General features: G+C 44.1%; 2 protein-coding genes across 5 annotated transcripts in view; one reads left to right on the forward strand and one right to left on the reverse strand.

Moving 5' to 3' along the window:
• Positions 1 to 11,497, reverse strand: part of EEF1AKMT2 (EEF1A lysine methyltransferase 2) — a 70,856-nt gene extending 59,359 nt beyond the window's left edge. For all 4 annotated transcript variants that reach the window (XM_049646636.1, XM_049646635.1, XM_049646633.1 and 1 more), the window contains exons 1-3: positions 11,342 to 11,497; positions 10,203 to 10,268; positions 8,840 to 8,954 (exon numbers count right to left, since the gene is read on the reverse strand). In XM_049646636.1, coding sequence (XP_049502593.1) covers positions 8,840 to 8,954; positions 10,203 to 10,268; positions 11,342 to 11,460 — 300 coding nt within the window. In that variant the 5' untranslated portion in view covers positions 11,461 to 11,497. The remainder of the gene's footprint in view (positions 1 to 8,839; positions 8,955 to 10,202; positions 10,269 to 11,341) is intronic.
• Positions 11,498 to 19,627: 8,130 nt separating this feature from the next.
• On the forward strand, positions 19,628 to 51,238 carry ABRAXAS2 (abraxas 2, BRISC complex subunit). The gene is made up of 9 exons (XM_049646617.1): positions 19,628 to 19,726; positions 24,627 to 24,717; positions 29,453 to 29,489; positions 32,431 to 32,497; positions 41,586 to 41,776; positions 43,258 to 43,377; positions 43,898 to 43,982; positions 45,536 to 45,650; positions 49,039 to 51,238. Exons 1-9 carry the CDS (start codon positions 19,628 to 19,630, stop codon positions 49,506 to 49,508), a joined length of 1,275 nt encoding a protein of 424 aa, XP_049502574.1. The 3' UTR covers positions 49,509 to 51,238.
• The last annotated feature ends 20,436 nt before the right edge of the window (positions 51,239 to 71,674 follow it).

Raw genomic sequence — 71,674 nt, forward strand, 5'->3', positions numbered from 1 at the left:
TCCCAGCCATATGAATCCACCTAGGGTGTGTAAGCTTGTGGGAAAAGTATGATGGCGTCTGTTCCTCACCCCCACCCCTAACACTATGTTGAACATTTTTAGAACAATCAGACTCAAGGTCATTTCAAAGGAAACTTGGAGAAAAGCAGCTGAAAAGTACAGTGTAGTCTAAAATTCTCTTCCTGCTCTTCAATATTTACACAATTTCTTTCCCTCAAAACTTAACATATGCCAACACCATCCATTAAGATTCCCTAGACTTCTCAACACTAAGTGACTGATTCCTGAACTCTAGTAACATGTTGATTGTTTTGCACAGAATTTTGCCACCTTTGACTATTTTTCTTTTTAATCTAAAGGTCTTTGATGCCAACCTCCTACTCTTTTTGTTTGTTTTGCTTTTGTTTTGGGTGTTTTTTTTTTCAGTCTTTATTTAGTGTTTTAATTTACATCCAAGTTAGTTAGCATCTAGTGCAACAATGATTTCAGGAGTAGATTCCTTAATGCCCCTGACCCAGTTAGCCCATCCCCCCTCCCAAATCCCCTCCAGTAACCCTGTTTGTTCTCCATATTTAAGTCTCTTATGTTTTGCCCCCTCCCTGTTTTTATATTATTTTTGCTCCCCTTCTCTTACGTTCACCTGTTTTGTATCTTAAAGTCCTCCTATGAGTGAAGTCATATGACATTTGTCTTTCTCTGACTCATAGCATAATACCCTCTAGTTCCATCGACGTTGTTGCAAATGACACCAATCTTCTACTCTTAAAGCTGTCTCACTCCATACTCTTCGAGATCTTCATTTTCTCCCAGTTTCCCTCAATTCCTTCCCCATCAGGAACCCAGGATAATTCTATTAATAATTGACTCCTACCAGTTCCCTCTTCTCCCATGTCTGTTTGTTCTTATAACAGCACTTATAAAAATATCATATATAGACGTTTTAGGTTTTTAGAACAGTCATCCAAAACCTCAAACTATCTCCAACATTTTTCACATTTGGTTTCTGGTACTCAGAAGAAAATAGGCAGACATTCAAGGAAATAACAAATGACCAGAAACCAAGGGGGAAAAACTGACATTAGAAAAAGACCCACAGGAGGGGCGCCTGGGTGGCTTAGTCGGTTAAACGTTAAACCTCCGACTTTCACTCAGGTCATGATCTCGCGGTTTGTGAATTCGAGCCCCGCGTCGGGCTCTGTGCTGACAGCTCAGAGCCTGGAGCCTGCTTCAGATTCTGTGTCTCCCTCTCTCTGCCCCTCTTCAGCTCACACTCTCTCTCTCGGTCTCTCTCTCAAAAATAAATAAACATTTTTAAAAAATGAACAATCAATCCCCCAAATTATTTCAATAAAAATGTCAAAAAAAATAAAGACACCGTCTCCCCCAAATCAATCAATTCAACATTAACAGAATCAAGAAGAAAAATCCTCTAATCATCACAGTGGATATCAAAGAAAGCAGCTGATCAAATAAAAAAACAAAAAAAAAAAGAAAGCAGCTGATCAAATTCAACCCCCATTCATGATTAAAAACTAGGGATATAAAGGAACACCCTCAATCTGATAAAGACCATCTATAAAAACCTATAGCTGACATCATTTTTAATAGTGAAAAATAGAAGCTTTTCTCTTATACTAGACAGTGTTAACAAAGCTACCTGCCTTCATTCTATTCATTTCTATTCAACAATGTATTCAAGAGCACACAGCACTTCAGGGCGCCCCAGTGGCTCAGTCGGTTAAGTGTCCGACCCTTGATTTCAGCTCAGGTCATGATCTCATGGTTCATGTGATCGAGCCCCCCCATCAGGCTCTCCGCTGGCAGTGCAGAGCCTGCTTGGGATTCTCTCTCCCTCTCTCTCTCTGCCACTCCCCCACTTGAGTGAGCGCTCTCTCAAATAAATAAACAGACTACATAGCATTTCAATAAACAAGACATCAAAGTTGGAATTAAAGAAATAAAACTATATTACATCACTATATTTGAGAAAATCAAAAAGAATCTATAAATAAACTATTAGAATTAATTTCTGAATTACTGGATACAAGATTAATAGAAAAACCTATCGTTTTGTTTCTATTTCCTAGCGATGAACTATTAGAAAATACATTTTACAAGCATAACAATAACAACTGCAACAACAAACAACTAAGGATCAATCCAAGAAAAGATATGGAAGACCCCTACAGAGAAAACTACAAAATATTACTGGTAGAATATAAACAGCTAAATAAATGGAGGAACATATCATGCTTGTGGATTCAGAGATTCAATACTGTTAAGGTCTAAATCCTCCCCAAATTCAATGCAATCCTAATCAAAATCCTATGATTTTTTTTTCCCCCAAAAGGTAATGAGTTTAAACTTTAAATAAATATGCATCTTCCCTGAATTAATCTGTAAATTCAGTGCAACCCTAATCAAAATGCCAGGTGTTTTTTTCCTGAAAAGTGACAAGATTATTCTAAAATTTAAATGAATATGGAAAAAGCTAACTAACAACAGCCAAGACAACAATGGAAATGGAAAAGAGATCAGTGTTGGAGAATTGACATCAACCAAACATGAAATCAGGACAGCAAGGCACTCGCATATAAGCAAACAGTCTCAAAGGAATAAAACAGAGGATCCAGCAACAGACCCAAGCACACACCACTATATGGCTTATAACAGAACTGCCGGGGGGAAAGGATGGACATTTCAATACATGGTGCTGGGTTACCTGGATAATCACGAGCAAAAAAATAAACCTCAACCTTTACCTCACAACATATACAACAATTGATCAGAACCTAAATGTGAAGAAAACAATAAAGCTTTTAGAAGAACACACAGGAAAATACCTTTATGACGCTGGGTAGGCAAGGTTTAATACACAACATTCAAAAACACTAATAATTTATTAAATTATATATTAAACTAGATGCACTAGATGAAGATACTGGCAATACAAAGATCACATGCCCAAAATATATAAAGAACTCCTACAAATCAATAAGAAAATCACAGGCACCTCAATTTTAACATAAGCAAAAAACTTAAACAGCCATTTCACCAGAAAGAATAGCCAAATGGCCAAAACGCGTATGAAAAGATGCTCAACATCTCTAGTCACCAGGAAATAATAAAACAATGAGATACCACTACACACCCCCGAGAATCACGGAAATCGTATAATTTCATAATCACTGTTATGTCATAATCATAATTGTAGAATCACTGACAAGACCAGGTGCTCGCAAGAATGGACTTCTCACACACTCCGGTCAGAGCATAAACTAGTACAACCATTTTGGAAAACGGTTTAGCAGTATTGGTAATAATCCAGTACTAGAAACAGCCCAAATGTTTCTCCACCTACGGGAGAACGAATGTATAAATGAATGAGTGACTAAATAATTAAATTGTGGTATTTTCATATAGTACAATGAAATGAACAGTGAAATACTGAAAGCCATGTCTGAAAAGAGGAACCTCACAAATCCAAGTTCAGCAGAAGCCAGATGAAAAAAAATAAAGTGCATAACCGTATTACCATTTACATCACGCCAAAAACAGGTAAAACTCAATGTAATGGACAAAGGACAATTTTTTCAAAAACTGATGGAACAATTCAACATTCATATGCCAGAGAAAAAGAACCTCAACCAGTATCTCAAGCCTTACAGAAAAATTAACTCCAAAAGAATCACAGATCTAAACATAAGAGGTAAAACTTTAAACTTTCAGAAGACAACATAGGAGAATATCTGTGTGACCCTGGGTTAGGCAAAAAGTTCTTTATTATGACAACAAAAGCAATCCATGAGAAAAAAGTTAATAAACTTTTTTTTAAGCTTCATCAAAATCAAGAACTCCTACCCTTCAGAAGATACTATTAAGAGAATTAAAAAAAGGGGGCGCCTGGGTGACTCAGTCAGTTGAGCATCTGTCTTCGGCTCAGGTCATGATCTCACATTCATGGGTTCGAGTCCTACATCGGGCTCTGAGCTGACAACCCAGAACCTGGAGCCTGCTTCAGATTCTGTGTCTGTCTCTCTCTCTCTCTCTCTCTCTCTCTCTCTCTCAAAAAAAAATTAAAACGTTAAAAAAAGAATAAAGAAAGAAGCCAAAGAATGGGAGAAAACACTTAGAAACCACCTACCTGGCAAAGAACGTATATCCAGATTACATAAAGAATCCTCAAATCTTAACAGTAAGTAAACAAACAACCCAATTTAAAAATAGGCCAAAAACGTGGCACCCATTTCACCAAAGATACGTGAATGGCAAGTAAGGACGTGAAAAGGTGCTCAATATCCTTAGTTATTAGGGAAATGCTAATTCAAACCACAATGAGAAACCAGTACAGCTAATCTCAAAAGCAGCCTAACATATGATGGTAGACATCAAAATAGTGGTTAACTTTAGAAGGGAATGGGGGGGGGGGGGTGCACAAAGGGGCTACTTCTATGGAGCTAACAATGTTTTATTTCTTGATCAGGCTGGTGAGTTACACAAAGGGTTCATCTTGTAAAACCTATATACTTAATGAGCACTTTTCTACATAAATACATCTAATAAGTTCACATTAAAAAAGAAAGTAACTTCCCTTAAAAGACTACCTATAAAAGACTACCTATCTAGGTGGCTTCATCAGTGAATTCTACCGTTTTTTAAATTTTTTAATTAAAATTTTTTAAAGTTTTAACTTAATTATTTTGAGAGAGACAGAGAGAGAGAGAAAGAGAGAGAGAATGAATCGGGAAGGGGCTGAGAGAGATGGTAAGAGAGAAAATCCCAAGCAGGCTCTGTGCTGTCATTGCAGAGTCCGACACAGGGCTCGAACCAATGAACCGTGAGATCATGACTCAAGCCAAAGTCAGACACTTAACCAACTGAGCCACCCAGGCACCACTCTACCAAACATTTAAGAGGAAAAAAAGCACTAATCATTAATAAACTTCTTCAATAAATACATTTTTATTCAGTGACGCTGGCATAACCTGATACTAAAACTTAACAAGAACGCTACAAAAAAAGAAAATTACCAAGACAATCTTTCTCATGGACAGAGTTGCAAAAATCCTAAACAAAAGATTAACAAACTGAATCCAATAATACATATAAGTTGGGTTTCTTCCAGAGATGCACTTAACATTTGAAAATGATCAGTGTAATTCACCAACACGAATAGCCTAAAGAAGAAAACTCATATGATCATCTCAAAGAGATAAAGGAAAAACATTTGACAAATTATAAGATTCATGAGAAACACACACACACACACACACACACACACACACTCTCTCTCTTTTAGCAAAGGAGGAATAGGAGGAAACTTCTTTAATCTGGTACTAACTGATCTACAAAACAAATAACACATTTACAAGCTAACATCATACCTAACAGTGAAATATTCAAAGTAATCTCTGAAAGGGGGAAAAAAAGACGAGGAAGTCTTCTATCATCAGATCTTTTCAACATTCTACTAGAGGTCATAGACAGTGTAATAAGAGGAAAAAAGTTATAAAGGCTTGGAAAGGAAGAACTAAAACTGCCATTATTCACAGTCTGCATAATTATATAGTTAACCACTGAACAACACAGGGGTTAGGAGTGCTGACACCCCTCACAGTCAAAAATTCGCATTTAACTTTTGACTCCCACAAAACTTTACTAACAGCCTACTGTTGACTGGAAACCTTACAGATAACGTAACAGTGAACACATATTTTGTACGTGTATCACACACTGTATTCTTACAATAAAGTAGGCTAAAGAAAAGAAAATGTTATTAAGAAAATCATAAGGAGGGGCATCTGGGTGGCTCAGTCAGTTAAGCATCCAGCTCTTGATTTCAGCTCAGGTCATGATCTCATGGTTCATGAGTTCAAGCCCCTCATCGGGCTCCACGATGACAGCACGGAGCCTGCTCTCTCCCCCTCTCTCTCTGCCCCTCCCATGTTTGCACTCACTCGCTCTCTCAAAATAAATAAATAAACTTAAAAAAAAAAAAGAAAATTATAAGGAAAATACATTTACAGTACCGTATATATATTTATTAAAAAAAAAACACAAATGAGTGGGCCTACATAGTTCAAACCCATGTCGTTCAAGAGTCAACTATATATGTGAAAAAATCTAAAAGAATCTACTTAAACTACTAGTCTCAAAGGATAAATCATTAGCCTTTACAAATAAACCATTAAAATCCAAAAGAATCTACAGGTAAACAAGAGAATGAATAAATAAAACTGCAATATAATTAAATATCATACAGCCCTTTCTTTCCGCCATCTTGGAACCTGTGGAGGCCTGCTGGGAACAGGACTCCTAAAATGACAAATATGTCTGGAAGGCTGTGGTCCAAGGGTATTTTTGCTGGCTGTAAGCAGAGTGTCCAGAACCACAGGGAGAACACAGCTCTTCTTAAAATTGAAGGTGTTTATGCTCAAAATGAAACTGAATTCTATCTAGGCAAGAGATGTGCTTATGTGTACAAAGCCAAGAACAACACAGTGACTCCTGGTGGCAAACCAAACAAAAGCAGAGCAACCTGGAGGAAAGTAACGTGCTCATGGAAACAGTGGCACGATTCGTGCCAAATTCCGAAGGAACCTTCCTGCTAAAGCCATTGGCCACGACTCCGTGCGATGCTGTACCCCTCCAGGATCTAAACTAACTGAAAAGTAAATAAACAAAGGTGTAGGTTTGTAACATCTCGTAAAAACAAACAAAAAAACTTTACACAGCAGTGAAAATGTGCTACTCCTACACACAACTTGAGTGACTCTCACAGAACGTGCAGAAGACACCAGAAAGAATATATACCCGAGTCTTCCATTCATACATTCAAAAACAAGCAAACTGATCTTTTGATGTTAAAATTCTTTGTGATTAATGGTTACTTCTAGAAAGAAAGGAGAGAGTAATTTAGAAAGGACTGCCGGGGAGTTCAGGGGAGTTTCTAGAGTCTATAACACATTACCTCTTGACCAGGGTGATGGTTCATAGGTGACCATAGGTGCGTTCACTTTGTGATAATTCACTGAGCCACACACTTCTGATTTGTGCACTTTAACACATATGTGCTACACCCTGATGTTTCAAAAACATTTACTATAAATTTTTCTAATCATAGTCCACTGCTTAAAACATTTTAATGGTGGGGGAAAACAAAAAACAAACAAAAAACCATTTTAATGGTGGGGCTCCTGAGTAGCTCAGTTAAGCGTTCATTCAATTCCTGATTTCGGCACAGGTCACAATCTCACAGTTTGTGGAATCCAGCCCCATGTCAGACTCTACACTGACAGTGTAGAGCCTGCTTGGGACTCTCTCTCTCCCTCCCTCTCTGCCCCTTCCCCACTAGCACTCCTTCTCTCAAAGTACATAAATACATAAAAATTAAAATGTTGGGGTGCCTGGGAGGCTCAGTTGGTTAAGCATCCGGCTTCAGCTCAGGTCATGATCTCACGGTTTGTGAGTTCAAGCCCCGTGTCAGGCTCTGTGCTGACAGCTTGCTCAGAGCCAGGAGCCTGCTCCAGATTCTGTCTCCCTTTCTCTCTGCCCTTCCCCCGCTCTCTCTCTCTCGCTCTCTCTCTCTCTCTCTCTCTCTCAAAAATAAACATTAAAAAAAATTGCTAATAAAAAAAAAAAGTAAAATGTTAATGGCTCCCCGTAGCCTAAAAGTAAAATCTAATCTATTAGGCATGACATGTATGGCTCCTACCTTTAACTTAATCCTCAACTCTGTCCATCTCGAACATACACTTTATATTCTAATGTACCAATTTATTTACAGTCCCAGTACATGCTATGCTGCTTCAAACATTCACGTCTTCTTTTTTTGAGATTTTTTTTTTTTTTAAGCAATCTCCACACCGAACATGGGGCTCAAACTCCCAACCCCAAGATCAAGAGTTCTCATGCTCCACCAACTGAGCCACCCAAGCACCCTCAAACCTTCATGCCTTTCAACGTTGTTTCCATTGCTTGAAATTTTCTCTCTTACACCCCACCCACACTCACTACACTCTGCCTGTGCAATTTCCATCCAGCTTGGGTATTAGCTCCTCCAAGACCCTTCCTACCCCTTTTCCCCAAAGCTAATCACTCTTTTCTACACACAGTTACCTAATATCGCACACGTCAAGCTACGGTGTTAACGGTTTCTGTGTCCACCCATCCTCTACTAAACTAGAACAACTCAAGCACAAGGTCTACATTTTCAGGCTGCCAGTGCCCAGCACAAGCCTTGGCCCATGGAAGTCATTCAACAAATTTCACCATTATGTGTATACCCATACAAATTAAGACAGTAGAGCCATCTAAGAGGGAGTGTATTATCATTTCCACCATAGTACATGCCACAGCAATGAGCACACTACAGGCACGCAACGATCGTTTAGTTTGTAGTAGAACCTGTGCCGAAACTCAGTTCCACGGACAGAACACTCTTTTCGAACCATACACTCACCTAAGATAAAGTATTTATGTCCTACCAGAAATGTAAAAAGGCTTCATTCTTTCGTACACACAGATTTCCAGAGTTCTGAGCTAGAAGAAACCAATTAAAATCACCCAGTCAAAAGTTTTCAGAAAGAACCTACACCCAGAGAAATTAAGTGGCTTGCTGAAGCTCAAGGTTAAGGCCAGAAGGGCCAAGACGAGCGCTCAGATGCCCTGCCTTCTCACAATCCACGCAGCCTCCTTCCGTACCATGTGACTCCTCAAAGAAGGTGCTACGACTGCTCTGCTACTTTAGACTCACATGGTTAATATCCTCATTCGCAAGATTTGTTTTTAATTTCATTTTAAAATTTGGCTTTAACACATGAATACTAAAAGTACCAACAAGTTCAACCAAGAAAACACCATTTCCAGTTCCAATATCAAGCACTGAAGCGTCCAATGGAATCTCGCGTTTTTGCATCCACCTTATTAGCCGATTCATACTCTCTTCTCCAAACCTATTAGAAACAGAGAATCCGTTACTCAGATACCAGAGGAATACAGAGCAAAGTTTACAACTAGATTCTATTTAAGCAGCTTATTCCATACGCTCAAGTAAGTCTTTTTTGAAAGTAAGAAGTAGCATCTGTGACTACTTAAACTTCACCTCGAATAGTACTTAGGAGAAAACACCCCCAATGGAATAGAATAGAATAGATAAAGTCAATATGCTATTTATTAATGTTTCTCTACATCAGCACTAACACTCGTGCATGGCTCAAAATTTCATTGCTTATTGAACAAGGACAATCACAGGATGACAGTAACTTCCTAACACAGGTTTCCCCCCTCTAACCGCAAGTAGAACATTGCTATGAAATCTTTCCTGTGGCAAAATGGCACAAAGCAAAGAAGCAATTACCAGTAATTTATACGGTAAAATTTTGTGAGCATTCCCAGACCCCAAAAATAACCTCTCTTAGGCCTAATACCTTAAGACACATCTTGCTAACAGATGCACAAAATAAATCAAGGAAAAGCACAGACGCTCACAGACACTGTTCAAAGCCATGGCGGCTTGATGCTGGGATGCTGAGTATAGTTCCCGGGGAAGGAGCTTGGCAGCACAACTCTTGCTGCTAGGGGTGTGCACTGCCTCTCTAAGGGCTCACTGCAAGACAAACGGTGAATGCTAGTTTTGTTCTTCATCATTTTGTGCAAAAGTAAAAAGCTTCAGGCACCTGGGTGGCTCAGTCGGTTAAGTGGCCAACTTCGGTTCAGGTCATGATCACATGGTTCCTGAGTTCAACCCGACGTCGGGCTCCGTGCTGACAGCTCAGAGCCCGGAGCCTGCTTCAGCTTCTGTGTCTCCCTCTCTCTCTGCCCCTCTCCCACTCATGTTGTCTCTTTCTCAAAAATAAATAAACATTAAAAAAAAAACTTTTTTTTTTTAAAGTAAAAATCTTCAGATTTCTTTCACATACTTACAGGTACTAATGTAAGTCTTTCATAAAAGCCGAGGGGCATAATGTGCATTTTCAAAAAGCTGGGGGATACCTGCATAGTCAACCAATTTAAGTCTGGACCATTAAAAGTGGGAGAAGAGATTCTTGAAATCTACCCACTAAAGCTAGAATCAGTCCAAAGTTCCCAAGAATTTTAGGCTGTTTTCCTTTGGGATAAACACTTAAAAGACACACACACACACACACACACACACACACTCACTCTTCTGAATCATAATTCCACTATTTTTTCTAACTCACCAGATTTCTCCTGTATCTCCATATTCTTGGAAAGTTTGCAGTTCTCTCTCATAGACAGCATCCCAACTATATAATCAAATGCAAAGCAAGATTCTTGAATTAAACTGCATTACGAATTAAATATGTTTCTAACACATCCTAAGTATTTATGACAGAAGGTTAAAACATTATTGTGCTATCAGGAAGCGCACATAGATCAACCCCTTAACATCCTCGTGTTAAAAGAACGAAAGACACAGACAAGCAGTGTAAGTTTACACTGCAATACCTGACGTGTTAAAAAATACTATAGGTTTTACCTTTAAAAAGTATAAGCAAGTATTTATTCCAGGATCCCTAAGTCCCAAACACAAGTCCAAAACTTGACTGTACAAAGTGTCATTACGGCACATTGCAGTCTAAAACATGCAGACACAAAGGTTTTCCATCAATATGCTGGTTACTCAAGAAGGAAATCACCAAACATAAGCTCTGCCTAAAAGTTACTTGTAAGTTTGAGATTTACTCCTTTTAAGTACAGTTCCCCGTCCTCATCATTTGCCTTCTCTTGCTATTTCATCTCCCTAGAATCGCCGCTCCCTCTTACCCCTTCAACTCGGCCCATCCTTACCTTCCTCTGTCATTCGTTCATCCATCTATTAATTCGTTCAGAATTACTGAACATCGATTTGGTCAGACCGCTTTCTTCTACCCCAAGATGCCCCACCATCTCCTCGCTCTCTCCTCCGGTCACCCTTCACTCCCACCCTTTCCAGCTCCGACATCCCTACCCCATCCCCTAAGCCTTAACCGTGCCCCCCTTACCCTTCCCTATCCCCACTACCGTCGAGCCCGCCTCCTCGCTCTTTCCCCAAGCCTGCCCCTCGGGTTCGAGACCCTTAACGAGGCCTCCCCAAAAGCTTCGGAGAGCATTCCGCACCCCACGATCCCTTTACACAATGACCCCTTGAAATGCCCCTTAACCACCTACAGGGTGGCCCCTCGGGATTCCAGCCCATCAATCCCCCCGCCTTACCTTCCACGCGCCACGCCCCCAAGGTCCTCCCCATCTTCCGGGGCCCCATATCCCTCCCGGTCCCTTTCCCGGGGCCCAGCCCTGGCGGTGCCGCTCACGCTCCCCCGCGGTACGCCACACTCACTGCTCTCGAGTCCCCAGCGCCGACGGGGCAAAGCCATCCCCTCCGGGACTGCCCCCTCGGGACCGCGCCGCGGCCCCAGCGCAGCCGCCGCCGCTGCCGCCGCCCGCGCCAGAGTTCATCCCGCTCCGCGACCCAGAGGGCCGTGGGGGCCGCCATAGAGACGAAGCACGGGCAGAGCGGACTTGTGGACGGCGCCTCTAGGCGGCGGGAGGCCGCCCACTCTACTGCTCCCGGCTCGGCTTCTTCAGCTCTGTTCTGGTCTTGGGTGCGGGTTCCCACGACCAGGCGTGGAGAGACTGGGCCTCGCCTCCCTCTCTGCCCCCTCCAGCCAGAGTCCGATGCACCCCCTTTCTGAAGTGCCCGCCTAAGCGCCACCACATTTGGGGACTGCTGTTTGTAAGGGACTGTGAAAAAGAAACATCCAAAGTGGAGTCGGTTTTGCTAACCTTCACCGACGCTTAACTAACCCAACTTAACTGCAGCTTCAGCCTCTCCTAGAGTGGAATTTTTTTCTTTTTAAGATTTTATTTTTGAGTAACCTCTAGACCCAAAGTGGGGCTCAAACAACCCAGAGATCAAGAGTGGCCTGCTCTTCCGACAGAGCCAGCCAGACACCCCTCCCAGGAGGGGAATTTTAAACCAATCAGTCTGGAATTTTCTGGTGGGCACTAGTGAGGTAATCCACCTGATAAGACCCCCTGCCCTCCCTTAAGGGAAGGTGACCTTGCCTGAAATAATGCACTTTTTAAATTATTATTATTTTATTGAAGTATAGTTGACAGTCAATGTTACATTAGTTTGAGAGGTTGAAATAATCCATTCGTAATTTACTAGTCCCACCTTTGGCCTGTAAAAACATTCCATTTTGTACAACTCCTCCGAGCTCCCTTCTACTTGCTACATGGGATGTTACCTGATTCATGAATCATTGAATAAAGGCAATTAGATATTTAAAGTTACTCAGCTGTTTTGGTGTTGTTTTTTTTTTTTTTTTTAACAGGACTATTCAAGGTATTGCATTTTGGAAAAAGGCTGCCAGTGGGAAAACCCCACTAAATAGGTGAGGCCAATATTGCTCACTGCAAAGGCACAAATCACCTCATGCATCCACGTCGTGGTCAGACGTGGAAAGTGGGTGGGACAGTCCACTGCATTATTTGGCTTCCTGGTCAGAAAGCTAATTTAATTTGTAGCTGGGATTCTGCCTTAAAAACAGCATTCTGCCCTCTTGGGACTTGATATCACTGGTGGACACGGGAATTTATGCCCAGAGAAATGAATGCCTTATGACACCCCCCCTCGAACAAAAATATTCCAAAAACGAGGGTCGGATCGGAGTGTTGTGGAAGAAGGTACAAGGGAGTCAAGATGCATGGATGCCTGTCTTCGCTGTGCCCCGAGCCAGACACCTGATCTTGTCTGAGACTCCTAACCTTTGTGTGTCTCAACCTCCTCACCCGCACCACGCCGGAAATAGTGACTCGTTACCCCACGTTGCTCCCAACCAATGAACCTGAGATCCATCTGCCGCTTGGTCTGACTACCATTGGGATTTCTGCAGTATAATGTGAGAAATCTTGTGGGCCAAAGGTCTGGGGGTGTTTTCCGTAGCAGCCATGAACTACTGACAGTCGAATGTCCTAGGTAGGCCAGGCTCTCGAAGCCTTCCAATACGGCTGCCTTCCAACCAGATGGAATGTTTCCTAGGCTACGTTTCTGTTGACTCAGCAGACGGAAGTCCAATAAGTCCCTAGAGGTAGACAGCATCAACAGTTGCCTCTCCAGTTCACAGAAACCCCAATTAGGACCAAAGTGCATCTACTCCTATACAAGATGTTTCAAGATCTTCAAGCAACCGCTGGCGATAGACTACAGTAAAAGACAGATGGGGATCCATGTGTGTAGTGATGAAAGAACTCTAGGAAGAACGTAAGTGACCTTATTACAGTGCAATAAAACCACCAAATGCCACGGCCATTTAGTGCTGCCCTGGGCAAATGGTTGTTTTGATCTTTTTGTAGACTCTAGATGCTAGAGAAAGCAAGCTTGAATATGACGAAGTCTCAAAAAGTTTTAGGTTCTAATTAAGAAGGATCCATGAAAGATAAGGCCGTCTTCAATCTGGTGCCTTGCCAACACTTAAGATGTTTTTGCTGTGTGTGATGAATGCTATAAACAGTTGTTGGTATGGAGCCCTGGAAAAACCCTCCGTTTACACAGAGTCCCTTCTGTGGCTCCAGGATTATTCTGGCTGTTTAGTCCTGATGGCTGTGTGGGGCACCACCTCTGATCACCCAGGGCAACGGGATTCTCAGTGGAGGGTAGAGAAGCCCAATCCGAGTGGAGCTGCCCATCACCAGGGAGAAGGTGAAATGTGCCAAGGAACACAGTCTCTCTCACCAGGTGCCCGTTACATAGGCAGGGGGAGGCTCTTTGAGTACCCTGGGTTGCCTCGTCTCCCTCTAATGCTGCCGATCACCGCAGCCTGGAACGCTGCTTGCCTCCAACTTCTCTGAAACTGCTTTTAAGAGTTCTCAAACACTTCCTAATTGGCAAACCAAGGGTCAAGTTCCAAGCTTTACCTTCTTTGCTCCTCTGTAGTGGTCAACACCGCTTAGGACACCCTTCTTGAAAACCCCTCCTTGTTTTCCCAGCACCACCTGCTCTTAAGTGAGCCTTTTAAACATGTTTACTTAATGTTTATTTAGTTTTGAAGGAGAGAGAGGCACAGCGTGGGCAGGGGATGGGCAGAGAGAGAGGGAGACACAGAATTCGAAGCGGGCTCCAGGCTCGGAGCTATCAGCACAGAGCCCGACGCCGGGCTGGAACTCACGAACCGTGAGATCATGACCTGAGCCAAAGTCAGACATTAACCGACTGAGTCACCCGGGGACCCCTTGAGTGAGCCTTTTAAAAAGGGAGGTAGGCAAGCAGCTCTGGAGTTGGACTCAGGTTTTGAGCCCTGACCCTATCATGTGTGACTGTAGGCAAGTTCTTTAACTTCTCAGGGCCTCAGTTTGCCCATCCTTATATAATAATAATAATAGTGCCCGTGGCATTAAATGAGGTAATTCCTGGGGCGCCTGGGTGGCTCAGTCAGTTAAGCGTCTGACTCTTGATTTCAGCTCAGGTCATGATTTCATGGCTTGTGAGTTCGAGCCCCACATTTGGCTCTGCACTGACAGTGTGGAGCCTGCTTGGGATTCTCTCTCTCTCTCTCTCTCTCTCTCTCTCTCTCTCAAAATAAATAAATAAAGCTTAAAAAAAATAGATAGAGGCGCCTGGGTGGCCTCAGTTGGTCAAGTGTCCAACTTCGGCTTAGGTCATGATCTGCCGTTTATGAGTTTGAGCCCCACATCGGGCTCTCTGCTGTCAGCAAAGATCCTCTGTCTCCCCTCTCTCTTCCCCTTCCCCACTAGTTCTCTCTCTCTCTCTGTCTCAAAAGAAATAAACTTTAATTTTTTTTAATGTTTATTTATTTTTGAGACAGAGAGAGAGAGAGAGAGAGACGGACCATGAGCAGGGGAGGGGCAGGGAGAGAGGGAGACACAGAATCCGAAGCAGGCTCCAGGCTCCGAGCTGTCAGCCCAGAGCCTGACACGGGGCTCGAACTCACGGACCGTGAGATCATGACCAGAGCCAAAGTCGGACGCTCAGCCGACGGAGCCACCCAGGCGCCCCAAAAGGAAATAAACTTTAAAATAAGTAAATAAGGTAATTCCTGTGAAATCCTACATGCCTGACACACAGCAAATTCTCATTAAATGCTAGCTCAAGTTCTTCGGTTATAAATGGAGTTCAAAATGGACCTATTTCAGAACATTGTTAGGAAGATTACATAATAGACCGTGCAAGTGACGCGCTCAGAACAGAGCCTGACAGACAGTGAGCGTTCAGTAAATGTTAGCTATTGTTCTTGCTGTTAGTGACTTCCAAGTTCATCTTCTACCCCCAGCTCCGGGCTTTTCCTGCAGCTGCCTAGACGTCCCTTGTTATGTTCAACTCAACCTGTCAACCTGTCGAAAACCCAAACTTCCTTGCACTGCCTCCTCCCCCAACCCCAGTACCTCCAAACCCTCTCTTCCCTGTGTTTTCCATTCACGTGGCCCCTGACCAGCCAAAGCAGAGCATCATCCTTGTTTTGTTCTTCCCTCACCCTCCGCACACGGCTCCTCCTGGCCTCCCCTGGGCCTGGGCTCAGGGCCATTTTTTCCAGCCTGTCGCCACTGCTCTGCCTTCCTTTGGGCCACTCGGGCTCACAGCTCACTGGGGCCACTGCAACCCCTTTCAAGTAGACCTCCCTCGAGCCGCTCAGCTCCAGGCCCCTTCCCTGGTCCCAGCTATCCTCTGCTCCCCTCTGTTCCCCTCTCTTCCTCCACAGGGGCCTCCAAGACTCAGCCAGGTTTTCTCTCCTTCCAGGCCTGATACCACTCATCCCTTTCCTTTGCATTTTCTTGCCTGATCACGGACTACAGAGTCCAGCCATCCTGAACCTCAGTCTCCACTTAGTCCATACCAGGTGTGACCTTGGGCAAGTCACTTGATTTAAACCTTTTAAGTCTCAGTTTCCTCGACTACCTAGAGGGCATAGTGAAAGTGGAATTTCTTGTTTCCTCTTTCAGATCCATCATAGCAGAGTGTGGCGTTTGCCTGCATACAAGCACCTGCTGAAATGCGTGGGTTTTGTTTTTTTGATAAATATATACAAATGGAATCTTACCATTTGCATTGTTTGCCAGTTGCATTTTCACTTAAGAGTATTGTGGTGAGGGGCACCTGGGTGGCTCAGTCGGTTAAGCGTCGACTTCGGCTCAGGTCACGATCTCACCGTTAAGAGTTCGAGCCCCGTGTCAGGCTCTGTGCCCACTGCTCAGAGCCTGGAGTCTGTTTCAGATTCTGTGTCTCCCTCTCTCTCTGCTCCTCCCCCACTCATTCTCTCTCTCTCTCAAAAATAAATAAATATTTATTGTAGTGATAGGGGTGCCTGGGTGGCTCAGTCAGTGAAGCATCTGACTTTGATCTTGACTCAGGTCATGATCTCACGATTCGTGGGATCGAGCCCTGCATCGGGCTCTGCGCTAACAGCATGGAGCCTGCTTGGGAATCTCTCTCTCTTTCTCTCTCTCTCTGCCCCTTTCCAGCTGGTTCTGCTTCTCTGTCTCTCTCTCAAAATGAATCAAACTTGAAAAAAAAAAAAGAATATTGTGGTGATATACTGGGAGGTCTTTTCTTCTCAGAGCCTATAGATTTCTTTTATCTTCTAAACTACTTCATGACAATGGAAGTGATGGCTAACATTCAGCAGGCTGTCATTGTGTGCCAAGGACTGGGTGAAACATCCAATATGCTATCTCATTCACTCCTTAAGATTGCCACATCAGGCAGGTACCTCATTTTACACAGGAGCAAACCAAGGCGCAGAGAAGTTGCTCTGGATCACACAGTGAGTGCTACACCTGACACTGGAACCCAAGCGATCCACTCTAAAATCTGCCTCGCAATAGCTACATGGGTGTGTTCGATCACTGTAGAAGTTTTGCTGAAGGCTTTCCTAAGCAGGCAGTCAAGAGGAATCCCGTCATACGATACACAACACTACATCCTAAAAATTCCTTATTCTCATCTTTCCCCAAGTTTCAGAATCTCACTGCAGCTACTCATCTCCCTTTCTCTTTCTCTTTCTCCTTCTCCCCAAAAATGCTGTTGATCCATCTGGCTCTTTCCTCTCTCATCTTCTCCTGCGTCTCAAATCTTTTCCTCGGGGGGCCACCCAAGGCACCTTGTTAGTAATGAGCTTATTCCTTTTACTAGCTTCTTTGGTCTCCGTTCCCCTCTAGCACCTGCTGATAAAATACAACCATCTTCTGTGGGACCCTCCCACTTTTTATGCAACTTTCACTCAACAATCACTGGGGGGGGGGCATGCAGTCACGTGCTGGGTAATATCTACATGCCAGGCATTATCCCAAATGCTGGACTACAGCAGTAAGCAAATCAAAGATGAATCCCTGTCCGCATGCAGTTCAGAATGTGCCAGCGGAGAGGCAAAGACAATATGCTGAGAAATGAATAAAATAGGGATGATGTTAGATGGTGATAAGTAGGAAAGGGGAAGGGAAAGCAGGGAAGGAATATTGAGAAGGTCAGGTTGGGGCTGCGGTCTGGTTAGGGTGATAAGAGAAGGATTCTCTGACCAGGTGGCCCCAAGTGAAAATCTGCAACAGGTTGTCATACGTTATATCCCCAGGGAAGCAGAGTCTAAGACTGAGATGAACACGAAAGAAGATTACTAGGGAGGGCTCTCAGGATCACCACCTACTGGGGAAGGGAAAGAAACAGAGCTGGATGAAGGAAGTTGGCGGACTGGGGAACCATTACAACAGCACCTCAGCTAGCACCTCCTTCCCCTACAGGGCACTCTGGAGCTGGGATGACCCTTTGGAATTACCCCAGGTTGGAAGGAAGGAGGTGAGCCTTTATGCATCTATATTGATGAGGCATTGAATGTTGGTCACCCAGAAAATGAGGAATGATCTCAGGCAATGACACTATACTGAAGGCAAGTCCATGAGAAAGCTGACAATTTCCCCAGCTGGGGAAGAAGCTGGGTGTGGTAGAATAGTAAGTCCTGCAAGGGTGGATATGGGTCACACATCAGAGCATCTAGAGCAGAGATAAAGGAGTAAACCTTGCAACTATCTGTGAGAAGAGCACTCTAGGCAAAGGGAACAGCAAGTGCAAAGGCCCTGAGGTAGGATGAGATAGGGATACCCAGGAAGCAGAAAGACTAGTGCGGCTGAAGCCGAGTGAACAAAGGGGGCAGGAGCAAGAAAGGAAGTCAGATGAGTGATAGGAACCAAGTCATTACAAGGTTTAGGTTTAGACCAAGAAGCAACGTGCTTTAAATTAAAAAAAAATTTTTTTTATGTTTATTTAAACATAAAGAGAGACACACACACAGAGTGCGAGCAGGGGAGGGCAGAGAGAGAGAGGGAGGGAGACACAGAATCTGAAGCAGGCTCCAGGCTCTGAGCTGTCAGCGCAGAGCCCAATTCAGGACTCGAACCGATGAACCGTGAGATCATGACCTGAGCCGAGGTCGGACGCTTCACCGACTGAGCCACCCAGGCGCCCCTAAATTTTAAGTTTTAGCATGACCAATTTAGTTGCTGTGTTGAGATTAGATTTGGCAGGGAAGGGGTTGAAGACAAGGTGGAACCCAGGGTTTCTCAACCTCATCCCGTGGGGGAGGTGGGGGTCCTATGCATTGTAGGATATTGGGCTGCCCTCTAACCACTATGACCAGCGGCACCCTCCGCCAAGTTGTGACATCCAAAAATGCCTCCAGACACTGCCAAATGTCCGCCGAGGGGTAAAATTGCCCCCAGTTCAGGGCTCTTGAGTCAGAGACTGTTATAAAGACCCAGGAAAGAATTGATGATTTAGACCACCATGATAAGTGATAAGTGTGCTGGTGGTGAGTTGTAGGATTCTCGATATATTTTTAAGACTGTGCTGACTGATCAAAGGTGGGGGAGGTCAACCATGATTCCAAGGTTTGGGGCCTGTGCAACAGTCAGAAAACAGTCCTTCTGCTGAACTTTTGGAGAGCGTGGTACAAAGAGACTTGTGGGAGATCAGAAGTCCAGTTTCGAACCTGAAAGATCGGACAAAGAGAAGAATGATGATTCCTGAGCTTCTTTACCTAACTTTGTGAGATTTAACTTTTGCTGTTTTTCTTAAATTTGTTGTTCCAATCTTCTTTCCATGATTTTTCGTTAAATTCGTGTCCTTTTGTTACAGAATCCAATCCCTTACCCCCTTCACTGCTACCACCATTTCACTTCCAGCCACCCCCAAAGACACCTCCCTCCTGCGGATTACAGTACCACCCTTCCCCCTCTGCCACATTATAGCCTCCACGCTGCCGCCAGAGTGGTCCTACGAAAATGGAAATAACAGCATTTTCTTTCTATGTCAAACGCAAACCACGCACTTGCTTGAATCATCTCCCTCCTTTCATTCTTGAGTTGGATTTTATTAGTAAGAGTTTCATTTGCGAAGAGAAAAAATGAATTGGGGAACTCTCGAGGGCTACGCAGAAGAGGCGGTATCTGAGATGTGCAGGGCACGAGACGGAGTACACTTCGCGGGGGTTGGGTTCCAATAGTGCAAGTCTGCGTCTCTGCGGGCGCTGCGGCCCCTTGGCCTCACCCGCCAAAAACTTCATTTCCCAGGATGCCAAGGGGCGGGGCCGGCCGGAAGGCTGCGTGCCCTCCGCGGGGCATGATGGGGGAGTTGGAGATTTCCATCATGGCGGCTTCCATTTCGGGCTACACCTTCAGCGCTGTGTGTTTCCACAGCGCCAACAGCAACGCTGACCACGTAGGTGCCGGGCCCCCCGCCGCGGCCGCTGGAGCCTCCAGCCTCCGTCCCGGGCCGGCGCCTGCGGCCAAGCTGGAACCGCTCGCGGCTCACCCCCTGGGCTCCCGGGCTGGCCCGAGGGGCAGGTGACCCGGGCGGCTCCCGCCCCCGGCGAGCTCCTGCTACCCTGGGCTCCTTCGCCCCTGGGATGGGCCCCCTCATTCGGTGCCCGCCACCTCCTGGCCCTCTCAGGACAGCCGTCTTGTTTTTAGCAAAGCTGCCTCGGTTGGCAGCCAGCAGTGTCTGGAGTCGCTTAGTGGAAACCGAGCTCCTGCCCCTCCCTGAGAGGCTTCTAGACTTGCGAGGGGCTCCCGGGGTCGGCAGAGAGCGGAGAGACCGAGCTTTAGTCTGGGAACCGAGGCACCCTGCCCCGCCCGCCGGTCTCACAGGTTGTTGTGGGGTGCGACGAGGGAAAGAAACCATGGCTGTCACTATTCATACTCGTTAGATACGTTCGTGTGTTTTCTTCGCCTCGAGGGAAAATGGAGAATGTAAACAGGAGTGTTTAGGTGTAGGGTCTGTTTGCCTTGAAGTTGCATATTTAGTTCCTTGGCGAATGTCCTAAAACCACGGCGCTCGTCGCAGCGAAATAGGGAAATGACAGGCCTACGTATGAGTGATCGGAAATGCATAGGCTTCGGAGCTCCCAGAGAGCAAAGCTTGTCTGCTTCAATGTCTTTATTTCGCGAATTGTCTTTTTAATGTCATTCGCCTGGATGGAAGTTTCTTTGTGAAACTAGGTAACTTTTATCTTTACATATGTAATCTGTCCACCAAATTGAGGGGTTATTTTAAAAGATGTCAATAGTGAGTTATTCAAATTTATTTAGTAAGTGTGTGTGTGGGGGGGTTGTGGTTGTCATTACAAAGCAAAATGATACACTGCAGAATAAGGAACTGGGTTTGGTTTCATGTCTGCAATCTTAGCTTCCATTAGTAAAAACTGATCACACAGAGAGGTGATTCTGTTAGTAAGTTGGGTATCATGAAATTATTGTACTTTTCATCTCTTCGATGTTGATAGTGGAGATAGGAATACACATGGGTGTTTCCAGAGTTAGCTCACGTCTCTGGACACTAAGGCCTGTGATACTATAGGCAGCTATTTGATAATGTAATGAAGTTCCATATATAGGTGGTTTGTGATACTCCTGATGTCCTTAGAAGTATTAAATATGGTTTCAGCAATGCTTCTTAACATCTGTAGTTCTTGGACTACCTAGTAATATCACAGTTTTTGCAGAAGGCAAGACTATTGTTAAGAATAAGTTACCTCTTGGATAGATGTTCTACAAACAGCAGTGACATGGCCATGTTACTTAGATTGTTATTAATTTAATTCGAGAGATATTCCCTTATATCTGTGCTTTGCCAGACATGGTGCTAGACTTTGTGGAAGTCTTTGCCATGATATGGAAGTATGTCTCCAAATAGTTTGCAACTTTATTTCACATGGCCGTAGCTGTTTATGTTAACCTTGCCACGATTATATATGCAGACTACTTTAATTTCATTTTTATACATTTAAAATTTTTTTTTTCAATGTTTTTTATTTATTTTTGGGACAGAGAGAGACAGAGCATGAACGGGGGAGGGGCAGAGAGAGAGGGAGACACAGAATCGGAAACAGGCTCCAGGCTCCGAGCCATCAGTCCAGAGCCTGACGCGGGGCTCGAACTCACGGACCGCGAGATCGTGACCTGGCTGAAGTCGGACGCTTAACCGACTGCGCCACCCAGGCGCCCCTTTATACATTTTAAAGTTGAGGAATCAAAAACTTGCTTTTGTAGTGCATTCTTGTTTTGTCCAGGAAATAAATTAGTTTAAAATCACTCATTCTGTAGAGCTGAGGTGAGCAAGCATTTTCTGTAAAGGGCCAAATAGTAAATGTTTTAGGTTTTGTGAGCCAGTCTCTGTAGCAACTACTCAGTTCTGCTGTTGGATGAAGAAAGCAGCCAAAGACAATAAATACATTAGGGTGAATGTTTCCAATAAAACTTTAGTTATGGACTCTGAAATTTGAATTTCTTATAATTTTCACATCATGAACTATTCCTATTTTTTATTTTTTTCAACCATTTAAAAGTAGAACCTATTCTTAACTTGTCGGCTCTACACTAACAGGCATGAAGCTAGATTGAACCCACATACCACAATTTGCCTCCTTCCGCTATAAAGTAACAGTGGCTCAGATAATCCAGACCAGTAGACAATAAACATTCATTTTATACTTGGCTTTGGAATGTCTTGAGGTCACTGTTGACTTTTTCAATCTGAGGACTATGATAGAGTTTCCAGGTAAAATACAGGGTACTCAATTAAATGTGAATTTCAGATAAATGGGAAGTAATTTTTTAGTGTCAGTATATCCGAAATATTACATAAAAAATTGTTCATTGTTTATCTGAAATTCACACTTAACTGAGTAGCCTGTATTTTTATTTTCTAAATCTGGCAGTCCTAGACTGTGGAACACTAAGGATCTGTAGATACATTCTTAAGTGTAAAGTTCTATAGAAATTTAAACTTTTTTTCATTTTAATTTTTATTAATTTGTTACAAAGACAAAGCTTCTCTTTTGTAGCGAGAGCTCCTAACTGAAAGACTTTTATGGACTAAAAGTCACTGTTTCTCAAACTAGTAGTCGTGAACACTCCTTTAGGTTTGAGAGAAAATTTTTTTTTAATGTTTCAATTTATTTTGAGTGAGAGCACATGTGCATGCATCCATTGTGGGGAGGGGGGCAGAGAGAGAGGGAGAGAGAGAATCCCAAGCAGGCTCCTCACTGTCAGTGCAGAGAGCCATGCGGTGCTCTGTCCCACGAACTATGAGATCATGACCTGAGCCGAAATCGAGAATCGGATGCTCAACCCACTGAGCCACCCAGGTGCTTGAGAGAAAATTTTTTAGAGGGGATCTGTATATTACTTAAGTTTGAGAAATACCCTGTACATGATGATTTGGGATTTTAGGACACTCCCCTAATTCAACACAAAAACTATGCTGTAAAGCATCTGTCTCTCCCTCCTCACCTCCACAGATTCCAACTGGAAATATATATTTTTTAATGTTTATTTTTGAGAGGGAGAGAGAGAGAGTGAGTGGTGGGGAAGGGCAGAGAGAGGGAGACAGAATCCCAAGCAGGTTCCGTGCTGTCAGCCCACAGCCCAACGCAGGGTTCGAACCCACAAATCATGAGATCATGCATGATCTGAGCTGAAATCCAGAGTCCGATGCTCAACTGGTTGAGCCATCCAGGCTCCCCTCAACTGGGAATATTTTTAAACTAGGAAATTTCTTTAATTGATTTGAAGGGTTAGCCTAGGATAGAAAGGTATGTAGTACAAAGGCATTGTTTTGGAGCACCTGGGTGGCTCAGTCGGTTAAGCGTCTGACTTCAGCTCAGGTCATTATCTCATGGTTCGTGGGTTCGAACCCCACATCGGGCTCTTTGCTATCAGCTCAGAGCCCGTGTCAGATCCTCTGTCTCTCTCTCTCTACCCCGTGCTCTCTTTCTCTTTCTGCCCCTCCCCTGCTCTCTCTCTAAATAAACAAATAAAACATTTGAAAAGGGGAGGGGGCACTGTTTCAACAAATACCCTCAACCAGTATTTATTGAGCACCTCCAATGTGTTAGGCTAGGCACTGTGCTGGGTGCTGAGATACAGCAGTGAGCAAACACAGAGTCCCTGCCCTCATGGAGCTTACATTTTAGTAGGTGTAGGCATTTATTTGTTAATACAAGGATGTACTATGGCGGATAGTGAGAAGACTGAGAAGAAAAAGAATGCAGGGGACAGGAGACAGGGTGTCTGACTGTCCCTGTTTCCGTTACATTGGCCATCTAATAAGGTGCCATCTGAGTAAAGAGCCAAACGGACCGGGGCGCCTGGGTGGCTCAGTCGGTTAAGTGTCCAACTCTCGATTTCGGCTCAGGTCGAGATCTCATGTTTGGTGAGTTCAAGCCCCATGTCGGCTCCACGCTAACAGTGCGGAGCCTGTTAGGGATTCTCTCTCTCCCCCCGCACCCTTTCTGCCCCTCCTATGCATCCTCCCTCTCTCTCTCTCTCTCTCTCTCTCACAAAATAAATATACGTTAAAAAAAAAAAAAAAGCAAAATGGAGGAAGGAGTAAGCACGTGGCTCTCCCGGAAGGGCGATTGCAGAACAGCCTATGAGTTCACCCTCTTAGGAAAGTTATTGTGACAGCCAGTGAATGTTCTCCAACTGTGCCTGTGCTGAGCATGGCAGCAAGTACACAGCAGGTTATGTGCCGAGTGACCCAGGGTTTACCGTTCTCCCAAGGTGTAAGGAAACAAACCTCCATGTTTATTAAGGAAAACTATTCGTGCGAATGATAGATTTATTTGCTGAAATCCTCATTTCCCACAGTCCGTACAAGAGCAATTCGTTGTGCTTTGTGTTAAACTTCTTCATCCTTTTATCATTAACAGTGCTTTTAAAACAATGAAATAAATTGTATGCTGTTTCCAGAAAACAACCTTGGAATATTTCTGCTTCCTGAGTTTTTTTGATATTGGTTATTACACTCAGTAGGATTTAAGAAATGAATTCACTCTACTTATTTTTGCTTCAAAAAGAAAAAAGCAGTTTTTTTTTTCTTAAGGGATTAAAGTATTTCATCGTGTGTGGAATCCTTTTTTCAAACAATCCAGTTAATCGGTATATCTCAGATTGCTTTAGTCTTCCTTGTGGGTTTATAGAAGAGTAGTTTCTTTGGCAAGCTTTTTGGATTATTGTTAAAAGTTGTTATGAAATTATAATGCCCTCCATTCCTTTTAATTCCAGTAAAAAATCATCTTTATTTTTAGTTTGCGACTATTTTCTCTCATTACTTTTAGGAAGGATTTCTGCTGGGAGAGGTAAGACAAGAGGAAACCTTTAGCATCAGTGACTCACAAATCAGCAACACAGAATTTCTGCAAGTAATCGGTAAGTGAGTTTATCACTGAGCTTAGAGATACTTTTTCTGTACCAGTGCTGTTTGTTTTGTTCTTTGGCCCTTTCCCGATTTTAATCTGAAAGATGAAAGGCACACAGAAAACCATTAAAATCACAACGCAAATCACTTGCACCGATAACTGGTAGGGAATGTTTTATAAGTCAGTGTGGACTTGCAGCGTATGACTCTATGTGTAGGAAGCCTCGTAAAGCTGTCTCTTACTAACTGGTCTTTTACTGAACTGCTGTGTGCTATTTCGCTTGATTGTCTCTTTGAAACCACAGCGAATCCCAAGTTTGCGGCTCGGGCTATTCCCCATTGTCAGCCTCCCCGCGTACGGGAACCAATAGATCTGTTGGGCTGGTGCTTCCTGGAGGGATCTGGCAACAATGTTCACACTTGTTTACACGAGCGGTTTGCTGCATGGAAGCAGCTTTCTTTCTTTTCTTTTTTTTTTTTAAACTTTTAAAATGTTTATTTTTGAGAGACGAGCAGGCAGAGGCAGAGAGAGAGGGAAACAGAGAATCCGAAACAGGCTCCAGGTCCGAGCTGTCAGCACGGAGCCCGACGCGGGGCTTGAACTCATGAACAGTGAGATTGTGACCTGAGCCAAAGTCGGACGCTTATCCGACTGAGCCACCCAGGTGCCCCTCAAAACAGCTTTCTGAAGAACAACCCAGTCGATTTGGGGGCGATTGCTGAGGAAGGTGAAGAGCATTTATAGATGCGCCCACCCTCTTTGCATCAGCCCCCCTTTTTAAAAAAAAATTTTTTTTTTTAATTTTTATTTAAAAAAAAAATTTTTTTTAACGTTTATTTGTTTCTGAGACAGAGACAGAGCACGAGTGGGGGAGGAGCAGAGAGAGAGAGGGAGACACAGAATCAGAAACAGGCTCCAGGCTCCGAGCTGTCCGCACAGAGCCCAACGTGGGGCTCAGGCTCACGAACCACGAGATCATGACCCGAGCCAAAGTCGGTCACTCAACCGACTGAGCCACCCAGGCGCCCCAAGCCCCTTTTTGATAACTAGGGATCAAACTGCACCTCAAGCATGTCACCCAACAGCATGTCCTGACGCTCAGAACACAGCAGGGGACATTTCACTTCTGCGGCCAGCATCTGTTGACTATCGCGTGTGAGGCATGTGCCACACAGCGAGGGGGATATCCACATGCATCTCTAGCTGCCAGGAGTGTGGGGAGGAGAAGACAAGTGAGCAGAGATACCAGACAAAGCACAAGATGGGTACTGTAAGAAAGGAACAGAGACGAGCCCCTAAGTGGAAAAGGAAAAACCTGCTAGTGGGGAAAATCAGTAATGGTGACATGAAGGAGGTGAACTCAGGGCTAGTGGGCAGTGCATTCAGGGGAACCCAGAGCAAGGAGTGCATAAAATATACAGGGAATCTGGCCTGTTTCTACACAATTAAAATACAGAATGTGTGAAGGGGACTGGTTGCTGGTTTGAAATCTTGCTGGAAGGTTAGGTTATGTTGGGGCCACATCAGCAATTTCAAGCCTGTTCTGAAAGCCTTCTGGTACATGGGTTGGGAGGCCGGGATGAGGACTGAGGGGCCGGCGGGGGCGCGGTTAGGATTGTGGGGGCGGGGACAAGAAATAGTTAATTTCCTAAAGGACCAAATCTACTCCCCACAACAATGACTTACTAGAAATTTTTTTTTTTTTTGATGCGTATTCATTTTTGAGAGACAGGATGCAAGCGGGAGGGGCAGAGAGAGAGGGAGACACAGAATCCCAAGCAGGCTCCAGGCTCCAAGCTGTCAGCACAGAGCCCGACGCAGAGCTCAAACCCACAAACTGTGAGATAATGAGCTGAGCCAAAGCCGGACGCTTAACCGACGGAGCCACCCAGGTGCCCCAATAATGACTTATTATAAAGACTTGATCTACTGGATGTAGCCCTTCTTTCACTGAGATTTTCTTTTTGTTTTGCTTAACTCTTTAAAATTCTGCGATAGAGACTTTGGTTTCATTGGACATGTGTGCAGTTTTATTGTTTGCACTCGGATTTTCAAAAACGAATTTGGTATTTGAAGGTTAAAATGCCAGAGTTAACTGACAGCAAACCATGCAAGAAAGAGCTCTCTTACCTGGCGTGCTCACCAAAGCAGCATTTCTGATGAATATTCTGGCTATTTATTTATTTTTAAAGAAATAGAATGGGAAAATAATTCCAGTTCTACAGTTTAATGCGGTGTATCTGATTTATAAGCCTTCGGGTTCTCGCAGTAAGTACGTTTCCATGGTATTGTAAATACGGAGAAGTACCGACTGATAGAGTGTCCCAGTTAATACAGCACCATGACAACCAGCTTTTGCTGTACAACGTTTAGCTTATTAGCTATATTCATTTCATTGTTTGAAACAGATTATGGATCTTGTGGGCAAAGCATTTGCTGGTATTATCTTAAAAGTATTGTTATCATTGGAATAGTTTTCTTTTAAAAATGAATACATGTTAGAAATATAAACCAGAGACTCCGGGAAATCTGGGTGGGAAGGGCAAACGTTAGCTGAAGTGCCATGAGTAGTGTTTCAGACCAGTGGTGTAAAGAAACTTCCTGGCACAGCTTAACCTCCAGAACGAGATGTTCTAAATAAAATGAATTGACCAAAGTTGGTATTTGCTGCACATGTCTGAATCCATGTGCAGACCCCTTTATCTTTCCCTCTATAATAAGGACTTCATAAAGAACGCTACGTTCGGAACACGAAGTATCGCGTTTTGTGTTGATTACATGTTAATTTTAAAGGCTGTGCTAATTCGCTTTAAAATCTTTATTTTTGGGAGAGAGAGAGAGAGACACACACACACACACACACAGCATGAGTGGGGGAGGGGTAGAGAGAGAGGGAGACACAGAATCCGAATCAGGCTCCAGGCGTTGAGCTGTCAGCACAGAGCCTGACACGGGGCTCGAACTCACCGACTGCGAGATCATGACCTGAACCGAACTCGGACACCCAACCGACCGAGCCACCCAGGAGCCCCTGTGCTAACTCACGTTTAATAGAGCTGTCCACCCTTCGTTCTAGGAAGGGGAGGGAGCAGACCACCACCCAAGGGCTTCCTTGGTTAATGAAGTGACGCCACTGCAGTTACTGGAAAGGTTGGGAGTAGTGGAGCTAAGTCACCCCCAGGAGGAGAAGCAGAGGTAGGACGATCGATTGGCGGGAACAGCCGAAGGTCCGGGGGTAGCGAACTTCTAAGGAGATGAGTGAAGAGACGCCCTGCACGTGTAAAGAGGAGTCTTGACCACACGGATGAGCTTAGAGGCACGGCAGACTCTGGGACCACAAGCGAGGCTGCCCTGCTTCTGCCTGTTTTCAGAGGCCTACCTATCAGCCAGCGTGCCAGCCAGCTTCCGGGTCATCTGCGGCTTTATCACGTTTCGGGCTTTCACCCAGTTTTCTCCATGGAGTGCTTAGGCCTTGCAAAAAATCTTCTAAGAGAAAGATTCAGCTTCCTTTAGCAAATGCCACACGATATCTAGGACATATCTTTAGTGTGCTTCTGATCCCAGTTGTAAACCATGACAGAAGTCTGCTGGGACAGTTGATGACAACAATGTGTATTTGGGGTTCAGAACTGACTCGAGGGGGTTTCTGAAAATACCCTTTAAAGTAGAAGGTGAGTTTTTTCTCTTTCTCCTGAACTCTTTTTAAAGTTTTTGCTACAAATGTTCCACGTTCTAATCGCTTTACCAATAGTATCTGAAATAACGTAAGATGGTGTAATGTATTAATGCTCGGTGATGAAAGAGAGAACAATTTCTAGATGAAGGTTTCTTATTTGCATCACTTCGTCAACAGCTACGCGAGGCGATGAACTCATCTTCCCAGTGGGGGAACTGCATTCGTGCGCATGTTCTGGCAGCGTTAACATTAGGACAGAAGCTAATGGACACAGTCCCATGTCCTCCAGGGTCATGGTTTCACTTTAATTGCGTTAAAATTGTAGCCTGGAACTCTGTGGCTGTGGCTTTTTAAACAACAGGTGATTAGCCTCTGTCCAGAAGAATGTTATTAATAGAATTGAATGGTTAATTAGTCTCATGGTCTTGTAAAGCAACCCAGACCCCAAGCCCCCTGATGAGCTTGAAGAAATTGTTCACTCTGGTTAATCACAGCAATACTTCCGGAAGCCATTAGGATCTGCCTTCTAAATGACTGTTTCCCTTGGTGCTGACCGTCTTTGAAAGGGTTAACAGGCCTCCAGAGTCTCCTCCTCCCTTCCCCCTCAAAACACCTGGCCCAAGTTGTCCTGAGCCCATTAGTGGGTTATTGATGGTGGGGTGGTTAGGCCGTCCTCTCCCCAAGCTGTCCTCACTGTGCTCATACACTTTGATTAAATGCTTCCAGTCGGTTGTTACTTTTCCCTCTTATGCTTTGTTTAACTAGGTGAGATTGAATGAGGGCACACAATAGCTGCGTGTTCTGAATAAAAGCTTTCAGATGTGTGCTTCTCGCATGTGGACAGATGGAAACAGAACTTGTTCTCCAGTTGACTTTGTACTGTGAATGCGTCCCTGAGTTGAAGTGTTAAGAAGGCACATTGCCTTCACTAGTACCTGCTAGGGAGAGGAAAGCTGTCTTTTTATTCAAGATTTTAGTTAAGAAAAAAAAAGAAAAATCCTGGGCTATTTGATACTTGCCTGTATCTTACCAGATTAACTGAGATGTGTTTTTTTCTTTCTAATTACAGAAATCCATAATCATCAGCCTTGTTCAAAACTTTTTAGGTAAGCCACATTCTTTGTCACTTTTAGTCTTCATTAAAATATTAATTGATAAAAACTAGTGAATTTCGGGGCGCCCGGGTGGCTCAGTTGGTGAAGCACCCAACTCTTGATTTCGACTCAGGTCATGATCTCACAGTTTGTGAGACTGAGCTCCTCATCAGGCTCTGCGATGACAGCATGGAGCCTGCTTGGGATTCTCTCTCTCCCTCTCTCTGCATATGTGTCTCTCTCTCAAAAATAAATTAAAAAAAAAAAAAAGAACTGGAATTAAAAAAAAAAAACTAATGAATTTAGGTCTGTAGCTGCTTGTGGCTATAAAGTCACACGTAAAACTGAGGGCATCCAAATTCACTTGTTTGTGAACAAACACCTATGTGTTTGGGGCACTGTGTTAGGTTAGGGAAAGGGGAGGGATGGTATAAATCTTGGCCTCAGTGGTTTACGATGAAAGCCCGCTCCGGCACCCTCCCAAGGACTGTTCGGCCCCAGAGCAGGAAGTTAAGGATCACATATGGATAAAATAATTTAAGGGGTGTTTTTAAGAAGAATAAAAAATGTTCAGTGTTCAACTTTATGAGGAAAGGAAAGGAAACATGGAACCTTCATTTTGCGTGTATATAAGTTAATATACACCGGTTGCATACTAAGACCAACTAAAGGACAGAAAGGAAGAAATGGGAGGGCACCGTTCAGAAGGGAGGGAGCAAATGACACGTGTGGAGGGCAAGAGAGAAAAGTGCCAGTGTCCTCTGTGCACCACGCTTCTCCCCAGACTCCCATCGGGCCTCTGCCTGCTCTCTCAGCCCCAGACCCCTCCACCCGATGGTTGCCGTGATGGTTCCAACTCCGTGTTTCTTAACCCCCACCCCTGAGGGTGTGTTCTACCTTCCCAGAAGCCAGTACCTCCCTTCTAGAGCTGCCCACGCTAGTGCAATTCAGCGTTCTCGATCAGCGCTCCCTTCTCTGCCCACCCCTTGTGCCTAGCCGTTCTTGCTGTATGTCCCCCGCTCTCACCCTGACCCCTGTCTCGTTCTCAGCTGGCCCAAACACCCAGCCCCTTGCATCCAAGAACTCCTGGGGACCCCTCCCTCTGCCCACCACCACACACACACCTACCCATCGAGTATTTCAGAGGCTTGCCCTCATGCAAGATGGCTACCTGTGGACAAAGCCCAAAAGCAGCCAAAAACCTCATCACTTTTAGATTTACGCGTAATTGGAAGAGGAGTGGGAAGCAAGACAAGCAATTCATCTGAGAAGAATCTCAGAGCACACGACGTGATTCAGGCCCTGGTCCTCACATTCCCTGTGTTTGGTCCATGAAAGTATCCGATTTGGCCCTGATTCTGCAAAGCTCTGCTAGCCTTTCTGAGGAGTTCCTTAAAATGCTGTCAGTAAGATTGGACCAGAACAAGGATTTAACTTAAGTTTGCTTTAACATTTTATTTATTTATTTTATGTAGTCTACACCCAACGTGGGTGAGAACAACAGACTCACACTCCTCCAACTGAGCCAGCCAGGCACCCCAGGATTTAAGTTTAAGTCATAGACCTATAATTCGTGGAGCTGAAAGAAACCTTAGAAATCTATGTCTACTCCCTGTTTCCGGAAAGGGAAATGGAGACCACATGGGTTAAGTGACTCACCCGAGATCATAAAGTGAGAAGCAGCATGGCAGGAGCTGGTTTCTCCTGACTTCCAGTTCCGTGGCTTTGTTTTTGTTTGTACTCTTTTTTTTTTTTTTTTTTTTAATTTTTAAAATGTTTTATTTATTTTTGAGAGACAGAGAGACAGAAAGACCGAGTACGAGTGGGGGAGGGGCAGAGAGAGAAGGAGACAGAATCCATGAAGCAGGCTCCAGGCTCTGAGCTGTCAGCACAGACAGCTCAGGTGGGGCTCGAACCTGTGAACCACAAGATCATGACCCGAGCTGGTCAGCCACTTAACCGACTGACCCACCCAAGCGCCCCTGTTTTTACTCTTTCTTGAACCTCTTACTGCTTTATAAGGCCTGGGCTTGTGGTGGTGGGAGGAAGGCGGAGGGACGGCATTCCTGAAAGCACAGCCAGTGGTGGAAAGGCCCACACATCATCGTGCCTGGCCTGCTCACCACAGGATCCGGGTCGGGTAGGTCTACTTGAGGGTCAGACCTGGCTTCAAATCTCAGTTCTTCCATCTACCGGCTCTGCGGTTGGAGGCAAATCGCTTACCCTAAGTCTATCTACGAAAATGGGAATAGAACTCGGAACACGTTGGGCTGTGCTAATACCGACTCACCAGCATTGAGGCAAGAATGAAATGAAATAACACGAGAAATCAGCCAAACATTTAACAGATGTTCGTCTCCCTTCTGCATTTCTCAGAAAAGGAGCTCTTGTGTTCGCCACCCTCCGCCCCCCCCACCCAAGTAATTGATACTTAGAAACAAGGAAACCACACGTTTCATAATTACTTGCTATCAGTACCTCCCACGTGTGGAAGTAATACAATTTCATCAGTCTCTTGAGTATTCTCTGATGCAAAAGATACCTTCTATCATCAGTAAAGCATTGAGATAGATTTCTCTGTATATCTGTTGAAGACAAGCAGTTCTATCTCTATTACCAACTTTTAGGATTCAGTGACCCATAGATGCACGAGGCTAAGCGTATTCATGTCAAAATACTACCCAGTTTTGGGGCGCCTGGGTGGCGCAGTCGGTTGAGCGTCCGACTTCAGCCAGGTCACGATCTCACGGTCCGTGAGTTCGAGCCCCGCGTCAGGCTCTGGGCTGATGGCTCGGAGCCTGGAGCCTGTTTCCGATTCTGTGTCTCCCTCTCTCTCTGCCCCTCCCCCGTTCATGCTCTGTCTCTCTCTGTCTCAAAAATAAATAAAAAACGTTGAAAAAAAAAAAATACTACCCAGTTTTAATAAAATCTATTTTCTCTTTAAAAAAAACAGTTTTTATGACTATGCAAGCAAAGTTAACGAAGAGAGTTTGGACAGGATTCTTAAAGATCGGAGAAAGGTATGTTCTATTTCTTGCTTAGTCTGATTCGGAAATCCCTCTTTATCTTATCATCTAAACTTAAAACCAGAAAGGAATGTAAAATGAGACAATGTGATTTGTTATTAACGTATGAGAGTTCTGTTGACTTAAGTAGATTTTAAAGGTAAATTGCAGATGTCAGATAATGTTTATAACATATCAATAGAAAAAAAATGAGATATTTATGGTATGATTCTATTATGTAAAACTCCAAAGGGGGAAAAAAAAAGAATTATACTTCAGAGAGTTAAAAATAGTTGAGTTGATTCTGGATGGTTCTAATTTTCCATTTTGTAATTTTTGAAATAATTTTGCAAATATCTTCTATACATGCATTAATTTTATAATCAGGAAAAATGTTTCTAAAAAATGTAAGTCGTAATTAAATGTCTTTGAATATATCATTCTTTCAAGTTCAGTTAACATTGAACATAGATGTTTTTCCAAAAGGTCACGTGTTTATTATTTCTGTCAACATATGCATATCGTGTTCTGATTATATGGTAAGCAAGCCTGAATAGAATTACAACTGGGGGGCACTTGGGTGGCTCGGTCGGTTGAGCTTCTGACTCTTGATTTTGGCTGAGATCATGATCCCAGGGTCGTGGGATCAAGCCCCATGTAAGACTCCACACTCAGCTGCTTAAGATTCTCTCTCTCTCCCTCCCTCCCTCTGCTGCTCTCCCCTGCTTGTGCACTCTCTCTCTAAAAAAAAAAAAAAAAAAAAAAGATGGGTTACGTGGGTGGCTCAGTGGGTTAAGTGTCTGACTTCAGCTCAGGTCATGATCTCACGGTTCGTGAGTTTGAGCCCCGCATCGGTATCTCTCCTGTCAGCACCGACCCCGCTTTGGATCCTCTGTCCCCCTCTCTTTCTGCCCCTCCCCCACTTGCTCTCTGTCTCTCTCCAAATAAATAAACTTGAAAAAAAAAATGGAAAATGAGCCAGTTTTATTGCTGCAGCGTTGTCTGATAATCTCATTTATAATTTACTCTGTTGTACCGTGTGTAGGTTTTAACTTTTTTCCCTTGGCAGTTTTTATTCCAGAAAAATAGATTTTTTTATTAAGCTATCACTTGAGGGAAAAAAGTTAATAAAAGTTTCCAATTTGTCAAACAGAAAACAAAATGCCTTTGTCTAGAAGCATGTATCATGAAAAAGCTTTCAAAAGATCACTCCTGGATACAAAGAGCCAGCACTGAGGGCACTTGGCCCCCGAGGTGTCTAACGAAGGGCATCGGGGGTAAGAGTGCAGGCAGAGTAGGTCAGCAGCCTTCCCATCTACTGCCCGCCTCAGTAGCACTGCCGGTTGGAAAGGCAGAAAGAAAAGCAGGTAAGATGAAAGGAAGAATGGGAAGGCTGGAAGAAAGGACGGACAGCTTCATGGACGATGGCGAGCTCAGGAGGTGCTCAGTCTTGGTGGAGTCTGACCCCATCGTCCGTCCACCTGGGGAAGGGAGTTAGAGCAGCCGCAGGCATCACGGTCCTGCTCTCTTGTTTTCAGTGACCTGCCCAAGAGCACATATGCCGGAATCTCTCAGCAGCCCATCTTTTCCTCTCCTGACTACCAACCTACCTCCTGATTCCATTTATTTTCGTATTTTAGACACCGAACTTTTATTTTTAAAAAAATTTTTTTTAATGTTTTTATTTATTTTTGAGACAGACAGAGCATGAGCAGGGGAGGGGCAGAGAGGGAGACACAGAATCCGAAGCAGGCTCCAGGCTCCGAGCTGTCGGCACAGAGCCCGACACAGGGCTCGAACCCACGAACCTTGAGATCATGACCTGAACTGAAGTCGGACGCTTAACCGACTGAGCCACCCAGGTGCCCCTCCTGCTTATTTTTTAAGTAATCTCTACACCCAACGTGGGGCTCAAACTCATGACCCTGAGATCAAGAGTTGCACGCTCCACCGACGGAGCCAGCTGGGCGCCCCAGTGACAGACTTTTAAATATGCAGTTTCACCTCTATGAATCTGGCCCAAGTAAACATTTGCATCCAGGCACAAAGATACGAAAAGCTGGCGTTATTGAACATTTAACTCTGTGTCAGGCCGTGTTGTAAGCGCTTTGCCGGTACTGGAACAGTCTCAGGAGGTACGTTGCTATTGTTCTCATCCCCACTGTACAATTGAGGCAACTAAGGGTAACTTGCTGAAGGTCGCCAGCAAGTAATGCCGGAGCCAAGGCTTGAACTGAGCAGTCTGGCCTCCGAATCCACATACGAGGATGTTTGTTGCATCTTTACTTAATGGTGAGGGTTTTGAAAGCAATCCAACCAGTGGGAACTGGTTAAGTATATTGTGCCAGCACCTCTGTACTGTGGGATATGAAGCAGCCATTAGAAAGAATGAGGGAAGTTCTCATGTGATGACCTAGAAAGATCTTCAAGTTGTGTTACGTGAAAAAAGTAGCGTTCTAATTTGAGCCTATTTGATATAGAGACAAAAATCTGAACAAGTAGTTGGATGTACAGAAAACAATCTGGAAGAAAGGCAACCAAACTTAAAAGTATTTACTTCGGGAAGGGAGAGTGGGGTGATGCTGCTGCTGGGGGGGGACTTTGTAAGATACATGTGTATGTATATATATGCCTATTTTTAAGTTTATTTTGAGAAAGAGAGAGCATGTGGGAGCACATGTATGCTCGTGCACGAGCAGGGGGAGGGGCAGAGAGAGAGGGAGACACAGAATCCGAAGCAGGCTCCGGGCTCTGAGCTGTCAGCACAGAGCCTGACGTGGTGCCCGATCCCATGAACCGTGAGATCATGACCTGAGCCGAAGTCGGACGCTTAACCGACTGAGCCACCCGGGTGCCCCTAAAAAAAATGTTTTTGTTTTTTTTAGAGAGAATGTGCGAGTGGGGAGAGGGGCAGAGGGAGAGAGAGAATCTTAAGCGGGCTCCACACTCAGCATGGACCCCGATGTAAGGCTCAATCCCACGACCCTGGGATCATGACCTGAGCCAAAATCCGGAGTCAGAGGCTCAACCAGCTGAGCCACCCAGGCACCTCATACTATAAACTCTTTAAGAATTCTTTTTAAAAAAATGGGGTCCCTGGGTGGCTCAGTCAGTTGAGCATCCGACTTGGGCTCAGGTCATGATCTCATAGTTTGTGGGTTCAAGCCCCCCATCCAGCTCTGTGCTGACGCTCAGAGCCTGGAGCCTGCTTCAGATTCTGTCACTTTCTCTGCCCCTCCCCTGCTCACTCACTGTCTCTCTCTCTCTCAAATATAAATAAACATTAAAAAATAAAAAATTCCGGGGCGCCTGGGTGGCGCAGTCGGTTAAGCGTCCGACTTCAGCCAGGTCACGATCTCGCGGTCTGTGAGTTCGAGCCCCGCGTCAGGCTCTGGGCTGATGGCTCGGAGCCTGGAGCCTGTTTCCGATTCTGTGTCTCCCTCTCTCTCTGCCCCTCCCCCGTTCATGCTCTGTCTCTCTCTGTCCCAAAAATAAATAAAAAACGTTGAAAAAAAAATTTAAAAAAATAAATAAATAAAAAATTCCTTTCAAAAATCCAAATTTCTAGTGCGAAAGCAAAGATGACATATAATATTTGATGACTGAAAACTTTATAGTTGATTCTAGTTTGAGCCTCACCCCCCCTTGGAAAGGTACAAAATTGCATTGCCACCTCGAAACAGTTATTGTACTACCTACAAAGGTACATCTAAAACATTAGGCTTGGGGGCGCCTGGGTGGCTCAGTCAGCTAAGCATCTGACTGCAGCTCAGGTCATAATCTCGCGGTTCACGGTTCATGAGTTTGAGCCCTGCGTCGGGCTCTGTGCTGACAGCTCAGTGCCTGGAGCCTGCTTCAGATTCTGTGTCTCCGTCTCTCTCTGCCCCTCCCTCTCTTGTGCTCTGTCTTTCTCTGTCTCTCAAAAATAAATGTTTAAAAAAAATTTTAAAAGAACCATTAGGCTTAAAAATACATGTGTACTTTAAACAGTGTCTAACATAGAAAATATTTTTCTATCTAATAATAACTCTTTAAGACAGTGCTGATAGAATCTCTTCAAAAATTGCCTCTTTGGTAGGCAGGCTTCAGGTCTAATATTTAATTGAAAAATTCTAAGAATTGAACAAAAGTTTAGTAAGTTGAACTCACATAAAATAAACATACAGTAATTTTGAAAGTTCTCAGGTTCCTAGAATTTTCCATTAAAAAATACAAGCCAATAGGGGCACCTGGGTGGCTCAGTCGGTTGAGCGTCTAACTTCGGCTCAGGTCATGATCTCACGGTCTGTGAGTTCGAGCCCTGCGTCGGGCTCTGTGCTGACAGCTCGGAGCCTGGAGCCTGCTTCGGATTCTGTGCCTCCCTCTCTCTCTGCCCCTCCCCCGTTCATGCTCTGTCTCTCTCTGTCTCAAAAATAAATAAACGTTAAAAAAAAAATTAAAGGGGCTCCTGGGTGGCTCAGTCGGTTAAGCGTCTGACTTCGGCTCAGGTCACGATCTCGTGGTCCGTGAGTTTGAGCCCCGCGTCGGGCTCTGTGCTGACAGCTCAGAGCCTGGAGCCTGTTTCAGATTCTGTGTCTCCCTCTCTCTCTGACCCTCCCCCATTAATGCTCTGTCTCTCTCTGTCTCAAAAATAAATAAACATTAAAAAAAAAAATTTAAAAAAAAAATTAAAAAAAAATACAAGCCAATAAAGATTTTTGTCACAACAGAAACTAATACATGAAATATATTAGGAATATGTTTACAAAAGAGTATGTGGCTCTCAAGTGTAGGAAGTCCACAACATTGCTGAAACGTGTTTTGGTGGTAGGCTTGAGATAGAGGCTGAGGTTTGTGCTGTGAGAATCCCCCAGCAGGTGCAGTGTGGACATCCACGGCAGCGTGCGGAATCACTGTCCTGGCAGAACCCATCTTGTGTTTACAAAGTTCGCACGAGCCTCAGGGTTTTGGCTAAGGCCAAAACAGCAAGCGAGAGGAGGGTTTCTCCCTTCTGGACTATCTGCCCTGCGGTAGATAACGATAAACATAACTGCCACCTTAGTATCATCGTAAGGCCAAAAGGCGCATGGCGTGAAAGTGACAAGTGTGCCCAGGACGGGGGATGATAGCTTTGGCTCCAAAAAATGTAAGTGAATGTCTAGTTGAGAGTAGAGCGGGAAGTCTTTGTGAAAAGTTGTCTGTAAAACTTCAGAAATAAGGTTGTAGGGAAAGATGTCCACACTTTTTCCTCACGGCCCAAACATAATTGTCAAAAAATGGGCTTTTTAGTATCAGTGAAGTAGTTTCTCAGTAGTCTTGCAGCTAGCTTGTTAAGCTCTAAAAGGTAGAATCCTAAATGTCACCAATGTGGATTAATTGGGCATCTCATCTTTCATTGACCAGAATGACGGGGCATCTTTTTAGCAAATATCAAATGAATAAGTATATTTCTATCAGTTGATATCCAAAATAAATGTGTAAAGCTCCCCGCTTCTCAGAAAATACAAATTGAGGGGCCCCTGGGTGGCCCAGTCAGTTGAGCGTCCGACTTCGGCTCAGGTCACGATCTCGCGGTCCACGAGTTCGAGCCCCGCGTCGGGCTCTGTGCTGACAGCTCAGAGCCTGGAGCCTGCTTCAGATTCTGTGTCTCCCTCTCTCTGACCCTCCCCCGTTCATGCTCTTTCTCTATCTCAAAAATAAATAAAAATTAAAAAAAAAATTGAAAACAAAACCCAAATGGAATAAAACAATTGGAATCATTAGTGAAAAGCATTAGTGCTCATCCAGTAGCCCCTTGCAAGATTCTGTTCGTCAGTGAGTGTTTCTGGGGAGCCACCAATGTGCTGGCACCGCTCAGGTCTTTGCGGGGATGCGGGGGGAGTAGAGACCCCCAGAGGCACTCACTCTAGTGTTACTCATCATACTCCCGAAGCTCGCGGTGCAATATGGCGTGTTCTCAGGCACCAGTAGCTCCAGAAAGGTGATGATTTTTCTTACTCACTTTTTTTTTTTAACTGCTTTTTCCTTTGTAATGACCACTGTCATGTGACCAGTTTGGAACTGTACAGTTACCATTATACAGTGGAGAAGACAGGCAGACAGGCTCCCCATCTTAGGTGTCACTCCTTAGCTCCGCGACTTTGGACAAAACGTATTTTATAACATTTAACGTTGTCAGAAAATGTTTGGGTTTTATTTTTGTTTAAAGAACATCAGAATTGGGGCGCCTGGGTGATTCAGTTAAGCGTCCGACTCTTGATTTTAACTTGGGTCATGATCTCGCAGTTTGTGAGATTGAGCCCCACGTTGGGCTCTGTGCTGACATTGCGGAGCTTGCTTGGGATTCTCTCTCTGTCTCTGTCTCTGCCCCTCTCCCACTTGTGTGCACTCTCTCTTTCTCTCAAAATAAATAAATAAGTATTTTTTAAAAAAAGAGTATCAGGGGACACCTGGGTGGCTCAGTTGGTTAAGCGTCCGACTTTGGCTCAGGCCATGACCTCACAGTTCGTGGGTTCGAGCCCTGTGTCGGTCTCTGTGCTGATAGCTCAGAGCCTGGGGCCTGCTTTGGTTTCTGTGTGTCTCTTTCTCTCTGTCCCTCCTCCACTCAAGCTCTCTGTCTCTGTCTCAAAATAAATAATCATTAAAAAAAAAAAAAAAGAAAATATTTCTTAAAAAAAAATACCAGAATGAATTGCTTTTATTGGAAGTTATGCTTTATAGTCAGTAATAACTCCATGAGGGCAGGAACTATTTCTTTGTTCCCTGTAGTTCCTTGCATGTGATATAAACCCAGTGGAGAAAACATTACTCACCTGCCAGAGTTGTGATAATTAGTGAAAATATTTGTAATACAGCTATGTGGGGGCTGGGCACAGGGGTTCAGCAAAGGTTGGTTCATTTCCTTCCTACATGAAAGTTCCAAAACATAATCGAAATTTACTATTAATTTTAAAATGACACTAACAAGGGCGTCTGGGTGGCTCAGCTGGTTGAACCTCTGACTTCAGCTCAGATCGTGATCTCATGGTTTGTGGGTTCAAACCCCGCATTGGGCTTACTACTGTCAGCGGGGAGCCTGCTTTGGATCCTCTGTCTGCCTCTCTCTCTGCCCCTCCCACACTCGTGCTCTCTCTGCCTCAAAAATAAACAAACATTAGAAAAAAAGTGATGCGACAATAAATTTCATATTAAAAATAAATAATAAACATTAAAAATGAGAAAATGTTAAAAAAAAGTGATGCTAACAATTTTTAATTACCTTTACTTCTTAAATCAGGATTTTCACTTAAATTGTATGTTTCAAAGAAAGAGCCTATATGAAGGTTATTCTTCTGATAGAGTTAAGTATTTCCACAACAGAGATTTTCAAACTTTAGTGTGTATAAGAAAAAACTCAAGGAATTGTTTTAAATTTATATTCCTGGTTCTACCCTTGGATGTTCTGATTCTGCAGGTTTGGTAGGGCCCAGGAGCAGTTGATTAAGCTCCCGGGTGTCTAGGAGATCATATTACAAGAAATATTCTTCCAGAGAGCATAACAGTCTTAATTTGCTTAGACAGTTGAGTTATCCCATAGTTAGAGCTGACGAAGCTAAACTCGTTAAATCATTGTATTGAGGTATAATTGACATACAGTGAGCTGCACATATTTAGAGTACACACTTAAATAAGTTTTGAAATATTCATACACCCATGAAACCTTCAGCATAAAATAATGAACATATCCATGCAAAATCTCCTTCTGTCCCTTTTTTAAAAGTTTATATATATATATACACATATATATATATGTGTATATATATATTTATAATCTTTAATTGAAGTATAATTAATATATAGTATTGTATTTGTTTCGGGTTTACAAATGATTCAATAATTCTGTACATTACTCAGTGCCCCTCATGATAAACATACTCTTAATCCTTCGTCTGTTTCACTCATTTCCCCACCTACCTCCCTCTGGCAACCACCAGTTTGTTCTCTGTAGTTAAGAGTCTGTTTTTCGTTTTTGTTGATCTCTTTTTGCTTTGTTCGTTTGTTTCCTAAATTCCACGTATGAGGAAAACATACAATATTTGTCCTTCTCTGACTGACCTATTTCACGTAGCATTAAACCCTCTAGATCCATCCATGTTGGTGCAAATGGTAAGATTTCATTCTTTCTTATACCTAATACTCCATCGTGTATATCTACCGTATCTTCTTTATCCATTCTTCTATGGATGGACACTTGAGCTGCTTCCATATCTTGGTTATTGTAACTAACGCTGCAATAAACATAGGGGTGGGTACATCTTTTCAAATTAGTGTTTTTGTTTTCTTTGAGTAAATGCCCAGTAGCAGAATTACTGGATCATATGGTAATTTATTTTTAATTCTTTGAGGAACCTCCGTACTGTTTCCCACCACGGCCGTACCAGTTTGCATTCCTACCGGCAGTGCATGAGAGTTCCTTTCTATGCACATCCTCACCAACATTTGTTGTTTCTTGTGGGTTTTTTGTTTTTTGTTTTTTTAGCTGTTCTGACAGGTGTGAGTCGATATCTCCTTGTGGTTTTGATTTGCATTTCCCTGATGATTAGTGATGTTGAGCATCGTTTCATGTGTCTGTTAGCCATCTGTATGCCTTCTTTACAAAAAAATGTCTGTTCGTGTCCTCTGCCCATTTTTAAATTGGATTATTTGGTTTTTTGGTGTTGAGTTGTAGGAGTTCTTTATATATTTTGGATATTAACCCCATATTGGATACATCATTTGCAAATATCTTCTCCCATTCAGTAGGTTGTCTTTTAGTTTTGTTGATTATTTCCCTTGCTGCACAGAAGCTTTTCATTTTGATGTAGTCCCAATAGTTTATTTTTGCTTTTGTTTCCCTTGCCAGATGAGGCATATCTAGAAAAATGTTTCTGACGTCAATAGATTGCCGCCTGTGTTTTCTTCTAGGAATCTTGTTTGTTTATTCATTCACCTATTGATGAACAATGGCGTTATTTCTGGTTTTGAGCTATTGCACGTAAAGCTGCTATGAATGTGTTTACAGGTGTTTGTATCGATACGTTCAGAATTAAATTCATAAGATTTCATGCAAGTTTTAATACCTTTCTTCCTTCTGTTTTCATTGCAGAAAGTTATTGGATGGTACAGATTCCGGCGAAACACACAGCAGCAGATGTCATACAGAGAGCAGGTGATCCATAAGCAGCTCACCCGCATCCTTGGGGTGCCCGATCTCGTCTTCCTTCTCTTCAGCTTCATCTCTACCGCCAACAATTCCACTCATGCTTTAGAATATGTTCTCTTTAGGCCAAATCGAAGGTAAAGAAAGAATTCCCACCAGCCTCATGTAAACAGTAAAGATGTTGTGCAAATGATTGAGATTTATGACTTTCAAAATGTGCATATTATTGCATCTTTAAAGAAAAGCTTTTGGGGCGCCTGGGGGGCTCAGTCGGTTAAGCCTCCGACTTCGGCTCAGGTCAGGATCTCACAGTTCATGGGTTCGAGCCCCACGTCGGGCTCTGTATTGACAGCTCAGAGCCTGGAGCCTGCTTCAGACTCCGTGTCTCCCTCTCTCTCTCTCTCTGCCCCTCCTGTGCTCATGCTCTGCCTCTGTCTCTTACTCAAAAATAAATAAATAAACATTAAAAAAAAGAGCTTTTGTAATTCTCTTTCAGCTAGCTTTCTTTGTAATGAGAGAAGGTAGTTTCCTGTCAGTTGTATAAATTAAAATTGTTTTTGAATCAAGAAGCATTAGCAAGATATGTTAATTATGCATAAATTCTTATAGGAATAAATAGCTGGAAATCATCATTTGCTTCTCCATAATCCATTATGTAGAAATACAGTTTTACTGCTCTGGAAGCCTGTAATTTTAAAACCGATTTCAAAGAGAAAATTGTAAAATTGATCCACCTACTGGTTAATGAGGGTTTTGCATTGTGAACTTATGAAAGCAAAAAAAAAAAAAAAAATCATGATTATGATGTCTATCTGTAAATAACAAAAAGGTTTCCTTCTGGAAATTCACTTGTAAACTATATTACATCAACATTAGTGAAAATAATTATCAATAAAAAAAAATTTTTTTACTGTTTTTATTTATATTTGAGAGAGAGACCGAGCTTGAGCGGGGGAGGGGCAGAGAGACGGAGACAGAATCTGAAGCAGGCTCCAGGCTCTGAGCCGTCAGCACAGAGCCGGACGTGGGGCTCGAACCCACAAGCAGTGGGATCATGACCTGAGCCGAAGTCGGATACTTAACCAACTGAGCCACCCAGGCGCCCCTAAATGTTTATTTATTTTTGAGAGAGAGAAAGCACGTGCAGGGAAGGGCAGAAACAGGGAGACGGAGGATCCGAAGCCGACTCCTTGCTGACAGCAGGGAGCCCAGTGTAGGGCTCGAACTCACGATCGTGAGCTCATGACTTGAGCCAAAATCGGATGCTTGACCGACTGAGCTACTACCCAGGTGCCCTTTGTGAAAACAATTATTACTTGTTAAATAGCCATTTGCAAGATTTCAGTAAGTAATCAGTGGGTATTTCCTGAGCTCTTAACAACCTCAGCGCTCGGCCAGTTGCTGTGGGGATGCAAAGGAGGTCTGAGACGGGACCTCTGCTCTCCAGGAGTTTACAGTCGAGTTTCTACCAGTTCATGTGTCCTTGGGTTGTAAAAATAGGTGCTCCATGAGACCTTCCGGTAGTTCATCGGTGCCGAGACTCCCAGCTCCTACTGCCAGGACCCGTGGTTCAAGTAGAGCAGCGCCTTTGACACGGTCTTTCTCCATGCTTCCGCAGGTATAATCAAAGGATATCCCTCGCTATCCCCAATCTAGGCAATACTAGCCAGCAAGAGTACAAAGTGTCTTCAGTGCCAAATACTTCTCAGAGTTACGCCAAAGTTATTAAAGAGCATGGGTAAGTTGAAAGTAAAATGCAAGTGTTTTCCTTTCTTCTGTGAACAGTGTTTAACAGACTCATGGAAACAAGCGAGATCAAGCTCGATGTGACTGAAGTGGAAAAATGCAGCTAGGTCATCCTCTAGGCCACCACCGCCACATGTCAGAATTTCATGCTTATCGAAAAGATAGTTTCCCTTCACCAGTACTTTTGTGTTTAAACATTTGCCACAGTTTTGGTTTTTTGTTTTTTTGTTTTTTTTGCAATTGATATAAAAGTTTTGAAAGAGTATGCAGATTTCTGAGGTTCCAAAGCTAAATGTGGTCACTGAAAAATGGGTAGCGTTTCATTACTTTTCAAGTTGTCTTGGTAACATGGGTTCTTTTTCTGTTCTCCTCCGTGATTCTAGTGGCATGGGCATCGCTGCTGAGACAGTCGCTTGGAATTGTAGCGTTTACGTAATGAATGGCGGCGGAAGCGATAGGAAAATGCCTTTCTGGTCGTGATAATTTGGTGACGTCTTTTTCCTGTCTTCTAGTACCGACTTTTTTGACAAGGATGGAGTCATGAAAGACATCAGGGCGATTTATCAGGTGTATAATGCGCTTCAGGAGAAAGTGCAGGTACCTCTCTATCTACTAGTTTTTTATCTTATTCATAATGCCCAAGTGCTTTTAATTCTACTTTAACTTTGAATCGCCTCCCAACTGACAAATGAATCATGGTCCAAAAGTCAGAATGTGCTTTCCCCAAATAGTATCAGATGTGTGGGGTAGTTACTCGCGTCAGCCTGCAAAAGGCTGTCTCGTTACGCGCCTGAAAGTAGAGGGTCTGAAGTACAGTATTAACATTACTAGTTTAAATACTCCCGACCCCATTTATAACGGCGTTTTCTTTGGGGAAATACCTTCCACGTTTAAGGGATTGCTGAGAACACAGCCGTCTCCATCAGGACACTCCGAGTTGGGGCCGCGTCAAAGGGCGCCCGTAACCGGTACGGCCCTGCTCCTTCGCTCCGGTTCACTCGCTTTGCCCCCAGCTGCCTCCATCTAGTGGGAGGGTCTCCCCGGAGCCTGTTCATTCCTAGTCATTCATGCAACAAGTATTTATGGAAACATCTCCTACCAGCCAGTGATTGAGCTAGGTGCTAACAGTCCTTTCCCACGATCTTCTCATCATCCCCAGTGTGTTCCTAGGAGTAATTTGCCCTGAACCCTAAGGACAAAAGAGGCTCTGAGAACAAGAGGGGAAGTGGTGTGGCTGAAGAAGCTCTCCCAGATCTGGAGAAAGCCTAGCTCTGAGGAAGAAGCCCCAAGGAATAGCGAGGGGAGTGCAGGCAGCTACCGAAAAAGAGGGAAGCACGCTGATCAGCTTGGGGCCAAAGAAGAAAGCACACACGACGCGGTTTCCAGCGTTAGTGTTCCAGAGTAGGGTCCCGGCCCACCTGGCAGCACAGGGAGCTTTATACAGGCTCGCTGGTGACCGGCCTACTTTCTGGCAGTTTCTGGTATTTCTGCTATGGAAGGAACGTGCAGTGAAAAACAGCTTTTTGTCCTAAATTCATGACCGTGCTCTTTGCAGGCTGTCAGCACTGTCTAGCCGACCTCAGAGTGGCTGTTCTCATTTCACTGCCGACTGCCTAAGGCCTGCCGTGCAGCCACCAGTAACGCATCGAGTGCCTTGATGGGAGTAGCCGAGTGGCATAGGTGTAGACTCCCTGGCTGTCTTTATGAAGTCTCGACTTGAAACTTTTCCTCCCCGCTCTCCCTAATGATAAATCTTTTCTGTGAAATAAGTTTATTTGTGACATCTGATTTTTGATTGTTGGTTATAAATTAAAGTTGAAAGCCTCTCATTCCTGTCCTATCTGTTGTTCATCCTTGGGATGCTAGACTGGTGTGCGAGGGAAAGAATCAAATCTTTCCCATCTTGCCCTTATTTTTCAAGAGTCCAGAGGCTCAATGGCATCATCATCTTCACAGAATTAAGGAAGCCAGCCAGTGGATCACAGGACCTGTCCCTTGGGCCCTCCTGATCCTGCTCTGCCTCCCACATCCGCTTTGTGACTCGAGGCAGCGTCTGAGCTCTTCCTAGGGCTCCAGTCAGTGCTGTCTCCGTGGAACGCCTCGCGCTTGAATTTGAAATGGACTGTTCCCGTTGTCGTTTTTTCCCTCAGGCAGTGTGTGCAGATGTGGAAAAGAGCGAGCGAGTTGTTGCGTCTTGTCAGGCAGAAGTGAACAAATTGAGAAGACAAATCACTCAGAGGAAACATGAAAAGGAGCAAGAAAGAAGTGAGTTTCCCATTACTTTCAGCATTTGGTATCAGGGAAACATCTCGTTTCAAACGTCGAACCATACGATAAATCACAGGAACCCTTCTGCACTCGTCCAGCCCCGCGTGAGGCTGATGGCGAGAGAACGTTTGCTTGTCTCTAAGCTTCCAGAAGAGAAGTACTGTTTCCCATGGTGTCCTTCCCAAGTCTCTGAAACCAAGAGAGGAGATTAAAAGGAGAAAGGCTGAAGCAAGTGAGAATAAATCCCAGGAAGGGGTTGCCGCAGACTTGTGTGCCTTGACCGCTACGGTCTGTTCATGGCAGATGTGAAGTTCCTGACTGAGTTAATAACCCCGCACGCCTCCCGGGTGGGGATCATGTCCCGTGTTCATCATACCGCATAAAGGAGCGACCCAGTATTCTTTTTTTTTTTTTTTAATTTTATTTTTTAAATTTACGTCCAAATTAGTTAGCGTATAGTGCAACAATGATTTCAGGAGTAGATTCCTTACTGCCCCTTACCCCTGTAGCCCATCCCCCCTCCCACAACCCCTCCAGCAATCCTCAGTTTGTTCTCCATATTTATGAGTCTCTTTTGTTTTGTCCCTCCCTGTTTTTGTATTATTTTTGTTTCCCTTCCCTTACGTTCATCTGTTTTGTCTCTTAAAGTCCTCATAGGAGTGAAGTCCTATGATTTTTGTCTTTCTCTGAGTGACTAATTTCACTTAGCATAATACCCTCCACGTGGTTCCATCCGCGTAGTTGCCAATGGCAAGATTTCATTCTTTTTGATTGCCGAGTGATACTCCATTGTAGATATATACCACATCTTCTTTATCCATTCGTCCCTCGATGGACATTTGGGCCATTTCCACCCTTTGGCTATTGTTGATAGTACCACTCTAAACATGGGGGTACATGTGCCCCTTCGAAACAGCACACCTGTATCCCTTGGATAAATGCCTAGTAGTGCAATTGCTGGGTTGTAGGGTAGTTCTGTTTTCAGTTTTTTGAGGAACCTCCATACTGTTTTCCAGAGTGGCTGCACCAGCTTGCCTTCCCAGACCCAATATTCTTTTAACTTGACATTTGATTCATAGGATCACAGCCAAGGCTGTAATGTCTGTTTTTTGGTAGCTGTGAATGAATGGATACAATTAGGCTAAGGGAACCAGCTGGTTGAATGAGAATTAGGCCCAAGAATCTATTGATTCCAGCATGGGAAGAGACATGTTTGCTATAGCATCACCAGATTTAACATGTGTACATTAAATGTATAATTTTTTCTGATTTAATAAGAATACTTGCAAACCGGGACATCTGGGTGGCTCAGTCGGTTAAGCGTCCGACTCTTGATTTTGGTTTAAGAGATCGAATCCCACATCAGGCTCTGCACTGACAGAGCAGAGCCTGCTTGGGATTCTCTCTCTCTCTCTGTCTCTCTCTGTCTCTCTCTCTCTCTCTCTCTCTCTCTGTGTCCCTTCCCCACCTTGGATGCACATTCTCCCAAAATAAGCAAATAAACTTAAAAAAAAAAAAAGTAACTTAAAAAAAATATTTGTAAAGCAATTAAGAGGTAATTTATATTTCCAGGTAAGTGATACCTGATTCACACTTAGTGTTAACATTTTTTGAGAGATAATCAGAAATGCAGACAAGGATTTCTGCACAAGAATAATAATCACAACTTTGTAACTCTAAAATCTTAGAAACAACCTATTGGAGTAGTCAAATAAATAGCAGTAGAATAATTGAATAAATTATGGCATATCTATATGGTGCAATATTGTACAGCCATTAAGGTGAATTTTTAATGACCTGGGATAATACCCACTATATTACCAGTATATTACCAGATAATACCCAGTAATGACCTGAGATAGTACCCAGAAAGCACTAGGATGTAAAATGACATAAACACACAATGTCAGCTATGTTTAAAATACACACACACACACATGCACACACACACACACCAGGCTGGATAATAAGACTGGAATTCAGAAAGGGGGGGGAAGGGTTGACATCTAAAATCTTTATCTTTTTTTTTTAAATATTTATTTATTTATTTATTTATTTATTTAACATTTTTTCAGTTTTGAGAGACAGAGCATGAGCAGGGGAGGGGCAGAGAGAGAGGGAGACACAGAATCTGAAGCAGGCTCCAGGCTCTGATCTGTCAGCACAGAGCACGACTGGGGTTTGAACTCACAAACCGTGAGATCATGACCTGAGCCGAAGTTGGACACTCAACCAACTGAGCCATTCAGATGCCCCTAAAATGTTTATGTTTTAACTCCAACAAATCCTGTAGTCTTTTCACCAAAAGTCTAATAGTATTATCTAGGTGATAGAATTATGGGTGATTTTATTTTCTCTGTTCTTTTCTAAATTTTGTATGAGTGTTTTTCAAGGCTGTGGACTCCTAGTTGTGGTATTATTCCGGAGCATACACAAAAATGCACTATATTGGGGTGCCCGGCTGGCTCAATCGATGGAGAGTGCAGCTCTTGATCTCAGGGTGGTGAGTTTGAGCCCACCGTTGGGTGTAGAGCTTGCCTTAAAGAAGAAAAAAGAAAAAAAAATGTGCTGTATTTATGGCCTAGAACCTGGAAAATTGGCCACCTAACATAGGGCTTTTAAACTTTGAAGGAGAAAATGGTATACGAGTGTATTGTGATGAGTAGTTGTAAAGAAAAATGCTTTTTGATGTCTATCAAAGAAGAAACTCACATTCAAATGACTGCCACGGGTGGTAAGGACTGTTTATTCCCGTCCCCACAGTCTGTAAACACAGTAAGCAACAGGGGAGGGAAACAGCACAGGATTTGGAATTAGAAGATCTGCCTTTGAGTATCAGGGCCCCACTTCTCGTTGCTCCCTTAGTGAAGTCACTTAGCCTTTCTGAACTCTGGTCCCTTGTGTAATAATCTGGCAAACAGTGATATTAATAATGACGATAAAACTTCAGAAGGTTTTTATTATTTTGTTAAATGATTATTTATTTTTGAGAGAGAGAGAGAGCACACGAGCTGGGGAGGGACAGAGAGAGGGCGACAGGATCCGAAGTGGGCTCTACACTCTCTAGCAGAGAGTTCGAGCTCACAAACTGCAAGATCATGCCCTGAGCTAAAGCCGGACGCTCAACCACCCAGGCGCCCCCCGCAGAAGTTTTTTTTGAGGCTTAAATAAATTATAGGAACATGTTTTGTAAATTATGAAGTAATTATAGGAACATGTTCTGTAAATTATGAAGTACCGTGCACATGTAAGATAATTAAGAGTAGTAATCAGTTTCACTGCTTTGTTGCCATTCTCCGGAACATTCAGGCTGACCGCTTAGTGCGTTGAGATGCAAAGCTGCCAAAATAGACAAAGTGTTACAGTTTTCTTTGTTTTGGTCCAGGACTGCAGCAGGCGATGATCAGCAGGCAGGTGCCATCCGAAAGTTCGGGACCGGCCTTCAGCCCCCGGATGCCCTACCCTGGGCTTGCAGCCGAAGGTAGAAGTACGCTTGGAGACGCAGAGGCCTCCGATCCTCCTCCCCCTTATTCTGATTTTCACCCAAACAATCAAGAAAGTACTTTGAGCCATTCTCGCATGGAAACTAGTGTCTTTATGCCTCGACCGCAGGCCGTGGGTTCTTCCAGTTACGCTTCCAGCAGTGCCGGACTGCAGTGTCCCGGGAGTGACACAGACCTTCCTCCTTCCCAAAGAGCAGCTGGAGACAGTGTCGAGGAATCCGATGACAGCGATTATGAAAATTTGATCGACCCCACAGAACCCTCTAACAGCGAATACTCCCATTCGAGGGATTCTCGAGCCCTGACACATCCCGACGGGGGCTCCAGGAACACTCAGACCTCCCAGATTTAGCTAAACAAGAAACTCTCCACTTAGCATGGTTTTTCTTCATTGCTTATTGAGAGAGGTTTTTGAGGACTTAATCTGGGGGAGGGGGGAGAACTGCTTTCTCAGAGCCCCGGACACCCAACAGGAGGGTCCCCGGGCACAGAACTAACTGGTAGGAGCCTCACGTCTGCCGGTTCCCACCTGCAGTCGCGGTGCGCAGGTTTCGTGACCGAATCATTAAGATAATCAAATTGTCCTAATTCTGGTGCGATTCATGGATGTACTGGTAAATTTAGGCAGAGTGAAACTTATCAACATAGTTTCTGTTCTTTCAAATAAATTGGAAAAATTAGAGACTAAGCACAATTAGTCTATAAATGTTCTGTAAATCAAAAACTTACCTCTTGCACTATCATGCCTTGAAATTTACTTTTTCAAAGGGAAACGAGTTTAGCAGCAGCCTTCAAAGAACCTTCTTTCTATGATGAGCCAAATTCATCTTTGCCAGAAAGAAATTTTGATAATTCCAAGAAGCCTGATTGGAACAAATCGGATGGACCTTCTCTTGTCTGCATGACTTTGTGAGATCAAAAGAGAGGGCTTTGTTTCAACTCTTTTCTACTAGCCTGATATCTGTTGTCACTTAAAATGGTTGCCTTTAAAAAAAAAAAAATGTAGAGATACTAATTACCAGTAAGTAATCATCCAAATAAGTATGTCATAAAATAAATTACTTATTTTTCTTTCGGGGTATGACAGTGACTGCTTTGTTGCACTAGCCACATTTATGGTCTCTGTTCTGGAGTCTTCCAACTGAAGGACACACAGCAGCAGATAACAGAAAGGAGTTCTGTTCGACCTGCGCTTCATGCTGAACAGACTCCAGACACAGTGGAGTTTGCCGAGTTCGTACGTAAGGGATATAACGCATTTAGCAATTCTGACAAATCCTAGTGTTAGTTTTATTCGTGGAGGAAAGACATTTGATAAACCATTTGGGAATCTTGGTGAATAGAGATTCATTTTAAATCTGAATAACCATACTTATTATTTTTTAAATTGCTACTTGGAGGATAGTTGCGGAATGCGTAGAGACTTTCTGTTGGGATGCACTTACATTTTTATTTAATTACTGCTTGTTTTCTAGTTTTGCCCAGAATGTGTGAAACCACTAAAGACATTCATGAGCGCGCTAGGCTCCTGGTTTGGAAACGACGAGACCCCGCGTTTGTGATGAGGTCAGCCCGCGAAGTTAACGCTTCGGGATGTGACTGCATTTCCCGTGAGCTAGTTAAAACCTGTGAGAATAAGAAAGGTTTTAAAAGAGGCTTAAAATCCGGGTTCTGGAAAAGTAGTTTTATTTTGTTGGAGAGAAGTCGACTCCCTGAGCCTCGGTTCCAATACTCCATGACACCGTGTAGACCGAAAAATGAAATGCTATAAGTGCCATTCTTCCGAGAGCCACTCTGGGGTCTGTGCTTTCCTGCTGTCACGGTTTTGTTGGCCTTACACCACTGCCATTCGATTTGAGATGTTGCAGACCTCTCCGTCCGCACGTGTGTTCTGGTTATCGGCTCCCTTCTAGCAGCTTCAGCACCAGTGTGAATTTCATTTTTTTAAGTGCCATAGCCATCTCCTCTGTTCCGATTCTGACATTCAGGAAAATATCTTTATTTTTATGCCATACTGAAACCTACCATGTGTATCTGACAAAGCAGTTAAATGTGACAATAAAAACTTATTTAATCATGGTACCACCGTTGTGACGTCTGTCTCAGCACCCACCAAGGTCTTGCCTCAGTTCACTCAGGCCATTCTTAGGAGACTTAATACAGTGTTCTATCTTTTAAATGTTCGTTTGTTTGTTTGTTTTTTTGAGATAGAGCGCACGTGCAAGCGGGGGAAGGGCGGAAAGAGAGGGACAGAGAGAACCCTAAACAGGCTCTATACTGTCAGTGCAGAGCCCTACACGGGGCTCAAGCTCACGAACCATAAGATCATGGCCCGAGTCGAAATCAAGAGTCGGACGCTTAACCAACTGAGCCATCCAGGGGCCTTTTAATACGGTTTCCTAAAGGTCACGAAAACTTACCCGCGTTCAGAATTTGGGTAAGGCTGGTTTCGGGAAAATCCGAGAACGCTATTTACTAATATGTTCCTGTTGATTTCAAGGAGCATGTGTTGAGTACCAAGAGAACGGAGTATCCATTGAGTGCAACACTGAATCTTAGAAAGTCCCCCAAAGGCACCTTTCCCATAAGAACTGGTCTTGTTTGAAGAGATTCCTGCCTGAATCAAGCTAACCATGTTTAGATGTTTAGACGTTATAGAACCTGGTGCTCCTAGAGTCGTAGGGATTACAGAACTGCCTTCTGATGAGGATCTGCTGGCTAGAGAGCACTTTCTGGATTCTGTGTGAGCCGTTCCCGGTGAGCAATGTATCTCTTCCAAAATCCAAGGTGAGAGGCTGTTTCAGTGAGATTTTAAAATGGGGACTCTAGTCCTTCAAGATTCTACTCTGCGTCTCCTCCAACTAGTTAGAGAAAAGAAGACAGGATTCTTTTAACTTACTTAGAAGTCTGGCTATGCTTAGTTACATGTTGGAATTGGCTTTTCTGGGGAAGGACCAAAACATAAAAACAGAAATTTCATCCCCAAAATTCAGACTCTAAGGATCTGAGTTTTAAAATTCCAAAGTGGAGCAGTGACAATAACTGCTTTAATCAAAAGATTTTTTTAAGTTTATTTATAATCTCTACACCCAGCGTGGGGCTTGAACTCTTGACCCTGAGATCCAGAGTTGCACGTTCCACTGACTGAGCCAGCCAGGTGCTCCCAAAAAAGATTTAAATGGACCATCTTGTGAATCCATATCTTTTTTTTTTTTTTTTTTTTTGGGGAGTGGGGGGGGGCGTGAGTGAGCGAGGGGCAGAGAGAGAAGGAGAATCCCATGCAGGCTCCACACTGTTAGCATGGAGCCCAAAGTGGGGCTCGAGCTCACCCGACGCGGGGCTCGAACTCACGAACCGTGAGATCATGACCTGAGCCGAAGTCACATACGTAACCAACTGAGCCACCCAGGCGCCCCCATATCTTTTTTTTTTTTTTTTTGGTGTTTATTTTTGAGAGAGCATGAGCGGGGGAGAGGGGCAGAGAGACAGAATCCCAAGCAGCCTCCCATGCTGTCAGCACAGAGCCCCACGCGGGACTCAATGACAAGATCCGTGAGATCGTGACCTGGGCTGAAATCAAGAGTTCAACACTTAACCGACTGAGCCACCCAGGCATCCTGTGAATCCATATCTTACGCAGCTAAAAAAAGGAGTCTGGGGAATGCAAAATAAAAATACAATAGAAAAAACAGTTATTACCTTGTTCTGGGTCAGTACAGGTTTCATTTCAGTTGCTAGAAGATCATTCTACAAGGCTCTGCTTCCTTCTGTCTCACAGCAAACCTTAATTCTGTCAGACAGGAAGACTGAAAGGAAACTGGTTCTGCAAAGGTGGTGCTGATAGATAGTGGAAAATGTTTACTTTTCGACCTCAGGGCAAACAGATTTGGGGAAAGTTCTGGCATTTCGCTTACACCGCCTTCCCTTTTACAGTGATTTTCGTGATGTCCTAAATAAAGCAGGAGAGTCAGGACATCGGGTACATCCAAACTGGGTTGCTCTGGGGTTTCTCTGACCCCTGGAGATTGGGGAGGGGTGGCCTCTCTCTAGCAGTGAGGCCTTAGAACCTCAACAGGGAGAGGTCCTCTTGAATGCCAGGTGCCACGCATGATCCAGAATGTAGTACTGAGAAGTGGCTTTCTGTGGGCACAAAGATTTAGCAAAAAGGTCATTCACTGTAGCTTTTTTCTAACAGTAAGAAACTAGAAATCAATGCTAATGATAGCAGAATGGTTCAATTTGGTACACCCATAGAAGAAGCAGTCTGTAGCCGTTAAAAATACTGAGATAAAGTAAAAAAGATGACTTGATGTGGAAAGATAGGTTCTAGGTACATGAAGAAAGCAGGTTTCCAAGTAAAAAAACAAATTTTTTTTTAATGCTTATTTTTGAGAGAGAAAGAGAGTGCAAGCAGGGGACAAGCAGAGAGAAAGGGAGACAGAATCCGAAGCAGGCTCCAGGCTCTGAGCTGCCAGCACAGAGCCCAATGTGGGGCTCGAACTCACAAACCGTGAGATCATGACCTGGGCTGAAGTTAGCCACTTAACCGACTGAGCCACCCAGGTGCCCCGGTTATGGTCTGATTTTTAAGGGGAAAAATATATAATACTGCTGTTGATAGAAAACAGTCTGGAAGGATCTTCACCACAGTATTAACAGTGTTGTCCCTAGGTCATGGCAATACAGGTGATTTTTGTTTCCATCTTTATTTGTATTTTTTTTAATGTCTATTTTTGAGAGAGAGAGAGGTGGGGTGAGGGAGGGGCAGAGAGAGAGGGAGACTAGAGGATCCAAAGTAGGTTCTGGGACAGCAGAGAGCCCGATGTGGGGTTTGAACCCACGAACTACGAGATCATAACCTGAGTCGAAGTCGGATGCTCAATCGACTGAGCCACCCAGGCGTCACCATCCTTGTGTTGTCTAATATTTCTGCAGTAAGTATTTGTATAATAAAAGACCTCAGAAATGGTGGGTCATTGGTTACATGAATTATTTCATGCACACCACCCTAGAAATGATTCTGTAAACATTCTTGATTCCCTGGGTCTCTTCACCACCTCACTGCAATTTTTTAGATTTGTGGCCGATGTAGATCAGCCTTCTGAATGCTGCTAACTTCTCTTCATTCAACTTTTACCTGATTTCCAGATGAAATCACGTACAGTAAAACCTTGGTTTACGAGCTAATGCGTTTCAGAAACATGCTTGTAATCCAAAGCATTTGTATATCAAAGCGAATTTCAAGAACCATTGGCTCAGTTGTGGTCATGTGACATTCGGCATCAGGTACCACTCGTATTGCAAGACATCACTCGTCTGTCAAGTTAAAGTTTATTAGAAATGTTTGCTCAGGGGCACCTGGGTGGCTCAGTCAGTTAGCATTGGACTCTTAGTTTCGGCTCAGGTCATGATCTCACGGTTCATGGGTTCAAGCCCCACATTGGGCTCCATGCTGTGGAGCCTACTTGGGATCTCTCTCCCTCTCTCTCTCTCTGCCCTTCCTCTCTCTCTCTCTCTCTCAAAAATAATAATATATAAACTTAAAAGTTTGCTCGTCTTGCAAAACACTCACAGAACAAGTTACTCACAATCCAAGGTTTTACTGTACTTATATTTTGTTTGACATTGGCCCTGATTTTTTTTCTAATAAATCTGGGGCCAGTTCTACTTTTCTTCGCTTAGAATCCATTTCCTAAATTTCCAAAAAGCACATAAGAATTGCCTTCTGAGGTTGAAAGTGATGAGAAACTGAAGCAGTTATTTTGATATTTTTCTAAGGTAAACGTGCTTGCGTTTACGAATGGACTTTGGAGGGTTAAACTGTAAGAATGCTTTCCTTGATCTTGTAGAGAACTAGATTCTTGTGTCCTGCTTGCTATTCGTCTGGAGCATGGTACCTTTCCTGCTCGGGGGAACCTTGCATTGTGTTAACTATTAGTAGTCATATAGACCCTTGATGATTCATCGCACATGCAAACAGGTCTGGGAGGTGTTTGATTCCAAAGCAAATATATGCTTGCTTGGGACGTTTGCTGTGACCAATCAGCTGTGGGCACTGCTTGATAGAGCTTGGGGCCACTAGTCATTAGTCTTTTTTAATTTTTTTGAAATGTTTTTATTTATTTTTGAGAGACAGCGTTCGAGCGGGGGAGGGACAGAGGAAGAGGGAGACACAGAATCCGAAACAGGCTCCGCGCTCTGAGCCGTCAGCACAGAGCCTGACGCGGGGCTCGAACCTGTGAACCGCGAGATCGTGACCTGAGCCAAAGTCAGATGCTTAACCGACTGAGCCACCCAGGTGCCCCCAGTCATTAGTCTTGATTGATTAGAAACAGACGTGGTTTAGCTGCACTGAAATGTGGACCCTCCAAAAGAACTTCCAGACGGTTTCAGGGTGTGGTGCGCGGGAGGAATTTGGAGGCCGTAGCTAAGCTCTCTCTAGAAACAGTAAGTCCGAGGTAGATGCCTGGCCCACAGGTGAGGTGGGAAGTTAAGAGAGATTTTATGCCACTTGAATCCTTAAAGAGTTCGTCATCTTCTCAATGTGTCACAATCTTACTCATTGTTTAAGGTCCAGATCAAATGTCGCCTCCTTCAGGAAACCTTTCTGACTCCCCTGGGAGGCTTGTGCTGAGTACTCGTTCAGACGTCTGTTGGGCGCCGGGCCTGCGTGTTGTTGGAGCATCGGCACGTTCTCTGGAGTTACAGCGAGTACGTCTAACTGCCCTGTAGGACACGAAGCCCTCGAGAGCAGGAAATTCTGAGGCATCTCTGACTTGAATCCTTGGCACGAAACCAAGCTTGGCAGAGAGAGGGTGTCCACAGGTATCTGTCGCCTGACCGTTGGAGGAAGATTGGGGACCCAAATAAAACTTGCTCCTGAAGAATTAAGCAGTAAGTAAAGGATCATTTGAGGAGGTTACTAGTGTAAATGTTGACTTCTTTAAATTGCATGCATGCTGAAAACACTCTTTTTTTTTTTTTTTTTAATGTTTATTTATTTATTTTGAGACAGAGGATTCCAGGCAGGCTCCACACCATCAGCCCAGAGCCCAGCATGGGGCTCAATCTCATGAACCTCGGCCGAGATCGTGAGCTGAGATGAAATCATGAATCGGATGCTTTAACCGACTGAGCCACCCAAGCACCCCTGAAAACACTCTTGATAAAGTTTCCTACCTAAGCCTGTTGGGGCCCATCATGCAGTGCACAAGGTAGGCACAGATTGACCTAGTGTCAAGGCTAGGCAGAGGATGAAGAGATTTCCATCCAGGGGCCCAGCGGCCTCCCGTATCAGCTGTGTGGTCTCCAGAAGTCTCCTAGCCACTCGGGACCTCTATTATCTTATCTGGAAAATGGGCTTGAGGATAGTTGAGGGAATTGCTGAAAACATAAACATGCCTTGGTAAACCGTAAGGCACCACAGAAGCAATGACCTTAGAGCTGGCCCGGTTTTCCTAGGTAAGGTGCCCTAGGAAGCCAGGGCCCATCTCTGAAGAGAGTTGCAACCGTCCCTGGAGAAACCTGGAAGGGCCAGGAAAGCAATCTTGTGAGTCTCATTTCTTTCATGGGTTGGGTTTTCCTCCAGGGTCAGAACGGGTTTCTGCCTGAGTGGATCAGTCATTTAGGCGTCCGACTCTTGGTTTTGGCTCAGGTCATGATCTCTCAGTTCATGGGTTCGAGTCAGGCTCTGCACTGCTTGGGATTCTGTGTCCCCCACCCCCCACCCCTTTTTTTTCCTCCCCTCCACCACCTGCGTACTTTCTCTCTTTCTCAAAAATAAATACATAAAATTTTTTTTTTTTTTTGTAAGGAAAGAATGGGTTTCTGTCACCTGCGCTCAAACACAAGTCCTGGGTTGGCTCCCAGATCAGCCTCCTTAGTAGAACCAGAAATGTGCTCAAGGGATCTGTACCATTCCTCCGAGAACAAAACGTGCCCTTTAGGAAGGGCTATTGTTTTCAACTTCACCCTTTGGCCATTTTGGAAACTAACTGTGACCTTTTGTTAAGCAAACAAGTGCGAGTGGATCTTACAAAGTTAAGGCTGACAAAAGGTATTTTGCCCTTTGGAACAGTGCTGACAATTTCCACCCTGCTTTACAGAGCCGGCCGTGCTGGCACTCGCTCGGGACGCTGCCCGAGCAAGGAAAAGTCCTGATGACCAGGGCGCAATCGGGAAGCTGGGAGATCTGGGTTTGACCCTGATGCGCTTCACCATCGCGAAATCACTCGCTCTTTTTCTCTCTAATATGAACATTTTCAAAGGTAGGTATGTAGAGAGGGTAGTACGAAGAACCGTGACTCTTCCGTTTCAAGGATTGTCAACCAGGGGACACCCTTGCTTAACCTTCCTCTTTTCCTTTAAAAAATTCTCGCTCTTGTCCATCGACGGATGGATGGATAAAGAAGATGTGGTATGTATATGTAGACAAAGGAGTATTACTTGGCGATCAAAAAGAGCGAAAACTTGCCATTTGCAACAACGTGGATGGAACTGGAGGGGATTATGCTAAGCAAAATTAGAGAAAGACAAATATATGATTTCACTCATATGTGGAATTTAAGAGACAAAACGGATGAACATAAGGGAAGGGAAGCAAAAAGAATATAAAAACAGGGAGGGGGACAAAACAGAAGAGACTCTTAAATTTAGAGAACAAACTGAGGGTCGCTGGAGGGGTTGTGGGTGGGGGGATGGGCTACATGGGGGAAGGGGCATTAGGGAGGACACTTGCTGGGATGAGCACTGGGTGTTGTATACAGGGGATAAATCACTGGAATCTACACCTGAAATCATTGCACTTTAGGCTAACTTGGATGCAAATCAAAAAAAATATATATTGCTCTGTTCGTTCTTTCTTTCTTTCTTTCTTTCTTTCTTTCTTTCTTTCTCTTTCTGTTTTTTTCTCCCAGCCCCCACTTTTGCTCCGTTCCTTCAAAGCATGTCCACAACATCTTATCCATCTACAAACTCCTAAACACGTCCGTGTGTCTGTCTAAGAAATAAGGACATTTCCTTACACAACCACACCATCATCACCCCAATGAAATGAATAATTCCTTACTGTTATCTAGTGCTTTGTGCATGCTCCAGGGGGCCTTGGTGGTCTCAAAATTGTCTGTTTCCAGTGGAGAGATCTCACTCAGCAAGCGATCAGTGTTACGGGAACTCCATGACATCCCGGGCCTCCTGACATGATGGGACTATCACCTGTGACGTGATGTACTTCACCTGTGGAGCATTCCGACTTCCCAACCTGAATCAGCCATGTCTTTGGGTCTAATGTCCCGTTAACAAGAAACACACAGGGACAAAGTCAACAGTGTCTCAAGGAAACCATCAAAGCCAGAACATGGGACACTGTGACATGAATGGCCTAAGTTCTTCAAAACGTCAGTGTCATGGGGGGAAGAAAAGGTGGAAAGACTAAAAGAGATTCTAAAAACACAACAATCTGGATTGGCTTCGACTTTGAAAAAACTATACACTCGGGGAAATTTGTTTTTTTATTTTTTTTTTATTTTTGGGACAGAGAGAGACAGAGCATGAACGGGGGGAGGGGCAGAGAGAGAGGGAGACACAGAATCGGAAACAGGCTCCAGGCTCCAAGCCATCAGCCCAGAGCCTGACTCGGGGCTTGAACTCACGGACCGCGAGATCGTGACCTGGCTGAAGTCGGACGCTTAACCGACTGCACCACCCAGGCGCCCCAACACTCGGGGAAATTTGAATGAAGACTGGGTTAGATGATATTAGGAAATTGTGAGTTTTCTCGGCTGCCATAATGATGCTATGATTATGTGAGAAAAATCTCCTGATTTTTAGGAAATACAGGCTGAATGTTTAGGGGTGAAAAGTCATGATGTCTGCAGCGCACATCCAAATGATTTGAAAACCACATATACCGAGAAAGAAAATATGGCAAAGGTCAGCAACCTTTGCTGAATCTAGGTGATAGGTATATATATGAGTGCTTGTTGTACAATTCCTTCTACTGTTTCGTATGTTTGAAAATGTACATAATAAAGAATCGGGGACAAATAAAAATAAAATGTGGCTGATGACAATTCCTACTCCACTATTCCACAGGCAGTATGATATTAAAAATATTCAATGGCTGATACGGAGTTTAAATTAATACAGAAATAATAAAAGTAATGTATTTTCTTTCATTCTTGAAAGAACCTAAGATAGATAAAGATATTTCATATATATAGAGAGAAAATGAAGGGGTATATATTGTAATAGATCACATTATTCTAATAATTTCCGAGTCATTTTTTGAAGTTTAGAAGTTGTTAGTGTGAGTTTTTGTCCTGTGCATACGTCACTGGCTAAATGGCACCCCTGTCTGGGCCACGATCTGACTCAGGGATGCCATCAAATCTTTCCAATGACTTTGCCGTTAAAGCAATAGCATCGAGTGACACAGAGTTTCAAGAAGTAGAGAACCACTTTTATCCTCAACAATCTTTGGACACTGGACTCTCTTCTCTGAACACTGGACTCTCTTGGTTTCTACTAAACCCGTGAATGCATCTGCATTTGTAATTTTTCTAGCCTTTATCATAGTTTTTTATACAGCCAACTTACAAATACGTTGTTAGGATGCCAGATGAGTTGGCCAAATTTTATTAATTTTTGTTGACTTAAAATCCACAAAGCTTTGCAAACATCGATTGGCCAAGTTTCAGGATGAAATCAATTAAAACACATCAGAGTTTACTATGCTTACTTATTTTTATGGTAAAGTATGGTTTCGTGTAATTTATTGGACAATTTAATAGCTTCTTTGTCCCCCTAGGAACTGCCACTTTATTGTTGTTGGGTTTTTTTATGTTTATTTATTTATTTTTGAGAGAGAAGGAGAGAGCACGAGCAGGGGAGGAGCAGGTTGAATCTCAAGCAGACTCCTTGCTGTCAGCGCAGAGCCCGATGCGGGTCTCGAACTCACGGACCGCGAGATCATGACCTGAGCCGAAGTCAGACGCACAACCGATGGAGCCACCCAGGTGCCCCCGCTCTCTGCTTATTTAGATGAATGCCATGCTAGCTTACGTCTCTTCCGGTCAAAACCCCAGCAGGTTCCCTTCCAGACAGGAGAGAAGGAACATCCTCCACTCACCAGGGGAGACTGGGAACACCTTCTGCCTGAGGGTTTCATCCTTGTCCTTGTTCCAGCTGAGGCCTGCGTGTTTCCTGAAGCCTCTCCGCACAGGTGCTCAGCGAGGGTTCCATCTCAGGACACATGGCCCACCATCCCCATGCCAGCCCCTCAGGCTCAGCGGTGGCCAACCCACCCTGTTTCTCCTGTTTCAGCAACTGTGCTGTGGGAGGTTTCCAGCACTCAAGCGTGTGCGCATTTCGTGTGTGTGTTCACCGCATGGGTTTTTCTGGCATGAACGGCCCATATGCCAAGCCAAGGCTCCCATCATCACCCTCTGCTTGAAAGTTCTCAAAGTGCCTTCAGGTGGCAAAGCCTCATGGGACCAGCAGCCTTCCGAAAACACAGGTGAGTTTCCTGGAGAGAAGGCATTTACGAGGGTCACCAACTCATCCTGGTTTGCCAGGGACCTCCTGGTTTTAGTGCTGAAATTCCCACATCCTGGAAACTCTTTGACGTGGCCGATCACCCTACCCCTAGTCTCAACTCTACTCAAGGATTCGAAGGGCATTTGTGGGATCCTACAGGATCACCATCCCTACAAATTGCACTGGTTTCCGCAGCCTGTTTTGACAGCCTGTTCTTCCCTGGGAGAAACTGGCAAAGCCTGGTAGCATCCTGGACTAATCAGGGTAGTGAAAGTCTTCTCTCTCTCTTTTTTTTGTTTATTTTGAGAGAGAGAGAGAGAGAGCGAGAGAGAGCGAGCATGGGCATGTGAGCAGGGGAGGGCAAAGATATAGAGGAAGCGAGAGATTCCCAAGCAGGCTCTGCTTTGTCAGCACGGAGCCTGACGAGGGGCTCGACCTCATGAACCATGAGATCATGACCTAAGTGATAAGGGTCATAGGCTTCATGGACTAAGCCACCCAGATGCCCCAGAATTCTTCTCTTTTGAATGTATTCACTTGTAGGCTGTATAAGCAAGAAGAAATGAGCATGCCCGGATGAACAGTGACCTTGGGTTAAAGAAAAGCCGCAGGTAAGAAATTCACTAGGGGGCAGGAGGAAGGAGAGGAAATAGACAAGTCCTGGCCTACATGGGTCGCCTTAATTGGAGTCCTCCGGTCAGGTCTGCGGGCATGCTGTTCTGTGTGAATGACCTTTGCACTGTCAATACTTTTTGAGCGAGGCACTGTCTCTCCCCACCCCACCCCACCCCACCCCACCCTGCCCGTCCAGGCCATCAACTCTGGTCCGGCAGCAAGGCCATCGGCCCTGTCCATCCAGCCCTGGCTTCTCTCCTGAACCCCTCCCCAAGCACACCCTCCCTTCCAGCTGTCCCAGGGAATCAATAAGGCTTTTGGCACAAACTCACTCCCTGTCCAGTAGTGATAGAGCCCTACGCTGTGGAGCTGGGAAATCTGGGGTCTCCTGCCACCTCTTCCAGACCTGGGGAGTAGGTTAAAACAGCACTGTAAAGCGGCCTTCGGAATCAGAATCAGCTCGGACTTGAAATCCTTAACTGTGTGCTGTGGGGCAAGATTCTCAACCCCCTCTGTGGGCAGAGATGGGCGGTATTACCTTCCTCCTGAGGTTACTGTAAGGATTGACTGAGACAGAATGTGTGAAGTCCTGAAAACAAAGCCTAGAAGAAACAAGCGCTGATACTTTGGGCTGCTGTTGTCTCAGACCAGGTCTTCATCCCGGACACACAGTTGTACAGGTCATAGATCAGCAAACATGGAATCTGGAAGCTTTTCCACGCACGGGGTCTTGTGGGAGAGCCTGAGGGCCACTGTGGGATATAAAGAACCACCAGAACCCCAGTCACCACCCACCCGCCTCATTTTATGTCTTGACTACAATGGGCTTTGGGTAATAGAAACGGTCTTGAAACCACAGATTGGTCTAGACCAGCCCTGATGAAAATGTTCTACGTCTGCGTTGTCCACGACAGAAGCCGCCAGCCATGTGCAGCTATGGAGCACTTAAAATACGGGCTAGCACAATGGAAGAACCAAGGTTTTATTTTTAGTCATTTTTTTAATTTTTATTTTTAATTTATTCTTAAATGTCTGTTTCTTATTTTCGAGAAAGAGGGAGAGAGAGTGGGCAAGCAGGGGAGGGGCAGAGAGAGAGGGAGACAGAGGATCCGAAGGAGGCTCCGTGCTGACAGCAGTGACCCCCACACGGGGCTCCAACTCACAAACCGTTGAGATCGTGACCTGAGCTGAAGTCGGATGCTTAACCCGACTGAGCCACCCAGGCGCCCCTATTTTCATTCATTTTTAACTAATCAGAACCTAGATTTAAATGGCCACACACCATGTGACCCGTGGCGACCACACTGCACAGCACAGGACGCTAACTAACCTCTTACGGCACAAAGAGGGCAGCATGGTGATGTGCCCCAGGTCACCAAGCCAGTGAAAGATCCAGAGCCCAGGCCGCCTGCCTTTTTCAGCTGCGTCTGCTCCGGACCATCACAGACTCAGAATGTTAGCCCAGCAGAGACCATCTCGGCCGCATTTGTCCCAGATTGAGGTAAACAAAGAACAGGCTGCAGAGTTCTCTGTGGAGCCCCCACGGGGTTTGGCACCCTGCTCAGGAAGCTTGGCTGTCCTCAGCTCAGCCTGCGATGCCCTTTTCGGTGTCCTGGCCCGCAGAGGCAGGCAGGCCAGAGCCGGGCAGGGGTCAGGGGACCTCGCCTGAACAGCTGCAGTCCCGGCGACCCCTTCCTGACCAGCACGCTCCTTTCCCCTGACCCAGCTCGGACAAGAAGAGCTGGGTCGAGGTGGAGGTCAGCCACATCTCTGCAAGCTCACGCACACAGTCCACCTGCTCGTTCCCCAGGCCTGCCCGCTCAGAGGTACCCAGGTGCAGGATCAAATTAATCCCCATTCTCTATCCGGAGGCTGGCACGAAAATGTTCACCCACCCGGGGAGAGCGGGCACGGAGTTGGGAGCGAGGCTGAGTGACATCCAAGCCCTCAGGAGAAGGGGGATGGCGGTAGAGAGCGCTGGTGCCTTCCTCCAGCCATCTGTCCCAACCAAACCCTGCCTGCATGCACTTTGCTGAGGCCGATGCTGGGAAATCGTGCTCCGGGCACCTGGAGACCTGGTGGGACCAATTGTCAGCCCCGTTTCCATAGCTGGAAGATGTGGCACCTTCTCTCCCTTCCTACCTCTCTCTTTTTCTATTCCCCACCCCCTCCCACTTTCCCCGTCTCTTCTCTTTCGTTGGAGCAAATTTTTGTGAAAAGTGTAACATACACAGAGAAAAGGACACAAATGATAAATTCACGGCTTGTTGAATGTTTACAAAGCGCACATACCTGTGAAACCAGCACAAAGATCAGGAACTACACTTCCCGTGGCAATCATTTTACAACGTATATAGTGAATCATTACGTACACCTGAAACTAATGTTACATGTCGATTACACCTCAATTGGAAAAATAGAACACACCTGTGCCTTAGAACGCCCCTTTATGTCCCCCTGTCAATCATCCCTCCTGCTTCCTGACTTCCCTCCCTGTTGTGGACAATGTTCATGTCCTTCCCAAATGCATGCATCGACTCTCTGTCCCCCAGTGGGATGGCATTTGGAGGTGGAGCCTTTAGGAGGTGATAGGGTTAGATTGAGGTCCTGAGGGTGCGGCTCTCAGGTTGGGATCAGGGCCTTTACAAGAGAAAGAGTTTCCAAGCCAGGAAGAGGACCTTCCTTCACTGGAACCCACCTGCTGCAGCACCTTCAGACCTCCCGAACTGTGAGTGATTCCTTTCCGTTTGTAGCCCCCCCGGGTCTATGGTTACCGCAGCCCAAGCGAAGCCATTTACCATCCGTTAGTTTTGTCTGTTTATAAGCTTGCCTACTTCGTGCGTTCCACGTTATGTTTGTTGGATTCATCCGTGTGGCTGAATACGGCAATTGGTCAACCCTGGGTGGACTTGGAGACTTTTCGGGGACGGGGGCACAAATAATGCAGGGCGGAACATTCTCGTCCTGTGTTTTGGTAAACCTACGTCCTCGTTTCTTTTGGGTAGAGATCTCAGCGTCAATTGCTGGCCGTGGGCACTTAACTGGTTAGCTGTAGCAGACACGGCCAGCGGGTTTGTCGTGCGGTCACCCCAATTTTTGCCCCCACCAGCCAAGTATGAGGGTTCCAGGAGCTCCAGTCTCGCTCGCACTTGGTATTGTCAGCTTAAAACACGTTCGCCGTTGCTGTTGGTGTAAGTGGCCACCAGTGTAATCTGCAGTGTGCTTGATGGGATCGAAGGAGGTGGAACACCTTGCTGTGTGTTTTCTGGCCGTTCGATAACTTCTTTTGCGACAGCTCCTCTTTGGGCTCGTTTTTCTGTTACGTGGTCTGCCTTTTTCTTACCGATCTGTAAGAGTTCTTGATTGATTTGTAAGAGACCTGTTTTTCAGTTCCAGATATGTTTTTCAAATATGTGTATGTGCGCATATTGTATGTGTGGGTGTTACCTATATACATACATGCACACACATGTAACTAAATATCTTCTTTCTCCCACTCAGTGACTTACCTTTTTACTCTCTCCAAGGTGTTTTTGCTGAACAGAAATTTTAAATTTTAATGTAACCCAATTTACCAACTGTTTTCCTTTATAGTTAAGAGTTTTTGCGTCTTATTTAAGAAATCTCGGTGTTGGGGGCACCTGGGTGGCTCAGTCGGTTAAGCGTCCGACTTCAGCTCAGGTCATGATCTCATGGTTCATGCGTTTGAGCCCCATTTCGGGCTCTGTGCTGACAGCTCACAGCCTGCTTCAGCTTCAGATTCTGTGTCTCCCTCTCTATCTTGCTATCTCCTCCCCCGCTTGCTCACACTCGCGCACGTTCTCTCTCTCAAAAATGAATAACATTTTTAAAAAAATTAAAAAAGAAATCTCGGGGTGCATGACTGGCTCAGTCAGAGCACGTGACTCTTAATCTTGGGTTCGAGCCCCACGTTGGGTATAGAGATTACTTAAAGATGAAATCTTAAAAAAAAAAAAAAAGGAAGAAATCCTTACCTATTCCAAGGTCATGAAAATTTCTTGCTGAGTGTTTTTCTTTATTGTTCTGCTTTTCACATTTTGATTTTTGCATATTGTATAACATCAGGGTCAAAATTTTTATAGGGTACGTGATCTGAGGGTTAAAACTTATTCCCCCCCCCCCCCCCCCCCCCCCGTGAATACCCAGGGGGCTCAGCACCAGTTAGTAAAGATAATCCTTTCCCTATAGCACCCTGCTGTCACATCTGTCGAATCAAATGCAGGTTTATTTCTAAACTCTGTTGTCCTAGTGGCCTGTTCATCACAGTGTTGGTTTATGATAACTGTTGATGTCTGGTAGGAGAAATCCTGGAGTTTTATTCGTCTTAGCTTTTCTCAGCTCTTTGCATTTCCACATAAACTTTAGGATCAACCCGTCAGCTGCCACAAGCCCCAAATAGGCTTGCTGTGATTTCAATTGCAATAGATCAATTGGGAGTAATTGGCATGTTTAGAATAGTGAGGCCTCTAATCCACAAAACACTATATCTACCCATTTATTTAGGTCTTTATGAAGTTCTTGCAATACTGACTGTGTTCTGCGTAGGCATCTTGCCTCTCTTTTGTTAGTTTTATTCCAATAATAAAAGTTTCATTCAAATAAGCATTTGTGTGTGTGTGTGTGTGTGCGTGTGTGGGTACGAGGCACACATATAACACTATAAATAGTAATATTGAAAAATTCCATTTCCTACCTGTTTGTTACTAATGTGTTGAAATACAATTGATATTTGTTCATATTGACCTTGTATTCAGCAAACTCTAAATTATTCAAAGAGTTTATCGACCGATTTCTTGATTTTCCTATATGTGCAATCATGTTTTCAAGAATGACAGTCTTACAGGGGAGCCTGGGTGGCTCGGTCGGGTAAACGTCTGACTTCAGCTCAGGTCATGATATCACAGTTCGTGAGCTCGAGCCCCACATCAGCCCCTCTGTGCTGACAGCTCAGAGCCCCACATCAGCCCCTCATCAGCCCCACATCAGCCCCTCTGTGCTGACAGCTCAGAGCCTGGAGCCCTGGATTCTGCTTCAGATTCTGTGTCTCCCTCTCTCTCTGCCCCTCCCTTGCTCACACTCTATCTCTCCCACTCTCTCAAAAACAAATAAACATTAAAAAATTAAAAAAAAAAAAAAGAATGGCAGTCTTATTTCTTCCATTCTTTATACCTTTTACTTCCCTTTTTACCTTTTTGCTCTTGCTCGGACATCCATATAATGTTTTTTTGTTAAAAAAATTTTTTTTAACATTTATTCATTTTTATGTCAGAGATACAGCATGAGCAGGGGAGGGGCAGAGAGAGAGAGAAAGACACAGAATCTGAAGAGGCTCCAGGCTCTGAACTGTCAGCACAGAGCCTGGCACGGGGCTCAAACCCACAAACCCTGAGATCATGACCTGAAGGGAAATCAAGAGTCAGATGCTTAACTGACTCAGCCACACAGGTGCCCTCTATGATCTTCTATTCCTAGTTTTCTGAAAGTTTTATTACTATGAATGATGATTGGATTTTATCAAAAGCATGTGATTCTTCCCTTGATTTGGTTAAATAGACTACATTGATTTTTAAATGTTAAAACAATCTTTAATTTGTAAATTTTTCTGGGACATTATCCTTTCCATATGCTAATATTTTGCTAAGGGATTTTGCGTTATTGTTCATGAAAGACATTCACTTGTAATTCTCTTTTCTTGTAATGTCTTTATCAAGTTTTGAAGTCAAGGTTATGTTGGCTTTACAAAATCAGTTACAAAATCCGCTCCGCCTGTTTTGATTCTCTGGAAGAGTTTGTGTAACATTGGAGTAATTTCTTCCTAAATTGTTCAGAAAGAAATCTCGGGTGAAGCATTATGTACCCGGAATGTTTGTGTGTATATTGTGTTGAAAGTTTTTATTTATTCAATTTACTTAAAGTGTGTTTATTTTGAGAGAGCGTGTGCAAGTGGGGGAGAAGCAGAGAGAAGTAGAGAGAGACTCCCAAGCAGTCTCCACACCACCAGCACAGAGCCCGACGCGGGGCTCGAGCTCACGAACCGCAAGATCATGACCTGAGCCAAAGTCTGATGCTTATCCGACTGAGCCACCCAGGCGCCCTGTGTTGAAGGTTTTTAATTCAAACTTCAATTTACTCAGTAGATACAGGACTGTTCACATTTTCTCTTTCTTGTGTCAGTTTTGGTAAATTACTTTTTCAAGCAATTTGTCCATTTCATCTCATTTTTATTTTATTTTATGTATTTATTTTTTAATGCTTATTCATTTTTGAGAGAGAGAGAGAGAGAGAATGAGCAGGGGAGGGGCAGAAAGAGAGGGAGACACAGAATCTGAAGCAGGCTCCAGGCTCTGAGCTGGCAGCACAGAGCCCGACACGGGGCTCGAACTCACGAACTGTGAGAACTGTGAGATCAGGCTCACGAACCTGAGCCACCCAGGTGCCCGTCATCTAAATTTTAAATTACTGACATAAAGGTTGTGATATCATCATTACACTACTTTATGGCTTTTTGTATAATTTCGTACTAACGGAGTTGCATGTTTAGTACAGATAACTCCTGTGTACTCTTTACCCAGAGTTCACCGGCGTTAACGCTTTGTCTCATTTGTTGCTTTGTATGTTTTTTTCTGAATCACTGAGAGGAAGTTGGAGACATCATGCTAATTTGTCCTTAAATACTTCAGTGGGCATTTATTTCCTTAGGACAAGGCTCTTTTTACCTTTTTAATATCTGTTGCATGAGTAGTTATATCTTCTTTGTCGACATTGGTAGCAGGTGCTATATGTATTTTTTGATCATTCTTAGTGGAAGTCTGCTTTGAAAAACAACTTTTTGACTGGGGATTCTAAAAAATGATAAAAAATGATTCATTTATTTCATTTTTTGCTTTCATCGGTTATTTGCTTTCTCCCACCTGCTTATATTTCACATATTCCTGACCTTTTTTTGATTGCTGTGAAGGACACAGAGGGGTATTTGTTTTCTAAGACACACATTTTTTTTTTCAACGTTTTTTATTTATTTTTGGGACAGAGAGAGACAGAGCATGAACGGGGGAGGGGCAGAGAGAGAGGGAGACACAGAATCGGAAACAGGCTCCAGGCTCCGAGCCATCAGCCCAGAGCCTGACGCGGGGCTCGAACTCACAGACCGCGAGATCGTGACCTGGCTGAAGTCGGACGCTTAACCGACTGCGCCACCCAGGCGCCCCAAGACACACATTTAAGACTACTAGTTTTCCTTTAAATACAGCTGTATCTGAATTCCACAAGTTTTGCTATTCACTGTATCTGGCACTCTTCATTCCTTTTGTGGAGATCCAGCTTTCCATCTGGTATCATTTTCTTTCTGCCTGAAAAACTGCCTTTAACATTCCTCCTAGATCTGCTAGCAATAAATTCTCTTGGCTTTTTTTCCCCTCTGTCTGAAAAAAGTCTTTACGTTGCTTTCATTTTTTTTTTTTAATGTTTATTTATTTTTGAGAGAGAGAGAGGGAGAGAGAGTGTGAGCGAGGGAGGGCCAGAGAGAGAGGGAGACATAGGATCTGCCGCAGGCCCCAAGCTCTGAGCTGTTGGCACACAGCATGACATGGGACTCGAACTCACGGACCACAAGATCATGACCAGAGCCGAAGTTGGATGCTTACTGAGCCACCCAGGCGCCCCAGTGTTGCTTTCATTTTTAAATGATCTTTCCATTATGTATACAAATCTATGTTGATGGCTTTTTTCTTTTCTTCCTTGAGAGCAATTTTTCTATTATCTTCTGACCTAAATAGTTTCTGGTAGCAATCTACAGTTGTTGTTGTCTTTGTTCTTTTCCTAATGTGTCTTTTTTTTTTTTCTTTTTAAACTCTATAGCTGTTTTTAAGATCTCCTTTTTTTATCACTGGTTTTCATCAAGTTGATTATAATGTGCTTTTGGTGTCACTGTCTTTGTGTTTATCTTGCTGAGGAGTTGAAATTTCTGGGTTTATGGTTTTTCATCAAATTGGAGAAATGTTCAGTTATGTCTTCAGATAGTTGTTCCGGCCTCTCCCTTCCCCTTCTGGAACTCCAGTGACACAAACCTCCGATTTCTGGCTACTGTCCCATAGGTCACTTGATTCAGTTTTTCTTTTACAGTCTTTTTTTTTTTTTTCTTTGTGTCTTTCATTTTAGTTTCTGAGCTGTGGCTAGTTCCTGATCTTTTCTCATGCAGTATTCTATTTCCTCTTTATTTTATCCAGTTAAAATTTTATCTCAGATACTGTAATTTTCATCTCTAGAAGTACCATTTTGGGTCTTTTTAAAATATCTTCAGTTTCTCTCCCATTGGGTTCCTCTTGCCTTTAAATCTTCGAGCATATTGAGCACATTTATGATAGCTGTTTAAATATCCTTGGCCTGATTTAATCATCCCTCTCACTGTTAGGGACTGAATATTTGTGTCCTCCTAAAAATTTGTATGTTGAAACCCTAGCCCTTCATGTGATGGTATTAGCAGGTGGGGTCTTTGGGAGATAATTAAGACAAGATGGGGTTATAAATGTGGAGCCCTCGTGAATGAGATTAATGCCCTTATTTATTTTTTTTAATTTTCGAAGTTTATGTATCCTGAGAGAGACAGAGACAATGCGAGTGGAGCAGGGGCAGAGAGAGAGGGACACGGAGAATCCCAAGCAGGATCTGCACTGCCAGCACACAGCCCAATGTGGGGCTCGAACTCATGAACCGTGAGATCACGTCCCGAGCCAAAACCAAAAGAGTAGGACGCTTAAACGACTGAGCCACCTGGGCGCCCTGAGTGGACTCTCATGAGAATCACAGGAGAGGAATGCCTGGGTGGCTCAGTCGGTTCAGTGTCTGACTCCGTTTCGGCTCAGGACATGATCTCATGGTTCATGAGTTCAACCCCAAGTCAGGCTCTATGCTGATAGCAAGGAGCCTGCTTGGGATTCTCTTTCTGTCTCTCTCTGTCTCGCTTTGCCCCTACCCCCCACCCTCAAAATAAATACACATTAAAAAGTCAGGGGAGAGCTTGCTTCCCCTCTCTGCTCTCTACCAAGTGAAGACACAGCGAGGAGATGTCAATCGGCCAGGAAGAGGGTCCTCCCTAGAACTCAGCCATGCTGGCACCCTGATCTCAGACTTCCAGCCTCCAGAACCGTGAGAGATCCATCTGTGTTGTGTATAAGCCACGCAGTGTTCTGTTACAACAGCCCGCGCTCACTACTAAGACAGTCACTTTTGGGTCTGCTTCCCACAATTTCTCTCCCGTTTGTAGGTCATGCGTTCATACTTTCCCACATGTCTCGTAATTTTTTATTAGATACTAGACATTGTAAACTTTAGGTTTTTGACTGCTAGATTTTGTGGTATTTCCTTAAAGAGTGTTATTCTTTGATCTGGTAGGCAGGGAAGTTACTGGTGGGTCACTTTTGATCTTTTGAGAGTTGTTCTTAAGCTTGTTAAGGGCGTCGTGTTTAGCATTTAAACAGAGAGAAATTAAGAAGCTTGAGGAACATTTTTAAAAATCTGAATGCATACTCTTCAAAGCTGCCCGCAAAAGTAGGAAAAAATATGAAAGTCTGTTCGTTTGGTGAAAGACTAAGGAAATTTTATGCTCCGCTGTGAGGAAACTTCATAGTTGCTGGTAGGATGAACCTGTTTGAGTTTTTATTTTTATTGCTCTCAAATAGCAGCTCTGAAACTTTTTGGTCCTAAGACCCCTTAGACTCTTAAAATTAATGAGGACCCTAAAGAGCTTTGTTATGTGGATGATATTTATTAATAAGATCCCAGGGTGCCCGGGTGGCTTAGTCAGTTCAGCATCCGGCTTCCGCTCAGGTCATGATCTCGTGGTTTGTGGGTTCAAGCCCCCACGTCGGGCTCTGCGCTGACAGCTCGGAGCCTGGAGCCTGCTTTGGACTCTGTGTCTCCCTCGCTCTCTGCCCCTCCCCCGCTCATGCTCTGTCTCTGTGTCTCAAAAATAAACATTAAAAAATTTTAAGATCCCTATAAAAATAAAAACTGAGGAAATCTGAAAATATTCACCAATTCATGGGGTGTCTGGCTGGTTCAGCTGGTGGGGCATGCAACTCTTGATCTCAGGGTTGTGAGTACAAGCCCCACATTAGGTATAGAGCTTATTTTAAAAAATAAAAAATAAAAATAAATTCGCCAATTCATCTTAAAATTACACTAAACCCATGAATATGGACACAGCATATCTTTTACAAAAAAATAGCTTGTCTAAAACAAAAAGTTCAGTGAGAGTAACACTATTGTACATTTTTGTAAATCTTCCTTAATGTATAGCTTTATAGAAGACAGAAGAATCCTCTTCCTGGGTTCTACATTCAGTCTGTT

The sequence above is a fragment of the Panthera uncia genome, chromosome D2 (genome assembly GCF_023721935.1).
Source record: "Panthera uncia isolate 11264 chromosome D2, Puncia_PCG_1.0, whole genome shotgun sequence".
Lineage (NCBI taxonomy): Eukaryota > Metazoa > Chordata > Mammalia > Carnivora > Felidae > Panthera > Panthera uncia.

Bases quoted from the DNA above. Each gene is read 5' to 3' on its own strand.
- ABRAXAS2 (XM_049646617.1), top strand. From the start codon at position 19,628: ATGATGGGGGAGTTGGAGATTTCCATCATGGCGGCTTCCATTTCGGGC. The intron at 29,490-32,430 runs GTAAGCCACATT...TAAAAAAAACAG, and splicing joins CCTTGTTCAAAACTTTTTAG to TTTTTATGACTATGCAAGCA. The intron at 41,777-43,257 runs GTAAAGAAAGAA...ATGCTTCCGCAG, and splicing joins CTCTTTAGGCCAAATCGAAG to GTATAATCAAAGGATATCCC.